We start from the raw sequence: 72,089 nt of genomic DNA on the forward strand, positions 1-72,089 counted from the left end.
CAAAGTAATGATTTAAGACTTGCTTCAACAAAAATATTATCACTTTGAAGAAATCCATGTTGTTCATCTCAATCACTAGTCAAAACTGAGTATTCCACATATGTAGCCCCCAAGTGCCGGGTCATTATACAATAATGAGCAGGGACTTTATAGATACGATCATGTAGACTTGAGCAGCAACGTGTAGTCCCCAAGGGCCGGCTCATTAAGATAATACTGAGCTGGGACTTTGTACATAATTTATTGATGATAACATCACATGATGTAATCTCCACCATGGGGCTTGAACGCACGTCCATAAGGTTAAGAGCTTTGTACTCTACCAACTAAGTAGTGGATCTTTCAATATAATGAACAGAGGCTTGTGTACCTTGAATTTTTGACATGAGCAATTGGTAGCCTCCGAGGGCCGGCTCATTACAATGGGATGAGTCGGGTCTTCAATGAAGTGAGCAAAAAATGACTTTGCATTAGCCCCCAAGTGCCATGGTGCATGCTGGCAGTGACATGGGACTTGCATATTTGATGTGATCTCAATATAAATAATGTAGCCCCCAAGTGCCGGGTTGTAAGCCTGCAGCGACTCGGGACTATCCCTTTCATTGTAGAATAAATCATATCCATTGATAAAATAATATCCATTGCGCCAAAGCGACTTTGAAAACCTCAACCATAACATTAGTTACTGATAACCATAATAAAAATCCAGCCATGCTGGCTATTAAACATTTGAATAACCCGGTTTGAAACCTCAGTCATTCAATATCATAGTGAAAATCCAGCCAAGTTTGGCTATTTAAAGATTCAAATACCTTATCTTTTGGCAAGTAAATCCGGAGTTTAAATACCCGACGACGCTTGGCCGATGGCGATTTATTACACCTCCATTGTAAGCCGGAAATTTTATAACCCGGCGGCTTATAGCCTTTGAGAAAACCAAGAATTGACAACCCTTTTGAGACACCAATTTCAATCTTTGATGATGGGCTTGAACTTAATCATTTATGTAAGTCATAGCCCTGTAAATCCTGCACAGAGTTTAAACAACATATGCCCTAGCGACTTAACGTTAAAAGCCAGGGCGGGTAATCACCCAAATGTAGTCTTATCCTGCACACAAGTAGATCACAAGATCCCTTGGCGGTTTACCGCAGGGCGGGTCATAATATCTCACATATAACCACTATGATATTGAATTTGCACTGCCGGTTTATGTAACCTGTGCAGTAAGGGTGATAACCCAATCTTTAGGAATCAAGACTTCCAAATGTTTATGATTGTCATATGATGGCGACTTATTATCCAAAGTCAAACCGGGTTAAATAGCAACCACTCATATACACTTTAGATATGATCAAAAGAGCTTCAAATAAAATCCGAAAACTGTTTGCAAAAAGAGACTTCAAAATTTTTGAGGCTTCTGGTTCGAATACGATCAGAAAACCGTCCCAAAGGGGTTAAGCTAAGATTCGAATACGATCATATAGCCCCCAGTGGCTTTGGCGTTGCCGATCAAGAGGGTACCGACAGCTATGTTCTCTTTGGTTCGAATACGACCTATGTTTGAACAGGAAGCCCCCAAATGACCTTGAGAGTTGTTTGACGACGCTGATTCGAATACGATCCACGTCGGTTCCCAAAGGGGGTTGAGCTATGGTTCAAATATGACCAAGAAACTCCCCAATGAGCTCGGCAGTGTGCCGATCAAAAGGGTATCGACAGCTATGTTCTCTTTGGTTCGAATACGACCTATGTTTGAACAGGAAGCCCCCTAGTGATCATGATAAGATAAGCAGTAAGGTGGGATACCCATGTTTGAACCGCGCCTCATGACAGCAAGCTCTTTTTGGCACCCTTTAATCTTTCTGAGAACTCGTACTTGAGCCGGATTTTGAACCGGATTTGAGAGCTTCAAAGCTTTGTGGTAAATAAATTTCCCTTGAACCGGTTTTTAAACCCGATATTTAGAGCTTCAGTGCTTTGTGGGAGAGAGATGTTTCTTGAGCCGGGTTTTTAACCGGAATCCTTTCTTTTTAAGCCGGAAATTTTTCTGACGGCCTTTAAAATTTTCACCAATATAGCGGTAGCCTCCGGGACCGGGTTATTTTTTCCCTCCAATGTCCTGGTGTTCTTGAATTTGCTGAAACTGGCAAGACTTTGCTGAGTCATATCATTGTGTAGCCCCCGAGTCTAAAGATGACTCGAGGAGTTGGCTTGAGACTCCCCATACTCGGCCATAGCATAAGATGTGCATTATTGGCATTGATAACGCGATGTGAATCCACAGAAGGTTGAGGTGACTGCAGCGGGTTGTAAATGATCCCGTATGAGTTGTGTCAGCAACTCGGCCAATGGTCCATCCCAGCTGGCTGTTTTGAAGTTAACCGAACTGTAGTGGTGGCGACTTGCATGTCTGCTCATTGAACCATCCAGTATAGACGGTGGCTGATAATATAGACTGGACCACATGGCAGCGGTCTGCACACGTCCATTGGACAGCTGGGATGAGCGGGTGTGACCCTGATGTGCTAATATAGATTGGCCCGCCAGAACGGCAACTTAGGCGCTCTCTATTGAGCGGCATGGCAAGGACATATAACCCCGTTTGCTGCGGATGACTGCCTGCATATAAAAATACACAGACCAAAATAACTGTTCTTTGACAAAAGCAATATGTGCTAGTAAAATAGACTTTAGATGGATACCACCTGATGTTTTTGAATGATAGATGACCCACCGTAGAATGTACACATGTAGTAATGGTAGTACTCCATACTGTTTTTTGGCTGATGTATCACTTGTAGCAGTACCTTGCTAGAACTCCCATACTTTGAACGTGGGATGAAATATCGCACACCGAAAAGCACTGCCCCGGGCAATACATTCCCTTGTATTTATAGTCCTTTCAAGGCTCGTTCTACTGTCAAGCGAGCTTTTGCCAAGGCCTTCTCCAATGGCCCTTTCACACATTCTAGTAGTGCTGTACTGATCTGTTCAAATTCATCTCTATTGATAAAGCCCCACATATCATCCATAAAACACCCAATATTCACCAATGCCTTCGGGCGGGTGCTCAGCCAAGGCAAGACCGTGGCGACTTGGCACTGCTACAGCTGAGGAGGCTCCGGCGACTTGGCGAGGATAAGGTCATAGAAACGGTTCATGTAGGCCACAACAACGACTGATAAATATCCACAGCGGCATGTGAACAGGAAACGTGTAGATGACACAAACTGACGGATCTGATGCCTCAACCGATTCAGCCATCACTTGCAAAATGCCACAAAATCCCTTCTTAAGAAATAAACATGTATTGGGAGAGGCGAATCGACCACCAGTCGACAGAACAAAGATGAGCCGTCCTTGCTTTAGGCGGTGACGATGACAAAAGCAAGGCTGGCAAAGGCAGCTCGGCGGGTCACAGCCACGCAACGGAGGCGAGGCCGACAGAGGCAGAAACCGCGGCGGCGGGGGCTCAGTGTCACGTCGACGGGGGCGGCTTGCAGATGGCGGCCCGAGGTCGAGTGAGGGGGGAAACATGACGTGGTGTGGACAGCGGAGGCGGCGACTGCTGCGGGGGTCCCCGGCGACTCAGAGCGAGGCTGAGGCAGCGACGGCGGAAGGCCAGCGGTACGGCAGAGCTGGCTCGGAGACTGCGGCGGGAGGCTCACGGTGCAGTCAGGCGGAGGTGAGTATGACGGCGGCTCAATTTGAGGGCTGTGCCAGGCAGCTCCTCGGTGACGCAGGGCCGGCGGCTCATCGAAGTTCAACGGCTACTTCAGGGGAGGCGGCTCACGCGCGAGAGGCGAGGCAAACAGAGGCCACGGCAGGGGAAAATCATTTGACGGAAGCAACTCATAGGCATCGGCAAGCAGCGACGGCGGCTTACAGATGGCCAGCGGAGGTGGCACGGGGTCCTGGAGGCAGCGCGGCGGCTCATCGAGGATGGGCGGATTTGGCAGTCGGGCCTCTCGCGGGCGATAGGAACGGCGGCTTGAGGCCAGGGCAAAACCGGCCTGGCGCGAGCGGTCGCGAACAGAGAGACGGCGAGCCGGCAGAAAGCATGCCGGAGCCGATCATCGCGGCGGCTCAGTGAGATAGGGGGCCCGTCTCCTTCGACAACAACGGCGAGGCAAGGAGCTAGGGGCATGGCCTCACTGGCGCGTCAGGATACGGCCGCAACGGCGATTTGCCGCATAAGTGACCGCGGAAGCGGCTTGTTGGAAACACCAATGTTTCAGCTTCAACTCTGCACTTGCTTCTGAATTTGGACAGTGGCAAATGGTAGAGTGGTGATTTGACAGCACAACAGCTCAAGGTGGCGGTTCCGAAAGGTAGCAGAGGCGGAGCGGCGACTCAAAGCAGACCATGGCGGCTCAGTAGGCGCAGCCGGCGGGTCACGGCAACTTGGAGTGGCGACTCCGATGGGCACCGGTGAGGAGGGTGGTGGCTCAAAGTGGGGGCAGTAACAGGTTACTACTGCGGTGAGGGCAGCGGACGCGGCTCGGACGGCCATGGGGTTGGCGGTTCATCGGCAGCGACCCAACCACGGCAAAGACAGCGGCAACCCGGAGGGGTGAGCATGGAGGCGAAGGCTGCGGGGCCGGCGCGGGTCGGCCAGTCTGCCGAGCACACGAGAGCCGGTGCTAAGCGGGCGTCATGGCAGTGGGGGCTGCGACGGCGGCTCACCGATGGCCAGCAGACACCGGCCACAGAGACAGTGACATAGTGCCGGCGAGGGGAGGTCGATTCCAGGCACGCAGCTCGAAGGTGACTTGATGCGGAGGCAAAATCGGCAAGGCGCGGTCCACCCGCGGTGGAGACGAACCGGCGGCGGCGACTCATCGAGTAACCCGGAGCGGAGGTCATGCGTGGTGCGGGAGAACCCGGCGGTTTCCGCTCGGGGTCATGCGGGTGCAGCGGCGAGGCGGAGGAATGCGGTCGACGTGGCAGCTTTGGCAGGTGAAGGTAGGCCGCGGCAGGTTGATGAAACGCCTGGAGGCGGAGGCGACTCACAGTCGACATCGACTCGGTGGCGGCTCTGAGGTGCGGCGGAGGCGAGGCAGCTGCTCCAGGCAGATGTGAAGTGGCGAGGTCACAGCGGAAGGCAGGCCGGCGACGACTTGTCCGTCGCATCGGAGTTTGGGCGCCGGCGTCTTGACACGGCCACGAACCGTCTCGTCGTAAAGGGGATGCCGGGCCACACCATGTGCAGTGAAGACGAGGCCGAACAGGGGGCGGCTCTCAGGAAACACCATAGAGGAAAGGCAGAACGGGGCCACCCGACCAGCGCGACTCATCGGTGCGGTTGGAGTGACTCAGAGTGGAGTTGCGCGGCGGCGGTTCATCGGACGGCCCTCCGACGGCGGTTCTCCGCGAGGCAGCTCAGCGCGGCCACGCATGGTGACTTAACACCAAGGCCAGTGACTCGGAGTGGAGTTGCGCGGCGGCGGCTCACCCGTGGCGGATCACAGCTGTGGATGAAGTGGATGCAGTGTCTCGGCACAAAACAGAGCGGGGGGCGGCTTGTGCAGGTCGTGGAGACGGCGCTCGAAGCGGCAAAGGCAGTGAGGGCGGCCGGCGGCTCAGCAGTTTAGACGCGGCTCGGAGTGAGGCCGCTCCGACGAGGTCAGCATAAGGCGGCAACAAGACCGGCACCTTGGAGGTGTCCCGGCGCAGGCTTAAGACGCTGAGCAATAGCGGCGCGAGGCTGCGGCGGTGTGAGGGCGATGCCACGGTGGCCTGCAGTGGCGACTTAATGCCGCGCGGGTGCGGCGACTCACGGTGGCCCGGCAATTTGGAAGCCGGAGCGTGAGGTGAAGACGGTGGCTCACGGTTCGTGGCGATTGAGGAAGAGCCGCCGTGGCGAGTCAACGGCGCTGATGCGCGCGGTAGATGAAGTGAACACCGAGGAGGTGAGTTGATGCAAAGCGGGGCGGCCTGATGGCGACTTGTAGGGGAAACGGCCCGACGAAACCTGGTTGCAGAGGGCGGGGCTGGCGATTTAACAGCTCGAACCATGGTCCTAGTCCTTCTCCGGGTCAAGATTGATTTGACCATAACCTTCACATGGAAACAATGATAACGCGCCCGTGACTGCTTCCCTGGCGACTTGCGGATCATAACCCTAATTTTCTCTCGAACCTCAGATAAGTCTCAAATCTGACTGTATTTCTTCAAAAAAGAAAATATATACTCCTTCCGCAATGACTCTTATTCCTCCGAAAAAATTGCAAGCTTCTTGATCCCTGGAGAGATCCCTCCAAGAACTCAACACCACTGTGTGCGAAGCCCCACGGTGGGCGCCAACTGTCGTGGAATTGTCACGGCAGATGTCCTTAGTGTCAGGACTTAGTCGCGAGGCCAACGCATCTATGTGGTAGCTTGAGAGGGGTTGAGCGGAATCGAGAGACGCAACACAAGACAAGGATTTAGACAGCTTCGGGCCCCGGGAAACATCATCCGGTAACAACCCTACATGCTGTTTGAGGCTAGGTCTCATTATGATCACGGGAGAGTCGCCGGGAACCGGCTCTCGGTGTCTAGCCCTATCGATTGTTTCTTGTCCCCTCTTGGGGTGCCCCGCCCCTCCTTATATAAGATGAAGGGGCGGGTTACATGTAGAGTCCAACTCGGACTTAAGATTTAACCTTCCTTTGACGTCTCACCATGGGCTTCTTAACGTCTTGGGCTTCTTACAATCTGGCTTACGATCTGACTTACCATCTGGCTTACGATCTGACTTACCATCTGGCTTACGATCTGACTTACCATCTGGCTTACCATTTGGCTTACCATTTGGCTTACCGTCTGGCTTACGATCTGGCTTAACATGTGCCGGGTTACATGACTGTGTCTGCCGGGTTACATGACTGTGTCTGCCGGGTTACAATGCTCAACTTGTTCCCGCGAACTTAACCTACTTAACTGTTCCTGCCGGCTTATAGTCTGCCGGGTCATTAATGAAACACCCAATCCTAGCCGGGTTATATCTCCAGCCGGGTCATACTGCGGGGTATATCCCCGACAACTTGGCCAGTGCCGTAGGCCTCCCCGGCTCAACAAATTTGGTCCGGGTGATTTCCACGTCCGGGTCATTTGTTGGTTGAGCCGAGCCGGAGGCCTCCGGGTCAGCAGAAGCTTCTACAGGTGCCATGTCCATTGGAGTGGTGGCTTCGGGGGCGGAGGCAGCTGGCGGTTCTTGGACCGTCACTTCCGGCTCAGGCATATCCGGCTCTCCGGCCGACTTAGTTTTCTTCGCCCTCTTGGTGAGCTTTGCCTGGGCACTGAAAAAACAACAAAGGTTAGTATAAAAAGTATGAGCAAAGACCAGAACAAATATAAGAGGGTTATCATTACCCAGGCACGGTCTTGAAAGTCGGCAAATTCGACTGCATAGAGTCGCCGGAAGAAGGGGAAGTCTCCTGATAATTTGAATCAGAGGAATTAAGCGGTTGGCGTATAATACCCGCAAAAGGGTGAAATGGTACAATTTTGTGGTCACCTCGGTCCGACGTTTCCTTGATGCATCAGGTAACCCGGAGGAGAGGTCAGCGTCCTTGTTGGTCCGGGTATGCCGCCGGCTTTCATGAACCTGTCGCTTCAAAATAAATTGAGGATCTTGGTGAGCTAAAGGATGGGAAAAGCTAACTTTCCGGGTTACTCTTCGGGTTTTCAGCCGTGGCAAGGGCTCCGAGTCGGAGGAAAGTATTGTTACCTCTTCAACCACCGGGTTACTGGCTCCGGTGTCCTCCTGTTGATAAACAACATTGATAAGGCGGACAGAACTAAAGCAACAAGTATAACAAGAGCTTACAGGTTTAGGAATTACCTCAGACTCGGAGCTGTCACTCAGCTGCAACAACTCCGAAGCAGTGGGCCTACTTCCCTTCTTACGGGGAGCGGCTTTCTTGGCGGCTTTCTTTGCCTTTCTGGCCTTTTTGGCGGCGTCATGGTCATACTTGACCCGCCAGAACTTGTCATCAGCCTGAAAAATACAATGATGAATTCTTAAAATGGTTCAGATGAAGGTTATATGCAGAAGAAGATAAAATGTTAAAGTCAGCGGCTTACCGCTGGGGCTGGGTTGGTCTTGCAGAAGGGGGCTAACCCGGTCCTCCCGCAGTCTGCCAGGCTCTCGTTCAAAAGAGCCTTGGTCATATCTTCTGCAACGTCTTCTGGAAGATCATTGCGGCTGTGTCTCTGGGGGTCATCCTTTCGTCCTGTGTACTCGCACATTAAGCCGGGGCGGCGGCTCAATGGGGTCACCCGCCACGATATCCAGACCCGGACCAGATCAATTCCATTCAGACCATTGCCCAGGAGAGCCTTGATCTTGTTGATGGTGGGGAGCAGAGGTTGGCGCTCCGCTTGAGTCAGCTTGTCTGACAGTGGGTGAGTCGGCTCCAGACGCGAGGGGCGAAAGCCGGGCAACGGACTCTCGTCAGCCGGCGACGTGTCTTGGCAGTAAAACCACGTCAGATTCCAGTCCTTGGGGTGGCTGGGTGGCTCTGCGTAAGGGAAAAGGCAGTCCCTACGCCGCTGGATGGAGATGCCACCTAACTCCAGACTTGGCCCATTGGCGCACTCATTCTGACGGTTCAGGTAAAAAAGCTCTCTAAAGAGCAGCAGACTAGGTTCTTCTCCAAGGTAAACTTCGCAGAATACTTGGAAGTTGCAGATGTTGGACACTGAGTTGGGTCCTATGTCCTGAGGCCGCAAGTCGAAGAAGTTCAGAACGTCTCTAAAAAACTTTGAGCCGGGCGGTGCGAAGCCCCGGCTCATATGATCCACAAAAATCACTACCTCCCCGTCCTTTGGCTGTGGTCTCTCTTCTGATGGGTCAGGGGCACGGTAGGACATGATGTCTTTCTTGGGCAGATATCCAGACTTAACAAAATCCGCTAGGGTCTCATTGGTGACATTGGACCTCATCCAGTTGCAAGTGATGGAGGCTTTGGGAGCTTTGGGAGGCATGGTGAAAGTCGGCAGTCTATGATAAAAGGAAAAACGTCCAGGTTAATTATGAGCCGGAAGAAATCTACAGTTCAATGTCAAGGCGGCGGCTTATGAAGGGGACTAATGGTATAAATTTAAGTGCATCGGGCTATTTAAGCCGCCGAGGGATTGAGAGTAATTTGATTGTCTACAGGCCTTATCACAGCTAAGCCGGAAATTTTATGGCGCATGGTTTTCTTTAAGCCGGAAGGTTCTACGGCGTGTGGTTTCTTTAAACCGGAACTGTAAACCGCCGAGATTCAATGATTGCAGTTTTTTACTAAGTGTGGTAAAACAGGTTTCACATATCGCAGTAAAATTTTTGGATCAAAATGGTCGGGTAAAAGAAAAGTTTCTAGACCTAGAAACAGACGCGAGGAGGCTCTTGAGCTTGAACAAGGTTCTTATGCAGTAGAAAGAGGGATATTTGCATGAGAAATGGGTCTTCAACGTCTACCGCAGCAGGTCTATACAGGTCCAAGATCAAGGGGGGCGGTAAAAATGAAAACTACTGAAGAACTTGCGGGCGATGGCGAAGAACACGGATGAACTACTCGAACCCTACCGCAGATCTGTTCTAGTAGGGCAGAAGAAGCTTACAGAGGCTGGTGAGTCGTGGAAGTCGTCGCGTGTCTCTGGTCAGATCAGGGTGATGCAGCGGCCTGAGTTGATGACGACGAGGGGACCCGCGGCGGCGACAGCAGCAGAGCTCGGGCAGGGGAGCAGTAGCGCGAGGAAGAAGACGAAGGAGAGAGAGGTGGCTGGAGGCCCGTCGGGCCGGCCTATTTATAAGGCAAGCTCATAAGTGAGCGCGATAATCAAGGAGACCACGGCGTGGTTATCTCCCCACGAAACGCCTCGATTTTCGGGATGACAGTAAAGAAAAAGATCCGTTGCGGATCTGGCGGAGTAAAAAACAGGCTTAATGGAAGATGACGTCATGGCGGATTACCCGGAGTCCAGAGGATGATGTCATGCCGGGTTATGGCCTTCACACAATTGTAAGCTGGAGGTTTTTCTGTCGAAAGAATGGAAGATTGACATGAGCCGGCTCAAATCAATCTGGGGCCTAATGTTGAGGATATAGACCTTAGAGTCACCCGCCAGGAGGGGCCGGGTTACTCATATGGTCATTGCCAGAAGCCCGGCGCCAAGCCTGAAGACGGTGGGCCAAAGATGAGCTTAAGACCCGGATATGGCTTAAGGCCCGTAGTTACAATCATTATTATGGTAGAACTTGTAGTGTAAGGCAAGAATAATTGAGAGTCCGAGCCGGACACTCTTATGAGCCGGCCAGGACTCTGAGAGCTGCAGGGCGTCAGCTTCCCTATATAAAGGGACGACCCGGCAGCGGTTTACGCCAGAGAACAATCTCATCGAGAGCCGGGCATAACAGTTTAGTTCCCTGGCGATCGTAACCCTAATCAATACCACCTCAAACTGGACGTAGGCTTTTACCTTCACCGTAAGGGGCCGAACCAGTATAAACCTTTGTGTTCCTTGTCCCGCATTAACCCCTTCAAGCTTCCTAGCTGCGATGGCTCCACGACTAAGTCCTAGCACGAGGCCACGGCTGACAGGTTGGACCAACACTCGAAGGAGCACTGGCCCGGGGGGGGGGGGGTAAATAAAGATGACCCTCGAGAGCGCGACTCCCAAGGGAAAAGGCTAGGTGAGGCAAATGTAAAACCAAGGTTGGGCCTTGCTGGAGGAGTTTTATTCAAAGCAAACTGTCAAGGGGGTCCCATAAATCACCCAACCGCGTAAGGGACGCAAAATCAAGGAACATAACACCGGTATGACGGAAACTAGGGCGGCAAGAGTGGAACAAAACACCAGGCATAAGGCCGAGCCTTCCACCCTTTACCAAGTATATAGATGCATTAATTAAATAAGAGATATTGTGATATCTCAACATAAACATAATCCAACATGGAGCAATCTTCATCTTCACCAGCAACTAGCAACGCTATAAGAGGGGCTGAGCAAAGCGGTAACATAGCCAAACAACGGTTTGCTAGGAAGGGTGACAAAGGTTAGAGGCTGACATGGCAATTTGGGAGGCTTGATAAACAGGTGATAGGTAGCGCAGCATAGCGATAGAACGAAGCAACTAGCATAGCAATGATAGTAATGAGATCCAGGGTAATGGTCATCTTGCCTGAAATCCCGCTAGGAAGAAGAACGAGTCCATGAAGAAGATGAAGCCACGAAGACGAACGAATCCTCACGATCGCAACGACACGGAAACTATCGAGAAGAAACACACAACATGGTAAACACACCACACATGAACAAGGCATGATGCTCAAACAAGTGTGATGCATGACCAGGCTACATGAAGCTACTCATGGCAAGAGATAATGCATACAAGAATAACACATCAAAGCAAGTTTAAATGAGGCCGGAAACAAGATATAACAAATCCGGTAAGTCCTCATATGCAAATTTTAAAATTGGTCCAGATCTGAATAAGCCTTATGTTCAAGTTGTTAAACAGCAAGTTAAGATGCACCAAGATGATCTACACGGAATTCTAGTCAAGTTTCCTATAAAGTTCATTTAATTCGGAGCTACGGCCTAGAAGATATGAACAAAACAAGTTAAACATGGCATTGATGCAAAATGCATTCAAACATCAAACAAACACACTCAAGACATGGATGCAACATGATAATATGAAACTACATGCAATTCTATGCAAGTTTCATATAGAGCATGCTCAAAACGGAGCAACGGTGCAACACATACACTCCAAACAAGACATAGCAACAATCTGTCCAAAACAGCAACTAGGCATATTGCAAGCATCATAAAAATACACTACAACACCTCAACAGGAAAACAAAAGGCATGGAAATGATAAACAGGTAAATCATGACAAAACATGAACACTGAGCCACCTCCAGAAATCAATAGAACATGCTCAAAAGGACATGGCAAGATTGCAAATAATAACAGTTTCACAGACTTAGCAGAAAATCACTGGACATGGCAGAAATAACATCAGGTTGCTAAGTTTAGAACTAGCAAACAACATGCTACAGGAACATATCATGGCAAACAAAGGCATGACATGAATCTAATAATTGCATAGAACAAAAGTCCCTTACTGAACATGAGCCAAAAAGGCACAGAAGATATGATGGCACCCATGTAAACATAGCAAGTTCATAAACAGATACAGACGGTGAAAATAACAGGACATGGCAGAAACAACGATAAGTAGGCATGTTGGTGAGCTTGAACCACTCACAACAGAGCAATACATGGCATTAAAATTAATCAGCAGTAAGATGGCACAATTATGAAGCAAAGCATGGCAATAGCAAGTTCATAGGGTGCATGGATCACTATCAAAACACATGGAAAAAACTGGACTTAATGTTAACAGTCTGACAACAACATTATTTAGCAATACGAGAGCAAGTTTGCAACAAGCTACAGCAGGCTATAAATGCAAAAAAGGGCATGGATGTATAGAGCATAACATGTATAACAAAACATCCTCAGTGAACATCTCCAGATTATGCATAGAATGACTTGTAGCAGCAGGTTTACATGGCATCACAACATAACAGACTCAGACTTGGCAGAAATGACTGTCATAGAAATCTGCAACATCATGTAGGCTACTTTGCATGCTTGTGCTAGTCACCACATAGATCACAAAACTAGAAGACAAGCACCACTGTAAATATGACATGATGTAGTTCCAAACACATGTAGACACCAAGCTCATAGGATGCACACACAAAATGCAATGAAAAAGACAAATCACCAAGTTCTGACAACAGACAGCAGTTAACATCATGTAGCACTTTTGCAATGATGATTTAGGCGTCAAGATGAACTCAAACAAACATAGCACAATGGAACGAAATTAAGAAAATCACATGATGAACATTTTGATATATTATGCACGCAAAACGGAGCAGTATGCATGAAGTTATGGCATGGGAAAGATGAGCACATGAGTAGATAAACTGGGGACTTGGTAAAAAAACAACCTCGCGGGGTCAACGCGGATCGGGTCGGGCGGGGACGTGGAGGCAGAGGAGCCCCGGCCGGCGAGGAAGTCGCCGGCGGGGGCGGCAGATCCGGCGACGGGGGACCTCCTCCGACCGGGATCCGGCGGAGGCGGCGAGCAGGCGAGGCGGCGGCGAGGCGCACGACGTGGAGGCGCGGTGTGGCTCGGCGGGGGAGGGAGAGGCGCGGCCGGGCGGCCGGGCTTCGGGGCCGCGGGGCGGCGGCGCTCGGTGGCCGGAGGACGGGACGACGGTGCTGGATCGGCGAGGCGCGGGGAGGCGCGCCGGCGGGGCGGCGGCGGTGGGGCATGACCGGGCGCGGGCGGCGACGCGTGGGCCGGCGGGCCCAGATGCGGCCCGGAGCGGGCCGGCTGCGGGCTCCCGCGGGCTGCGGTGGAGGAGGGCGCGGGGAGGACGACGCGCTCCACTTGGCGGCGCGGGGTTGGCTGAGAGAGGCGGCGGCGCTGAGGTGGCGGGCCGCGATTGGCTGGAGTGAGGTGGCTGTCGGCGGTGGACATGTCCGGCGGCGGGGATGAAATGTCCGGCGGTGGGGATGAAATGTCCGCCGGTGCGGAGGGGAATTGATCTAGGGTCAGGGGTGTTTTCATCCGAGATTTCGGGGGAGAGGGACATATATATAGGTAGAGGGAGCTAGGAGAGTCCAAATGAGGTGCGGCTTTCGCCCACACGATCGTGATCGAACGGCGAAGAGCATGGAGGGGCTTTTGCTGGGTTAGTGAGCTGATTTGGAGGGGTGCTGGGCTGCAAAGAGAAGGGGCTTCGAGCTACTCGGTTAACCGTTGGGGCATCAAACGACCTCCAAATGGAACGAAATTTGACGGGCGGTCTACCGGTGCTATACCAAGGTCACTCGGCAAATCTCGACCCATTCCGAGAACGTTTTTCTCCCGCTCACGAAACAAGGATTGAAAGGGGCGACGGGCGTGTGTGGGAGTGTCGGATCGCGAAACGGACAACGGGAAAAAGGACTGGATGCAAGTTTTGAAAAACATGCAGATGAAATGCAGATGATGACATGGCAAAATACAACACGCAAGCAAATGACATGGCAACGACGGCGAATAAACGGAAGACACGTGGCGCTTCGAATCCGGGGCGTTACAACACTCCTCCACTAACAAGAGATCTCGTCCCGAGATCTTAGGACCGAGACGGAAGGAAAAAGGGATGAGGTGAAATAAGAACAAAATAGTGAGGATGAACAACGTCAAGAACACTCGAGAAGAAGAGAGGAACGACGAGAATGACGAGAATCAAATGCTCACGGAATCAGATAGACTCTGAAACCACTCCGGTTAGAACGAGATAAGAAACGAATAAGACTGAAAGGATTTAGGCAGCACTCCGGCTAAAACAAGGAAAGAATAGAACATGAACTTGAGAAATGGAACGATACTTGACTTGAGGAACAACACAAAACCTTCGGAAGACTTGAAAGAGTGGAATGAGAAGAACGGGGAAGAAAATGACAACTTCTACCATGAATGAAATAGAGAGCATCCTTAGAAGGAAACATTGAACGGAGTTGCTGGAAATTCAACAACAAAAGAATAAGCTTGTTGTGGACTTATGGATAACATCTCAAAATTATGAGGTGGTAACCCACCACAAGCGGAAAAGATTGAAAAGTTGAGAAGAACGAGGAAATGCAAAACTCCACTTCAGAAGAATATGGATAATTAATTGCACTTTGAGAAGCAAGCAGAAGATACTTGAGGTCCTCCAACAAGAATCTTGATGAACACTTGAAAAATGAATTAAATCATGACGAGCCACCGTGATGAACTCCGGTAACAAAAGAATGCCGAGATAAAATTGAAGGATGAAAGAGATAAGATTAAATCCTTGCGATGATTTGGATGGAGGTTCGCGACGAAATCGGCGAGAAGCTTGGAACTCCGGAAAAGAAAAGATAAAAACACTTTGAACCAAGAATGTGATAAGATGAACAAACTCCGAAAAGAAGAGATTAATCCACATGAAGAAAGAAGAATAAGGATTACGTTATGCTTATCCTCCACCAATTAAATTGATGAGAAACAATGGATTGCATACGACTTATTCACATTGGGAAAAGATTAAGGGGGGATATAGCGCAAAACTTGAGAAAGGCTTCATGAACCACCGGTAGGGCTGGAAAGAACGAATGAATTGATATGATAACAACAGAAAGAATCTTGGACAATCCACCGTAGGAATTGAAACGAATGACGAAAAGAGAATGAATCACTGGAAAGAATTAGAAAAGCGCAAAGATACTCGAGGGAATCTAGACACAAGAGAACGAAGAGATCGCAAACTGATTAATGAGCAAAACACCGGAAGAATATGGAGACGAACGAAAAGGCATGAATATAGAATAATCGGAGAATGGATTTGAAAACTTAAAACGAGGAAATATTCTTAAATGGAGGCCTCCGGATAATTGAGACGGAAAACAACTCCTGAAATACTCCGGACGGGTGAAAATAATTGCACGACTTGTAACAATTTGATAGGATAACCATCGAGCTAGCACCGTGAATTTCCGGGAGAGCGGACAAGATTTAGGGAAAACTCTACTTCGGTCTTCAAATGTTGAGAATGACGGCGAGAAATAACACCAAAATTGTTGAGATACTCCGGGAGAATGAAAAGCGAAGAGGTTGAGCCAACAATGAAAATAATTTGAAATTGATGTTGGAAAAATGTTTGACTGATGAACTTCATACTTACGTCAAACTTCGAAAGAAAGGATTTGAGAAAAGCTCCGAAAAATTAGAAGAGTCAGGTAAGATCCTGGAAAAAGACCTATGGGTTATGGGCCCACTGAAAAAAAACACCGTTGGAAAGGATTGTTGAATGGGAAATGATGCACCGGAACAATTGAAAGATTTGAGTAAGGTGACAACCTCGAAATAATTCGAACACAGACGAATCTCCTGAGATGTCTTCATCACTCCGGAACGATAAAATGACGAGAGGGGAACGAGCAACGGGAAACATTTGAGCCGAGGAAAGAATATAATCACTACCGAAAAAAATTGGAATTGAATCCACCGGAGAAGAAAAGAGATGAAGAATGTCAAACGAGACGAGAATTCACCGGTTGAAATAATTTACGAAATACTGAAGAGGTTCCGCACTAATGAAATTGATGCTCGAAAGAGACTCAAGCTCCAGGAATAAAAAGGGTGGGAGGGCGGGAAAAAAACACAGGCAACTTGAACGAGGAATCGACGAATATCTTGAAGAGAAAAGCACCGGTTGAAATAATTGAGGAGAGAATGCAAAGATTTTGCACGAGTAGAATGGATACTCGATTACGGACTCCGGTTCCGAGAAGAAAAAGGGTGGGCGGGTGGGAAAAATAAAACAACTGAGGGCAGAGAAACAACTTCGAAAGAGAAATAACTGAGGACTGATCTCGCAAAAGATGACGAGGATCGAAAACACTTGAAGGGAAATGCGCCGGATTGAAAAGGGGATGGACAACGAACGAAGACTAACCGCGAGATCCCTAAAAAAATTTGAAGGGGAAGAGGAATAGTTCAAAACACCTACGTCAAGATTTCTCACCAGAGCGACGAAGGGGCAGAGGAGTAAAAAGAATTCCTACTCTCCGATATAACTAGACTCCGAAAAAGTTTTCTTCTAGACTCAACAACGGCCAAACTACACGATCAAACAAGGGGGGCTCCTAGGGTCGGTCGAGGCTCTGATACCAACTTGTCACGCCCAATATGCGATACTATCCTAAAGAGACCCGAAGGTCCCAGCATGGATAGAACCGCATAATGACACGCTTTTGCAAGGTGGATATCATTACATCAACATTACATAATAGATGGGGATACATACAAGGCATACACATGCCGCAAGAATACATCAATACATCATACATAAGATCAGCATCCGACTACGGATGAAACACAAACAGGAGCTCAAACAACATCCACCCTGCTAGCCCAGGCTGCCGACCTGGAACCTATCCCCTGATCGAAGAAGAAGCAGAAGAAGAAGTCCAAAACAAGCAACATCGCTCTCGCGTCATGATCATCGCAAACCGGTACCTGCAACTGCTGTTGTAGTAATCTGTGAGCCACGAGGACTCAGCAATCCCATTACCATGGGTATCAAGACTAGCAAAGCTTAATGGGTGTGGAAAGGATAAGTGGTGAGGTTGCAGCAGCGACTAAGCATATATGGTGGCTAACATACGCAAATAAGAGCGAGAAGAGGAGCAACGGAATGGTCGTGAACTAGTAATGATCAAGAAGTGATCCTGAACTCCTACTTACGTCAAACATAACCCAAACACCGTGTTCACTTCCCGGACTCCGCCGGAAAGAGACCATCACGGTTACACACGCGGTTGATGCGTTTTAGAAGAGTTTACTTCAAGTTTACTACAACCGGATTAACAAATTCCCATCTGCCACATAACCGCGGGCACAGCTCTCGAAAGTTTATACCCTGCAGGTGTGTCCCAACTTAGCCCATTATAAGCTCTCATGGTCAACGAAGGATATTCCTTCTCCCGGGAAGACCCGATCAGTCTCAGAATCCCGGTTACAAGACATTTCGACAATGGTAAAACAAGACCAGCAAAGCCGCCCGAATGTGCCGACAAATCCTGATAGGAGCTGCACATATCTCGTTCTCAGGGCACACCGGATTGTGCAAGCTTCCGGTAGGCCCGCCCAGAGTTGCCCCTGGTGGCCACCGGCGGCTGACAGGTTGGACCAACACTCGAAGGAGCACTGGCCCCGGGGGGGGGGGGGGTAAATAAAGATGACCCTCGAGAGCGCGACTCCCAAGGGAAAAAGGCTAGGTGAGGCAAATGTAAAACCAAGGTTGGGCCTTGCTGGAGGAGTTTTATTCAAAGCAAACTGTCAAGGGGGTCCCATAAATCACCCAACCGCGTAAGGGACGCAAAATCAAGGAACATAACACCGGTATGACGGAAACTAGGGCGGCAAGAGTGGAACAAAACACCAGGCATAAGGCCGAGCCTTCCACCCTTTACCAAGTATATAGATGCATTAATTAAATAAGAGATATTGTGATATCCCAACATAAACATAATCCAACATGGAGCAATCTTCATCTTCACCAGCAACTAGCAACGCTATAAGAGGGGCTGAGCAAAGCGGTAACATAGCCAAACAACGGTTTGCTAGGAAGGGTGACAAAGGTTAGAGGCTGACATGGCAATTTGGGAGGCTTGATAAACAGGTGATAGGTAGCGCAGCATAGCGATAGAACGAAGCAACTAGCATAGCAATGATAGTAATGAGATCCAGGGTAATGGTCATCTTGCCTGAAATCCCGCTAGGAAGAAGAACGAGTCCATGAAGAAGATGAAGCCACGAAGATGAACGAATCCTCACGATCGCAACGACACGGAAACTATCGAGAAGAAACACACAACATGGTAAACACACCACACATGAACAAGGCATGATGCTCAAACAAGTGTGATGCATGACCAGGCTACATGAAGCTACTCATGGCAAGAGATAATGCATACAAGAATAACACATCAAAGCAAGTTTAAATGAGGCCGGAAACAAGATATAACAAATCCGGTAAGTCCTCATATGCAAATTTTAAAATTGGTCCAGATCTGAATAAGCCTTATGTTCAAGTTGTTAAACAGCAAGTTAAGATGCACCAAGATGATCTACACGAAATTCTAGTCAAGTTTCCTATAAAGTTCATTTAATTCGGAGCTACGGCCTAGAAGATATGAACAAAACAAGTTAAACATGGCATTGATGCAAAATGCATTCAAACATCAAACAAACACACTCAAGACATGGATGCAACATGATAATATGAAACTACATGCAATTCTACGCAAGTTTCATATAGAGCATGCTCAAAACGGAGCAACGGTGCAACACATACACTCCAAACAAGACATAGCAACAATCTGTCCAAAACAGCAACTAGGCATATTGCAAGCATCATAAAAATACACTACAACACCTCAACAGGAAAACAAAAGGCATGGACATGATATACAGGTAAATCATGACAAAACATGAACACTGAGCCACCTCCAGAAATCAATAGAACATGCTCGAAAGGACATGGCAAGATTGCAAATAATAACAGTTTCACAGACTTAGCAGAAAATCACTGGACATGGCAGAAATAACATCAGGTTGCTAAGTTTAGAACTAGCAAACAACATGCTACAGGAACATATCATGGCAAACAAAGGCATGGCATGAATCTACTAATTGCATAGAACAAAAGTCCCTTACTGGACATGAGCCAAAAAGGCACAGAAGATATGATGGCACCCATGTAAACATAGCAAGTTCATAAACAGATACAGACGGTGAAAATAACAGGACATGGCAGAAACAACGATGAGTAGGCATGTTGGTGAGCTTGAACCACTCACAACATAGCAATACATGGCATGACAAGGTAACCAGCAGTAAGATGGCATAATTATGAAGCAAAGCATGGCAATAGCAAGTTCATAGGGTGCATGGATCAGTATCAAAACACATGGAAAAACTGGACTTAATGTTAACAGGCTGACAGCAACATTATTTAGCAATACGAGAGCAAGTTTGCAACAAGCTACAGAAGCTATAAATGCAAACAAGGGCATGGATGTATAGAGCATAACATGTATAACAAAACATCCTTAGTGAACATCTCCAGATTATGCATAGAATGACTTGTAGCAGCAGGTTTACATGGCATCACAACATAACAGACTCAGACTTGGCAGAAATGACCAAGTCATAGAAATCAGCAACATCATGTAGGCTACTTTGCATGCTTGTGCTAGTCACCACATAGATCACAAAACTAGAAGACAAGCACCACTGTAAATATGACATGATGTAGTTCCAAACACATGTAGACACCAAGCTCATAGGATGCACACACAAAATGCAATGAGAAAGACAAATCACCAAGTTCTGACAACAGACAGCAGTTAACATCATGTAGCACTTTTGCAATGATGATTTAGGCATCAAGATGAGCTCAAACAAACATGGCACAATGGAATGAAATTAAGAGCATCACATGATGAACATTTTGATATATTATGCACACAAAACGGAGCAGTATGCATGAAGTTATGGCATGGCAAAGATGAGCACATGAGTAGATAAACTGGGGACTTGGTAAAAAAAAAAAACCTCGCGGGGTCAACGCGGATCGGGTCGGGCGCGGACGCGGAGGCAGAGGAGCCCCGGGCGGCGAGGAAGTCGCCGGCAGATCCGGCGACGGGGGACCTCCTCCGACCGGGATCCGGGCGGATGCGGCGAGCAGGCGAGGCGGCGGCGAGGCGCACGACGTGGTGTGGCTCGGCGGCGGAGGGAGAGGCGCGGTTGGGCGGTGGGGCTTCGGGGCGGCGGCAGACCTCGCCGGGCGGCGGGGCGGCGGCGCTCGGTGGCCGGAGGACGGGACGGCGGTGCTGGATCAGCGAGGCGCGGGGAGGCGCGGCGGCGGTGGGGCGCGACGGGGCGCGGGCGGCGACGCGCGGGCCGGCGGGCCCAGATGCGGCCCGGAGCGGGCCGACTGTGGGCTCCCGCGGGCCGCGGTGGAGGAGGGCGCGGGGAGGACGACGCGCTCCACTTGGCGGCGCGGGGTTGGCTGAGGGAGGCGGCGGCGCTGAGGTGGCTGGCCGCGATTGGCCGGAGTGAGGTGGCTGGCGGCGGTGGACATGTCCGGCGGCGGGGATGAAATGTCCGGCGGCACGGAGGGGAATTGATCTAGGGTTAGGGGTGTTTTCATCCGAGATTTCGGGGGAGAGGGACATATATATAGGTAGAGGGAGCTAGGAGAGTCCAAATGAGGTGCGGCTTTCGCCCACATGATCGTGATCGAACGTCGAAGAGCATGGAGGGGGTTTTGCTGGGTTAGTGGGCTGATTTGGAGGGGTGCTGGGCTGCAAAGAGAAGGGGCTTCGAGCTACTCGGTTAACCGTTGGGGCATCAAACGACCTCCAAATGGAACGAAATTTGACGGGCGGTCTACCGGTGCTATACCAAGGTCACTCGGCAAATCTCGACCCATTCCGAGAACGTTTTTCTCCCGCTCACGAAACAAGGATTGAAACGGGCGACGGGCGCGTGTGGGAGTGTCGGATCGCGAAACGGACAACGGGGAAAAGGACCGGATGCAAGTTTTGAAAAACATGCAGATGAAATGCAGATGATGACATGGCAAAATGCAACACGCAAGCAAATGACATGGCAACGACGGCGAATAAACGGAAGACACGTGGCGCTTCGAATCGGGGGCGTTACAACACTCCTCCACTAACAAGAGATCTCGTCCCGAGATCTTAGGACCGAGACGGAAGGAAAAAGGGATGAGGTGAAATAAGAACAAAACAGTGAGGATGAACAACGTCAAGAATACTTGAGAAGAAGAGAGGAACGATGAGAATGACGAGAATCAAATGCTCACAGAATCAGATAGACTCTGAAACCACTCCGGTTAGAACGAGATAAGAAACGAATAAGACTGAAAGGATTTAGGCAGCACTCCGGCTGAAACAAGGAAAGAATAGAACATGAACTTGAGAAATGGAACGATACTTGACTTGAGGAACAACACAAAACCTCCGGAAGACTTGAAAGAGTGGAATGAGAAGAACGGGGAAGAAAATGACAACTTCTACCATGAATGAAATAGAGAGCATCCTTAGAAGGAAACATTGAACGGAGTTGTTGGAAATTCAACAACAAAAGAATAAGCTTATTGTGGACTTATGGATAACATCTCAAAATTATGAGGTGGTAACCTACCACAAGCGGAAAAGATTGAAAAGTTGAGAAGAACGAGGAAATGCAAAACTCCACTTCAGAAGAATATGGATAATTAATTGCACTTTGAGAAGCAAGCAGAAGATACTTGAGGTCCTCCAACAAGAATCTTGATGAACACTTGAAAAATGAATTAAAACATGACGAGCCACCGTGATGAATCACCGGAAAGAATTAGAAAAGCGCAAAGATACTCGAGGGAATCTAGAGACAAGAGAACGAAGAGATCGCAAACTGATTAATGAGCAAAACACCGGAAGAATATGGAGACGAACGAAAAGGCATGAATATAGAATAATCGGAGAACGGATTTGAAAACTTAGAACGAGGAAATATTCTGAAATGGAGGCCCCCGGATAATTGAGACGGAAAACAACTCCTGAAATACTCCGGACGGGTGAAAATAATTGCACGACTTGTAACAATTTGATAGGATAACCATCGAGCTAGCACTGTGAATTTCCGGGAGAGCGGACAAGATTTAGGGAAAACTCTACTTCGGTCTTCAAATGTTGAGAATGACGGCGAGAAATAACACCAAAATTGTTGAGATACTCCGGGAGAATGAAAAGCGAAGAGGTTGAGCCAACAATGAAAATAATTTGAAATTGATGTTGGAAAAACGTTTGACCCATGAACTTCATACTTACGTCAAACTTCGAAAGAAAGGATTTGAGAAAAGCTCCGAAAAATTAGAAGAGTCAGGTAAGATCCTGGAAAAAGACCTATGGGTTATGGGCCCACTGAAAAAAACACCGTTGGAAAGGATTGTTGAATGGGAAATGATGCACCGGAATAATTGAAAGATTTGAGTGAGGTGACAACCTTGAAATAATTCGAACACAGACGAATCTCCTGAGATGTATTCATCACTCCGGAACGATAAAATGACGAGAGGGGAACGAGCAACGGGAAACATTTGAGCCGAGGAAAGAATATAATCACTACCGAAAAAAACTGGAATTGAATCCACCGGAGAAGAAAAGAGATGAAGAATGTCAAACGAGACGAGAATTCACCGGTTGAAATAATTTACGAAATACTGAAGAGGTTCCGCACTAATGAAATTGATGCTCGAAAGAGACTCAAGCTCCAGGAATAAAAAGGGTGGGAGGGCGGGAAAAAAACACAGGCAACTTGAACGAGGAATCGACGAATATCTTGAAGAGAAAAGCACCGGTTGAAATAATTGAGGAGAGAATGCAAAGATTTCGCACGAGTAGAATGGATACTCGATTACGGACTCCGGTTCCGAGAAGAAAAAGGGTGGGCGGGTGGGAAAAATAAAACAACTGAGGGCAGAGAAACAACTTCGAAAGAGAAATAACTGAGGACTGATCTCGCAAAAGATGACGAGGATCGAAAACACTCGAAGAGAAATGCGCCGGATTGAAAAGGGGATGGACAACGAACGAAGACTAACCGCGAGATCCCTAAAAAAAATTTGAAGGGGAAGAGGAATAGTTCAAAACACCTACGTCAAGATTTCTCACCAGAGCGACGAAGGGGCAGAGGAGTAAAAAGAATTCCTACTCTCCGATATAACTAGACTCCGAAAAAGTTTTCTTCTAGACTCAACAACGGCCAAACTACACGATCAAACAAGGGGGGCTCCTAGGGTCGGTCGAGGCTCTGATACCAACTTGTCACGCCCAATATGCGATACTATCCTAAAGAGACCCGAAGGTCCCAGCATGGATAGAACTGCATATTGACACGCTTTTGCAAGGTGGATATCATTACATCAACATTACATAATAGATGGGGATACATACAAGGCATACACATGCCGCAAGAATACATCAATACATCATACATAAGATCAGCATCCGACTACGGATGAAACACAAACAGGAGCTCAAACGACATCCACCCTGCTAGCCCAGGCTGCCGACCTGGAACCTATCCCCTGATCGAAGAAGAAGCAGAAGAAGAAGTCCAAAACAAGCAACATCGCTCTCGCGTCATGATCATCGCAAACCGGTACCTGCAACTGCTGTTGTAGTAATCTGTGAGCCACGAGGACTCAGCAATCCCATTACCATGGGTATCAAGACTAGCAAAGCTTAATTGGTGTGGAAAGGATAAGTGGTGAGGTTGCAGCAGCGACTAAGCATATATGGTGGCTGACATACGCAAATAAGAGCGAGAAGAGGAGCAACGGAATGGTCGTGAACTAGTAATGATCAAGAAGTGATCCTGAACTCCTACTTACGTCAAACATAACCCAAACACCGTGTTCACTTCCCGGACTCCGCCGGAAAGAGACCATCACGGTTACACACGCGGTTGATGCGTTTTAGAAGAGTTTACTTCAAGTTTACTACAACCGGATATTAACAAATTCCCATCTGCCACATAACCGCGGGCACAGCTCTTGAAAGTTTATACCCTGCAGGTGTGTCCCAACTTAGCCCATTATAAGCTCTCACGGTCAACGAAGGATATTCCTTCTCCCGGGAAGACCCGATCAGTCTCGGAATCCCGGTTGCAAGACATTTCGACAATGGTAAAACAAGACCAGCAAAGCCGCCCAAATGTGCCGACAAATCCTGATAGGAGCTGCACATATCTCGTTCTCAGGGCACACCGGATTGTGCAAGCTTCCGGTAGGCCAGCCCAGAGTTGCCCCTGGTGGCCACCGGCGGCTGACAGGTTGGACCAACACTCGAAGGAGCACTGGCACGGGGGGGGGGGGGGTAAATAAGGATGACCCTCTAGAGCGCGACTCCCAAGGAAAAAGGCTAGGTGAGGCAAATGTAAAACCAAGGTTGGGCCTTGCTGGAGGAGTTTTATTCAAAGCAAACTGTCAAGGGGGTCCCATAAATCACCCAACCGTGTAAGGGACGCAAAATCAAGGAACATAACACCGGTATGACGGAAACTAGTGCGGTAAGAGTGGAACAAAACACCAGGCATAAGGCCGAGCCTTCCACCCTTTACCAAGTATATAGATGCATTAATTAAATAAGAGATATTGTGATATCTCAACATAAACATAATCCAACATGGAGCAATCTTCATCTTCACCTGCAACTAGCAATGCTATAAGAGGGGCTGAGCAAAGCGGTAACATAGCCAAACAACGGTTTGTTAGGAAGGGTGACAAAGGTTAGAGGCTGACTGGCAATTTGGGAGGCTTGATAAACAGGTGATAGGTAGCGTAGCATAGCGATAGAACGAAGCAACTAGCATAGCAATGATAGTAATGAGATCTAGGGTAACGGTCATCTTGCCTGAAATCCCGCTAGGAAGAAGAACGAGTCCATGAAGAAGATGAAGCCACGAAGACGAACGAATCCTCACGATCGCAACGACACGGGAACTATCGAGAAGAAACACACAACATGGTAAACACACCACACATGAACAAGTCATGATGCTCAAACAAGTATGATGCATGACAAGGCTACATGAAGCTACTCATGGCAAGAGATGATGCATACAAGAACAACACATCAAAGCAAGTTTAAATGAGGCCAGAAACAAGATATAACAAATCCGGTAAGTCCTCATATGCAAATTTCGAAATTGGTCCAGATCTGAATAAGCCTGATGTTCAAGTTTTTAAACAACAAGTTAAGATGCACCAAGATGATCTACACAAAATTCTAGTCAAGTTTCATATAAAGTTCATTTAATTCGGAGCTACGGCCTAGAAGATATGAGCAAAACAAGTTAAACATGGCATTGATGCAAAATGCATTCAAACATCAAACAAACACACTCAAGACATGGATGCAACATGATAATATGAAACTACATGCAATTCTAAGCAAGTTTCATATAGAGCATGCTCAAAACGGAGCAACGGTGCAACACATACACTCCAAACAAGACATAGCAACAATCTGTCCAAAACAGCAACTAGGCATATTGCAAGCATAATAAAAATATACTACAACACCTCAACAGGAAAACAAAAGGCATGGACATGATTTACAGGTAAAGCATGACAAAACATGAACACTGAGCCACCTCCAGAAATCAATAGAACATGCTCGAAAGGACATGGCAAGATTGCAAATAATAACAGTTTCACAGAATTGACAATCACTGGACATGGCAGAAATAACATCAGGTTGCTAAGTTTACAACTAGCAAACAACATGCTACAGGAACATATCTTGGCAAACAAAGGCATGGCATGAATCTACTAATTGCATAGAACAAAAGTCCCTTACTGGACATGAGCCAAAAAGACACAGAAGATATGATGGCACCCATGTAAACATAGCAAGTTCATAAACAGATACAGACGGTGAAAATAACAGGACATGGCAGAAACAACGATGAGTAGGCATGTTGGTTAGCTTGAACCACTCACAACAGAGCAATACATGGCATGACAAGGTAACCAGCAGTAAGATGGCATAATTATGAAGCAAAGCATGGCAATAGCAAGTTCATAGGGTGCATGGATCACTATCAAAACACATGGAAAAAACTGGACTTAACGTTAACAGGCTGACATCAACATTATTTAGCAATACGAGAGCAAGTTTGCAACAAGCTACAGCAGGCTATAAATGCATACAAGGGCATGGATGTATAGAGCATAACATGTATAACAAAACATCCTTAGTGAACATCTCCAGATTATGCATAGAATGACTTGTAGCAGCAGGTTTACATGGCATCACAACATAACAGACTCGGACTTGGCAGAAATGACTAAGTCATAGAAATCAGCAACATCTTGTAGGCTACTTTGCATGCTTGTGCTAGTCACCACACAGATCACAAAACTAGAAGACAAGCACCACTGTAAATATGACATGATGTAGTTCCAAACACATGTAGACACCAAGCTCATAGGATGCACACACAAAATGCAATGAAAAAGACAAATCACCAAGTTCTGACAACAGACAGCAGTTAACATCATGTAGCACTTTTGCAATGATGATTTAGGCGTAAAGATGAACTCAAACAAACATGGCACAATGGAATGAAATTAAGAGCATCACATGATGAACATTTTGATATATTATGCACGCAAAACGGAGCAGTATGCATGAAGTTATGGCATGGCAAAGATGAGCACATGAGTAGATAAACTGGGGACTTGGTAAAAAAAACAACCTCGCGGGGTCAACGCGGATCGGGTCGGGCGCGGACGTGGAGGCAGAGGAGCCCCGGGCGGCGAGGAAGTCGCCGGCGGGGCCGGCAGATCCGGCGACGGGGGACCTCCTCCGACCGGGATCCGGGCGGAGGCGGCGAGCACGCGAGGCGGCGGCGAGGCGCATGACATGGAGGCGCGGTGTGGCTCGGCGGCGGAGGGAGGGGCGCGGCCAGGCGGCGGGGCTTCGGGGGCAGCGGCAGACCTCGCCGGGCGGCGGGGAGGCGGCGCTCGGTGGCCGGAGGATGGGACGGCGGCGCTGGATCGGCGAGGCGCGGGGAGGCGCGCCGGCGGAGCGCGACCGGGTGCGGGCGGCGACGCACGGGCCGGCGGGCCGGCTGCGGGCTCCCGCGGGTCGCGGTGGAGGAGGGCGCGGGGAGGACGACACGCTCCACTTGGCGGCGCGGGGTTGGCTGAGGGAGGCGGCGGCGCTAAGGTGGCGGGCCACGATTGGCCGGAGTGAGGTGGCTGGCGGCGGTGGACATGTCCGGCGACGCGGAGGGGAATTGATCTAGGGTTAGGGGTGTTTTCATCTGAGATTTCGGGGGAGAGGGACATATATATAGGTAGAGGGAGCTAGGAGAGTCCAAATGAGGTGAAACGGCGAAGAGCATGGAGAGAGTTTTGCTGGGTTAGTGGGCTGATTTGGAGGGGTGCTGGGCTGCAAAGAGAAGGGGCTTCGAGCTACTCGGTTAACCGTTGGGGCATCAAACGACCTCCAAATGGAACGAAATTTGACGGGCGGTCTACCGGTGCTATACCAAGGTCACTCGGCAAATCTCAACCCATTCCGAGAACGTTTTTCTCCTGCTCACGAAACAAGGACTGAAAGGGCGACGGGCGCGTGTGGGAGTGTCGGATCGCGAAACGGACAACGGGGAAAAGGACCGGATGCAAGTTTTGAAAAACATGCAGATGAAATGCTGATGATGACATGGCAAAATGCAACACGCAAGCAAATGACATGGCAACGACGGCGAATAAACGGAAGACACGTGGCGCTTCGAATCCGGGGCGTTACAACACTCCTCCACTAACAAGAGATCTCGTCCCGAGATCTTAGGACCGAGACGGAAGGAAAAAGGGATGAGGTGAAATAAGAACTAAACAGTGAGGATGAACAATGTCAAGAACACTCGAGAAGAAGAGAGGAACGACGGGAATGACGAGAATCAAATGCTCACAGAATCAGATAGACTCTGAAACCACTCCGGTTGGAATGAGATAAGAAACGAATAATATTGAAAGGATTTAGGAAGCACTCCGGCTGAAACAAGGAAAGAATAGAACATGAACTTGAGAAATGGAACGATACTTGACTTGAGGAACAACACAAAACCTCCGGAAGACTTGAAAGAGTGGAATGAGAAGAACGGGGAAGAAAATGACAACTTCTACCATGAATGAAATAGAGAGCATCCTTAGAAGGAAACATTGAACGGAGTTGTTGGAAATTCAACAACAAAAGAATAAGCTTGTTGTGGACTTATGGATAACATCTCAAAATTATGAGGTGGTAACCTACCACAAGCGGAAAATATTGAAAAGTTGAGAAGAACGAGGAAATGCAAAACTCCACTTCAGAAGAATATGGATAATTAATTGCACTTTGAGAAGCAAGCAGAAGATACTTGAGCTCCTCCAACAAGAATCTTGATGAACACTTGAAAAATGAATTAAATCATGACGAGCCACCGTGATGAACTCCGGTAACAAAAGAATGCCGAGATAAAATTGAAGGATGAAAGAGATAAGATTAAATCCTTGCGATGATTTGGATGGAGGTTCGCGACGAAATTGGCGAGAAGCTTGGAACTCCGGAAAAGAAAAGATAAAAACACTTTGAACCAAGAATGTGATAAGATGAACAAACTCCGAAAAGAAGAGATTAATCCACATGAAGAAAGAAGAATAAGGATTACGTTATGCTTATCCTCCACCAATTAAATTGATGAGAAACAATGGATTGCATATGACTTATTCACATTGGGAAAAGATTAAGGGGGGATATAGCGCAAAACTTGAGAAAGTCTTCATGAACCACCGGTAGGGCTGGAAAGAACGAATGAATTGATATGATAACAACAGAAAGAATCTTGAACGATCCACCGTAGGAATTGAAACGAATGACGAAAAGCGACCGGGCGCGGGCGGCGACGCGCGGGCCGGCGGGCTCAGATGCGGCCCGGAGCGGGCCGGCTGCAGGCTCCCGCGGGCCGCGGTGGAGGAGGGCGCGGGGAGGACGGCGCGCTCCACTTGGCGGCGCGGGGTTGGCTGAGGGAGGCGGCGGCGCTGAGGTGGCGGGCCGCGATTGGCCGGAGTGAGGTGGCTGGCGACGGTGGACATGTCCGGCGGCGGGGATGAAATGTCCGGCGGCACGGAGGGGAATTGATCTAGGGTTAGGGGTGTTTTCATCCGAGATTTCGGGGGGAGAGGGACATATATATAGGTAGAGGGAGCTAGGAGAGTCCAAATGAGGTGCGGCTTTCGCCCACACGATCGTGATCGAACGACGAAGAGCATGGAGGGGGTTTTGCTGGGTTAGTGGGCTGATTTGGAGGGGTGCTGGGCTGCAAAGAGAAAGGGCTTCGAGCTACTCGGTTAACCGTTGGGGCATGAAACGACCTCCAAATGGAACGAAATTTGACGGGCGGTCTACCGGTGCTATTCCAAGGTCACTCGGAAAATCTCAACCCATTCCGAGAACGTTTTTCTCCCGCTCACGAAACAAGGACTAAAAGGGGCGACGGGCGCGTGTGGGAGTGTTAGATCGCGAAACGGACAACGGGGAAAAGGACCGGATGCAAGTTTTGAAAAACATGCAGATGAAATGCAGATGATGACATGGCAAAATGCAACACGCAACCAAATGACATGGCAACGATGGCGAATAAACGGAAGACATGTGGCGCTTCGAATCCGGGGCGTTACAGCAGGGGGCACCCTAGGACACACAAGTTGATCATTGATCTCTCCCAGCCGTGTGCGGTGCCCCCCTCCACCATAATCCACCTCGGTCATATTATAGCGGTGCTTAGGCGAAGCCCTGCGACGGTAGCTTCATCAACATCGTCACCACGCCGTCGCGCTGACGAAACTCTCCCTCGAGCTCTACTGGATCGTGAGTTCACGGGACGTCACCGAGCTGAACGTGTGCTGAACGCGGAGGTGCCGTACGTTCGGTACTGAGGATCGGTCGATCGTGAAGACGTACGACTACATCAACCGCGTTGTCATAACGCTTCCGCTTAACGGTCTACAAGGGTATGTGTACGACACTCTCCCCTCTCGTTGCTATGCATCACCATGATCTTGCGTGTGCGTAGGATTTTTTTTGAAATTACTACGTTCCCCAACACAAATAATGATGCAGCCCCCGAGTCTAGAAAATAGGAGGATCTCTTTATACTCTGCCTTTAAACGTTTCGCATGAGGGTCAGTACGGTCGTGTGCATGTTTTAGCAATCACAAGGTTTGGAACTGGAGAAAAAGTGATTTTTATGGAACACCTTTATTCATAACTTTATACGATCGAGCTAAAGGACGATAACAAGAACTAAAATATGAAAATGTTTATATGGAATAAAATGCTAATGTAGGAAATGACGCAATTGGTTTGGTGTTCCGCTCATGGCGTTATTTCAGGCTCTGCGTGGGTTGGTTGACGTGTTTCCTCCTTTTGGCTTCTAGCCAGTGGGGGTTGTCATTTCCCAGTTGGAGCCGAATGGGTCTGTTGGTGGTGCTCATGCCTTGGGCTCTTTGTTGTTTGGATGTGGCTTCTTTCTTGTTGCAATGGCGATGTTATTGGTTGTTGTGCTTGCCTCAGTGTCGTTAAAGATGGCGAGCTCAGCTTCTACGTACTCTAGGTTGGCGACTTGCTTCCAAAGCTTTCATGGGGTCGCCGGGGACAATGATGATGTTGTTTGGACCTGGCATCATGAGATTCATGTATGTGTAGCATGGGATAGCCATGAATTTGACAAAACTAGGTCGCCCCATGAGGGCGTGTTAGCCCCTTTGAAGGGGACTCAGCCCAAAAATTGTCTTCGGAGCCGAAAACGACCTCCATGATGATTTAACCAAGGGGTTCTACCTTCTTTCCTAGCATAATCCCATGAAAGTGAGTGGGGGAAGGGCGGAGGCCCATCAGTGGTAGTCCCATCTTCCGCATTGTGTTTGCATACATGATGTTGATTTCAAAGCCCACACCCGTCAACAACTTGGAGAGCTCACATCCGCTTATGATTGAGTCGACGGCGATGACTTAATTGTCGGGGTTTGGGTTGTAATCTGGGTGTGACGCCCCCATTTATAATCGTGCACTACTCATACACACATCATGCACGATCACGAACGGTGACTCACGTCAATATCACAACACAACTTTATGACACAAAGAATAAACATAAGTCTTTATATTACAAGCCTGGGTCACGGGTAATCAAAGCACGAAGTATCTGAGTACAGACATAGTTAGAAAAGTTTTTGCCTTAAGAAGGCTGAGCAAAACAATGACACTAGATCAAAAGGCGAGGCCTCCTGCCTGGGACCTCCGAACTACTCCTGGTCGTCGGCCTCCACGTAGTACGCGCCATCGTGGAAACCTGCATCCGCGGTGCTACCAGTTATGCGGCAATCGATTCGAATGAAAGGGGGAGCAAAGCAACCATAGGTACTCATCCGAAGTACTCGTAAGACTTACATCAGATCTACACTACATATGCATCGGTATCAAAGAAATGGGGTAGTATCTGTGGACTAAACAACAGAAATGCCAGAAGAAGGGGGAGAAGCTCATCCTATCAAAGACTACATCTTCTTGCAGCCATCATCTTGCAGGAGTAGAAGAGAGGAGTTGTATATGGTATTGAAAGTGCAACTAATCCCCGGGTGGTTTTGGTAATTCATAACAACATATATCTCATTGAACTAATGTCCTTCAAGATAAATATTTCAGGATGTTCAATGATTGGCATGGCATGACATAAAGATGTGGACCCCTCGAAATGCTAAGGACAAGGATTGGCAAAATCTAAAGACTCTTCATCTTTGTTTAAGTGATCCAAGATCACATTGAGTCCATAGGAAAGCCAATACTATTAAAAGGGGATGAGGTGTTGCTTAATGGTACACTTGCTCGAGTGCTTAGTGATATTGCTCCAAAACCCTCAGCCACTTTCTCTATCCAAATATGTCAAAACCCTAAACTCCAACTCGGCCCCACCGATATCTTCTATCCAGAGCCACCGAGTTCATTCTGACACAACCACAACCAAAACCCTAATAGTTCGGTCACACTGATACGGATCTCGGTCCCACCGAGATGGCCTTGCCAACTCTCTGTTACTTGTTGCAATTATTTCGGTCTCACCGAGAATTGCAATCGGTCTCACCGAGATGGCTTGCCAACTCTCTGTTGCCTTATTGCTTCACTTCAGTCTCGCCGAGTTGATGCAATCAGTGCCACCAAGATGAGGTTTGCCCTAAGCCCTAGCACATCGGTCCCACCGAGTTGTTCCAGTCGGTCCCACCGATATTCCCAACGTTCATATTTTTTAACAGATCGGTGCCACCAATTTTAACTAATCAGTGTCACCGAGATGAGTCAAAAGTGTGTAACGTTGGATTTTGTGTGGAGGCTATATATACCCGTCCACCCCCTTCTTCTCATCGAGGAGAGCCATCAGAACGTGCCTACAGTTCCACCATTCGTTTTCGGAGAGAGAACCACCTACTCATGTGTTGAGATAAAGAGATTGCATTCCAACCATTTGAACTTGATTTCTAGCCTTCCCCAAGTTGCTTCCCACTCAAATCCCTCTTCCACCATAGCCAAATCTGTGTGAGAGAGTTGAGTGTTGGGGAGACTATCATTTGAAGCACAAGAGCAAGGATTTCATCATCAACACACCGTCTATTACCTTTTGGAGAGTGGTGTCTCCTAAATTGGTTGGGTGTCGCTTGAGAGCCTCCATCATGATGTGGAGTCGAACCAAGAGGTCGCCTACTTCATGAAGATCTACCCAGGTGAGGCAAGTCCTTCATGGGCGATGGCCATGGTGGGATAGACAAGGTTGCTTCTTCATGGACCCTTCATGGGTGGAGCCCTCCGTGGACTCGCGCAGCCATTACCCTGCGCGGGTTGAAGTCTCCATCAACGTGGATGTACGATAGCACTACCTATCGGAACCACGCCAAAAATCTCCATGTCTTTGTTGCGTTTGCCTTCTCCAAACCCTTCCCTTTACCTTCATATACAATGTTTCATTCTGCTGTTATACTCTTAGAATTGCATGTGTAGGTTGATTGCTTGACTTGTCATAAGTGCTAAAATCTGCCCACAACTAAAATTGGGAAAAGGGATGATTTTTATTTGGTCAAGTAGTCTAATCACCCCCTATAGACATACTTTGGTGGTTAAGCAATTAACAAACCAGAGCAAAAATAAAATAAAAACTGTAGAAAAGAAAAAAAAGAAATAAAAGAAGCCCCCCCGACTGGGCCTTGGCCCAGTTGGCCGAAGGAGCCAGCCGGCCCAGCTGACTCACTCCCGCACCCCCTGGCCTACTAGGCCTCCTCCACCCCCCGAAAACCCTAACCCCCCACTCCCCCTCTCGCTCCCCATCCCCCCGATCCAGAACTGGATCGGGCCGAACCCCGACGCCGTGCGCCGACGCCGGCGCCCGTCCCCGCCGGCGCCCGTCGCTCGGACTTGCCGGACCTCCTCGCCAGCCTGCCTCCCCTGCGTCGCCATCGTCCCCGACCTCCTTCCCGCGCCCACTGCCCCGTACCCTGCCACTCCCCTTGTGAGCTCCTCCCCCTCGTTGTTTTCCTCGCTCACACACGGCGCCCGCGCTGTCCCCGCCGCGGTCACCGCCCCCTCCTGGCTCCAGCGCGCGCGCACCGCACCAGGCGACCCTGCGCCCGCCCGCGGTGGCCTGCTGTCGCCGCTCTACACGCCCAGCGACGGCCGCGCCCCTGCCTCCGCCCTCCCGCTCGCGACCCTCCCCTCTGCTCGCTGCTGCTCTGCCCGCGCCACCACGCAGCCACCCACTCCAGCCCATTCTGCTCACCGCGCCACCGCGCGCCCGTGCCGACCGCCGCGGCCCCTTGCTCACCGTCGCGGCCCCTTGCTCATCGTCGCCTCGCTCCCTGTGTGCCTGCGCCGGCCACCGCAGCCCCACCGCGTCTCGTCGCCTCGCCTGACGAGCGCTCCCCCCTAATGTTGCCCGCGTCCGCGTCGGTGGTTCGCCCCGCTGCTCGTCGCGCCACCACGCCTCTGTTCCCGCTCCCCGGCCACGCCGGCACTCGCTGTCGCCCTCGTGCGGGTGCACGGGCGCCAGCACGCCCCACACGGGTGCGCCAGAATCGCCAGCGCCTGTTTGGCCCAGTGGCTGAATGACAAGTGGGGCCCCGCGCCCAGAATGTTTTATAAAAAATAATAATAATAAAAATAATAATTAATTAATTAAAGACTTGATTAACTTAATTCAGCCTAATTAATTAACCTAATCACTTAATTAAATTAACTAATCATGTTTAGTTAACCTAAGTCAATGATAACCGGGACCCACGCGTCAGTTTGACCCAGTCAACGCCCTGTTGACTGCTGACGTCATGCTGACGTCAGCATGCACTGTTCTGGATAATGTTGTATTAAATTAATTAAATAAATGCTAAAATTAATTTAAATCTTTTAAAATTCATATAAAATAAACCGTAGCTCGGATGAAAATACTTTGTACATGAAAGTTGCTCAGAACGATGAGACGAATCCAGATACGCAGCCCGTTCGTCCGCCACGCGTCCCTAGCATAGTGAACCTGTAAAATTTCACCTCCGGTTCATCTGTCCGAAAACGCGAAACACCGGGAATAACTTCCCGAATGTTTCCCCCCTACGTCGGTATCACCTACTACCGCGTTAGGGCACACCTAGCACCGCGTATTGTCATGTTACGCTTTGTGTTGCTTTGATTGCTCTGTTATTTATTTTGTTCCCCCTCCGTTACTTCTTTCCGGTAGACCCCGAGACTACCGGCGACCCCCAGTTCGACTACGGAGTTGACGACCCCTATTTGCCAGAGCAACCAGGCAAGCCCCCCCCTTGATCACCAGATATCGCCTATTCTTCTCTATACTGCTTGCATTAGAGTAGTGTAGCATGTTACTGCTTTCCGTTAATCCTATCCTGATGCATAGCCTGTCATTGTTGCTACAGTTGTTACCCTTACCTGCTATCCTACTGCTTAGTATAGGATGCTAGTGTTCCATCAGTGGCCCTACACTCTTGTCCGTCTGCCATGCTATACTACTGGGCCGTGATCACTTCGGGAGGTGATGACGGGTATATACTATATACTTTATATACATGACACATGTGGTGACTAAAGTCGGGTCGGCTCGTTGAGTACCCGCAAGTGATTCTGATGAGGGGGCTGAAAGGACAGGTGGTTCCATCCCGGTAGAGGTGGGCCTGGGTTCCTGACGGCCCCCGACTGTTACTTTGTGGCGGAGCGACAGGGCAGGTTGAGACCACCTAGGCGAGAGGTGGGCCTGGCCCTGGAGGGCGTCCGCGGTTACTTCAAAATAACACGCTTAACGAGTTCTTGGTATTTGATCTGAGTCTGGCCATTTGGTCTATACGCACTAACCAGCTACGCGGGAACAGTTATGTGCACTCGACGTCGTGGTATCAGCCGAAGCTCTTCTTGACGTCAGCGACGGAGCGGCGCGCGTCGGATTGGACTGGAACGCCACTAGGCTAGGTCTGCTTCCGGCCGCCCTCGCAACGTGCAGGTGTGGAATGGGCGATGGGCCCAGACCCCTGCGCGCATAGGATTTAGACCGGCGTGTTGACCTCTTTGTTGAGCCTAGGTGGGGCTGCGACGTGTTGATCTTCCGAGGCCGGGCATGACCCAGAAAAGTGTGTCCGGCCAAATGGGATCGAGCGTGTTGGGTTATGTGGTGCACCCCTGCAGGGAAGTTTATCTATTCGAATAGCCGTGTCCCTCGGTAAAAGGACAACCCGGAGTTGTACCTTGACCTTATGACAACTAGAACCGGATACTGAATAAAATACACCCTTCCAAGTGCCAGATACAACCCGGTGATCGCTCTCTAACAGGGCGACGAGGAGGGGATCGCCGGGTAGGATTATGCTATGCGATGCTACTTGGAGTACTACAATCTACTCTCTTCTACATGCTGCAAGATGGAGGCTGCTAGAAGCGTAGTCTTCGACAGGATTAGCTACCCCCCTCTTATTCTGGCATTCTGCCGTTCAGTCCACTGATATGGCTCTTTACACATATACCCATGCATATGTAGTGTAGCTCCTTGCTTGCGAGTACTTTGGATGAGTAGTCACGGTTGCTTCTCTCCCTCTTTCCCCCTTTCCTTTCTACCTGGTTGACACAACCAGATGCTGGAGTCCAGGAGCCAGACGCCACCGTCGACGACGACACCTACGGCACTGGAGGTGCCCTACTACTACGTGTAGCCCGCTGACGACGACCAGGAGTAGTTAGGAGGATCCCAGGCAGGAGGCCTGCGCCTCGTTCGATCTGTATCCCAGTTTGTGCTAGCCTTCTTAAGGCAAACTTGTTTAACTTATGTCTGTACTCAGATGTTGTTGCTTCCGCTGACTCGTCTATGTTCGAGCACTTGTATTCGAGCCCTCGAGGCCCCTGGCTTGTATTATGATGCTTGTATGACTTATTTATGTTGTAGAGTTGTGTTGTGATATCTTCCCGTGAGTCCCTGATCTTGATCGTACACATTTGCGTGCATGATTAGTGTACGGTCAAATCGGGGGCGTCACAAGTTGGTATCAGAGCCGACTGCCTATAGGAATCCCCCTTCCATACTCCTTGGCCGAAGTCGAGTCTTGACATTGCAAAAACTTTTACTAACATGGCTGTGTGGCTTACGGGCCCACGTCGCCATTGGGTGGTAGTAGGATCTTTTATTCCTCAACCTATACTCTGGGACTCTGACATCTCTTCTATTTGGGTTAAATGAATTTTGCTAAATCTAACATTAGGATCTCGTTATCACTTTCACCCGGAGAGCCCCTTATTGCTGATGATCGTCTGCTGCACGTGAAGACCCTTAAGATACTCTCCGCTGTTAACCCGAGAACTTGTGTTCATCGCGTTTGCAATTCCCCTTCCACCGTCAACCCTTATGGATAACTACTTGCAGTTGTTATTCGTACATTCATCCCCAGTTGGTCTTGTTATTACAAGATACCCCGAAATACTCGTCGTTGTTTCGATAATCCTTTGAGCTTACTGCCTTGCTGTTCTTTGTCACCTGAATACCCCTACGGATAATTCTCGCACTTATGGAGTATCTGCTCATCCCCTAGTTGTTCATGTGTTTCATAATGGTCTTCGAAATACTATTCGATCCTCCAAAATCCTTGGTAGCTTATTGGTCTGCAATACTTGTCTGCTTGCATGATGGATGCTTTCCATATGTCTGGCAATATTCGTTAGTATCCTTAGGCGCCGTCATTTTGAGTCCGTCGATTCAATTTGTTGCGAATGCTCGCAATCCTCAATTAGATCCTAGAATTCATTCTTCCGGCTCAGACGTCATTTTGATATGAGCTAGTTCTTGACCAATCAATGCCTTGATCGGTTGTATCCCTAAGTCTATTCAGCTTATCCATCCCTAATCAGAGCATTGCTTCTGATCCCTTGTCTTGGAATTCATAATTCCTTGCATTTAAGCTTTGAGTTAGTCAGTTGTTTCTATAATCCGATGCACTTGCATTCCTTCTTCCTTTGATAGAGTACCGATACTCACATCAGCTCCGTTGTAGACCACCGGACCTCTTGTTGGATTATTATCCGACAGTGTCCTTCATATTCAAATAACCTTGTGAGTCTTTCCACGGATATATAAAGCCTTGGGTAAATTGTATCCTCTGTTTTCTCAACCATGCTCTGTTTTCGAGCTGGTGGTATTTACTATTGAAGCCGGTGGTATATGTTTCCATGATACCCTGACGGGTTGAACCTATGCCTCCCTTAATATGTGTGAACTCAGAAGTTTTCACGAGTCATACTCACCTGGTATTTCACCAGGTAAAACTTTCAACACTAATGCCTTTATCAAAGCGAGGAGTGAATGGAAGTTTATACATTGAAGAAGTGGGAGTCGACCTTGAACCTTGCGTTCATGCCCATGGACACGATGTATAACTTATCATGGAAGCTACTTGTAAAAATAATTACCCCCCTTGTTATAAGTTCATCTTGTATCCGTGGTTCGATCATTTATGATCGTGGTTTCTGACCATGTTCTCCTTTAAATACCATTTCTCGTGCAAGTTTAAGCACTTGTCTTCTGCAGAGTAATACCCCAGTCCAACCTCTACTTTGATTTGTCGTCGAGTATTACCCCCCTGGTATCTCAAGATTATCACGGGACTGCATAACTTCTTATGAGTTCTTCATCAAGTGCTACATTCTCATTGATTCCAATTTTTTCACGGGCTCTGAGTTATTAAACACTCAAATACACCGATAACTGACTCGAGTCCGCATCACGATTAAGCAACTCTTGGTAACCTTCATTACTTACGAGTTTGAACTCAATCACGTCATTCCTAGCATGTTTGGCTATATCCTTGTCGTGCCGATTTTAACTGTGCTACCTGGTCCTTCCCAGAGCACAATTTTTGACGATGAGCTAAGCTTACGTCGATCTTTCCTCATCGTATCATTTCGCTTTGGGCAGCAAGCTTGCTTTGGAGTTTGTGTCGTACCCTTGGTTCCATTAACCTTTCGCTTCATCATTCCTTTGACTTGATGTCATCGCCGATCTATTACATCTTCGTGGAGCCTCTCGACAAAATTTGTCGTGATCATCATCAACATGTTGACTCCTTCCTGGATATCAATTGAATTCATGATGAGAAATACCATCCTTGCCCTCGATGAATTTTATTACCATCGACCACTTTATTGCCTTCCCACCAACACAGCTTGTTCGTGTTTGGTGTTATACCTTGAGTTCCCTGCCATCCAGCAATTGTTCTTCTTTACTCGGAACATTACCATCTCTTATGTCATCAATGTTGTGAGAATTACACCACCTCTTAAGAATTTGTGATACAGTGATGCTTCTCACCATCACCATTCTTTTCTTGGTCCCCGTGTTGAGTGAACTCTGTTGTGCAAATTTAATATCTCTAGCAACCCTATTGCTTCAGAGTTATTGGACAATAAATCCAATTTAGTGTGTTGGTTGCTCAATCGCCATTCCGACGTTGGGCGTGCAACCCAACCCATATTTTGAGTGCACCTTTCAACCCATGTTTAATTGTGTATGTTTTCCTCCAGCATACTTCATTAAGTCATTTGATCTGGCTAATGTTATCTCCTTGTTCACATAGTTGTGGAAATCCATCCTTTTTGGAAATGTCAATGGATTGTCGCTGAGTCAATCAGTCACCTCCTCACCTCTCCTTGATTTAATGATGAACTCTTGTTTTGGAACTTGTTTCCATAGTTCATTTCCCGAGAATCTTACATTGTCATCTCGTCAATTTGTGTTGCACCTCTTCTTCTCAGGCATCCTGAGTCTGAGGTATCCTGACACTAATCAGATCTGAATCTCGGTCAGATATGATGGTTGGAGCATTTTTCCAAGAGTCATGGCATTGGTCTTTATATAACCCAGTAGGGTGATATCATGCCTGGAGGCCCTATTGTTATAAGTTTTCCTTTTTAGCAAGGTTAGCTATTCTTCCATGAGGAAATTGTAAGACTTACTCTATAAGTTGTTCCTGATGGATCCTTTGTGTATCCATAGCCTGATCTTACCTAATGACCATGTCAATGCTATCTCGAAGCATGTCTGTGGTACTCCGATCTTCAATAAAAACATTTGAAGCACAATGCTAAATTTTTGTTATCAATTGTTCAAACACCGTTGTTTGGGTAATGTCATGAACTTCCTCTTCCCTAACCTAAATGGTTCTCTTCTAACCATTGTCCTTGGGAAGGATATACCCCTGAAATATGTGTTTAAACACATTTTCCTTTCCATTGTTCTGTTTAATCTGTTAATCATATTTTCCTTTCCATTGGTTGGTTCAACGTTTCTGGTGATCATTATGATCTAAGCAGTATTAATTCCCTGCTTGTGCAAACACCTCGGTGTACAACTTTGTCAGTAAGACCCTGTTACTATTGTTGGTGACATTCCGGTAACCACTGATGGGGGAGAACTTGCCTATTGGTCCGCCTTGTTTCAACGAGCAGGAAAATGGTTCTCTTCGTCCCTCGCCCTTGGTACCGATGTTGTTGCCGACATAAAAGATAGGCTATCCTCTTACATGCCTTGTTTACATGATCGTGCAAGACATTACTACCCTTTCTACTTTTAACCCACATGGTGGGCCCATAACCCATAGTTCCACAGGATCGAAACCTGACTCTCTTGTACACCCCCTGTTCCCAAGGTTATTCCTCACGCTTGGCTTCGTATGTAACTCATGTGCCACCTTTCGTGAGATCATCAACTTTGGTATCAGACACAATACTTATTCCCGTTTCTCTGAACCCTTCAGGCATCGAACGATTGCCTGCCCGCTCGAAACTTCCCCATGATACCTCCTTACTTTGCTCTCGATATTGTCTTAAATTTCCATCCGAGAGTTACTTTCCGCCACCTCCCCCGATGTTATCAACCAGATAGTCAACCGTTCAGACGTCTGTTATTCTAAAGTTACCCCTTGTCCTTCGTAAGTACGATGGAGTTCCCGAACAAAGGATGCCAGCTTCATCATGATTACCTTAAGCAGGAAAAAATGAAGACATCAACGTAACGGATCAACTTCTTCGAGAAGAGCAACCAAGACCGAGAAGATTCGTTAGAATTCCGTAACCAGAACTTTTCCCCTTACACTACCTCTTAAATCTCGGGACGAGATTTCTTGTAGTGGAGGAGAATTGTGACGCCCAGATAATTAGGCTACAGTAATCCCACGTTAATGATGCCATGTCACCCCGGTTTCTGTGCTAATCTCGCGTTAGTTCAAAACCGATTCAAATTAAAAATTTAAAATAAAAACAAACAACAAAAGTTTTCAAACACTAAAAACTAAAATGTTCACAATATTGCAAAAATTACCAAAGCTGTTATAAAAATAAAACCAACAATTTAGAAACTCCAGAAATGCCCCTAGAAATTAAAACAGTGGACCAACGGCACATCACTTGGCCTTTTCAATTTCTAAAATAATTAAACTTTTTCGAAAGACCTTCAGCGTTTTGTGGCATTGCTATATAATGCAATGATGTTCATGTGACAAGCTCCATGATTTACAAAAGTCCTTTAGTGGTTAAGCAATTAACAAACCAGAGCAAAAATAAAATAAAAACTGTAGAAAAGAAAAAAAGAAATAAAAGAAGCCCCTCCCGACTGGGCCTTGGCCCAGTTGGCGGAAGGAGCCAGTCGGCCCAGCCGACTCACTCCCGCACCCCCTGGCCTACTAGGCCTCCTCCACCCCCCGAAAACCCTAATCCCCCACTCCCCCTCTCGCTCCCCATCCCCCCCGATCTAGAACTGGATCGGGCCAAACCCCGACGCCGTGGGCCGACGCCGGCGCCCGTCCCCGCCGGCGCCCGTCGCTCGGACTTGCCGAACCTCCTCGCCGGCCTGCCTCCCCTGCGTCGCCGTCGTCCCCGACCTCCTCCCCGCGCCCACTACCCCGTACCCTGCCACTCCCCCTGTGAGCTCCTCCCCCTCGCTGTTTTCCTCGCTCACACACGGCGCCCGCACTGTCCCCGCCGCGGTCACCGCCCCCTCCCGGCTCCAGCGCGCGCGCACCGCACCAGGCGACCCTGCGCCCGCCCGCGGTGGCCTGCTGTCGCCGCTCTACACGCCCAGCGACGGCCGCGCCCCTGCCTCCGCCCTCCCGCTCGCGACCCTCCCCCCTGCTCGCTGCTGCTCTGCCCGCGCCACCGTGCAGCCACCGCTCCGGCCCATTCTGCTCACCGCGCCACCGCGCGCCCGTGCCGACCGCCGCGGCCCCTTGCTCACCGTCGCGGGCCCTTGCTCATCGTCGCCTCGCTCCCTGTGTGCCTGCGCCGGCCGCCGCAGCCCCACCGCGTCTCCTTGCCTCGCCTGACGAGCGCTCCCCCCTAATGTTGCCCCCGTCCGCGTCGGTGGTTCGCCCCGCCGCTCGTCGCGCCACCACGCCTCTGTTCCCGCTCCCCGGCCACGCCGGCACTCGCTGTCGCCCCCGTGCGGGTGCGCGGGCGTCAGCACGCCCCACACGGGTGCGCCAGAATCGCCAGTGCCCGATTGGCCTAGTGGCCCAATGACAAGTGGGGCCCCGCGCCCAGAATGTTTTATAAAAAATAATAATAATAAAAATAAAATAAAATAATAAAAATATTAATTAATTAATTAAAGACTTAATTAACTTAATTCAGCCTAATTAATTAACCTAATCACTTAATTAAATTAACTAATCGTGTTTAGTTAACCTAAGTCAATGACAACCGGGACCCATGCGTCAGTTTGACCCACTCAACGCCCTGTTGACTGCTGACGTCATGATGATGTCAGCATGCACTGTTCTGGATAATGTTGTATTAAATTAATTAAATAAATGCTAAAATTAATTTAAATATTTTAAAATTCATATAAAATAAACCGTAGCTCGGATGAAAATACTTTGTACATGAAAGTTGCTCAGAACGACGAGACGAATCCAGATACGCAGCCCGTTCGTCCGCCACGCATCCCTAGCATAGTGAACCTTTAACATTTCACCTCCGCGTCATCTGTCCGAAAACGCGAAACACCGGGAATACCTTCCCGGATGTTTCCCCCCTTCGTCGGTATCACCTACTACCGCTTTAGGTCACACCTAGCACCGCGTATTGTAATGTTACGCTTTGTGTTGCTTTGATTGCTCTGTTATTTATTGTGTTCCCCCTCCGTTACTTCTTTTCGGTAGACCCCAAGACTACCGGCGACCCCCAGTTCGACTACGGAGTTGACGATCCCTACTTGCCAGAGCAACCAGGCAAGCCCCCCTTGATCACCAGATATCGCCTATTCTTCTCTATACTGCTTGCATTAGAGTAGTGTAGCATGTTACTGCTTTCCGTTAATCCTATCCTGATGCATAGCCTGTCATTGTTGCTACAGTTGTTACCCTTACCTGCTATCCTACTGCTTAGTATAGGATGCTAGTGTTCCATCAATGGCCCTACACTCTTGTCCGTCTGCCATGCTATACTACTGGGCCGTGATCACTTCGGGAGGTGATCACGGGTATATACTATATACTTTATATACATGACACATGTGGTGACTAAAGTCGGGTTGGCTCGTTGAGTACCCGCAAGTGATTCTGATGAGGGGGCTGAAAGGACAGGTGGTTCCATCCCGGTAGAGGTGGGCCTGGGTTCCTGACGGCCCCTGACTGTTACTTTATGGCGGAGCGACGGGGCAGGTTGAGACCACCTAGGCGAGAGGTGGGCCTGGCCCTGGACGGCGTCCGCGGTTACTTCAAAATAACATGCGTAACGACTTCTTGGTATTTGATGCGAGTCTGTCCATTTGGTCTATACGCACTAACCAGCTACGCGGGAACAGTTATGGGCACTCGATGTCATGGTATCAGCCGAAGCTCTTCTTGACGTCAGCGACAGAGCGGCGCGCGCTGGATTGGACTGGAACGCCACTAGGCTAGGTATGCTTCCGGCCGCCCTCGCAACGTGCAGGTGTGCAATGGGCGATGGGCCCAGACCCCTGCGCGCAGAGGATTTAGACTGGCGTGTTGACCTCTGTGTTGAGCCTAGGTGGAGCTGCGACGTGTTGATCTTTCGAGGCCGGGCATGACCCAGAAAAGTGTGTCCGGCCAAATGGGATCGAGCGTGTTGGGTCATGTGGTGCACCCCTGCAGGGAAGTTTATCTATTCGAATAGCCGTGTCCCTCGGTAAAAGGACGACCGGGAGTTGTACCTTGACCTTATGACAACTAGAACCGGATACTGAATAAAATACACCCTTCAAAAGTGCCAGATACAGCCTGGTGATCGCTCTCTAACAGGGCGACGAGGAGGGGATCGCCGGGTAGGATTATGCTATGCGATGCTACTTGGAGTACTACAATCTACTCTCTTCTACATGCTGCAAGATGGAGGCTGCCAGAAGCGTAGTCTTCGACAGGATTAGCTATCCCGCTCTTATTCTGGCATTCTGCCGTTCAGTCCACTGATATGGCCCTTTACACATATACCCATGCATATGTAGTGTAGCTCCTTGCTTGCGAGTACTTTGGATGAGTACTCACGGTTGCTTCTCTCCCACTTTTCCCCCTTTCCTTTCTACCTGGTTGTCGCAACCAGATGCTGGAGTCCAGGAGCCAGATGCCACCGTCGATGACGACACCTACGGCGCTGGAGGTGCCTACTACTACGTGCAGCCCACTGACGACGACCAGGAGTAGTTAGGAGGATCCCAGGCAGGAGGCCTGCGCCTCGTTCGATCTGTATCCCAGTTTGTGCTAGCCTTCTTAAGGCAAACTTGTTTAACTTATGTCTGTACTCAGATGTTGTTGCTTCCGCTGACTCGTCTATGATCGAGCACTTGTATTCGAGCCCTCGAGGGCCCTGGCTTGTATTATGATGCTTGTATGACTTAATTATGTTGTAGAGTTGTGTTGTGATATCTTCCCGTGAGTCCCTGATCTTGATCGTACACATTTGCGTGCATGATTAGTGTACGGTCAAATCGGGGGCGTCACACAAAACCACGACAATTGGTGCCCACCATGGGGCTAGCACACGGTGGTTTCGAGTTCTTAAAGGGCTCTTTCCCAGGGATTGAGGGATACGCCGTTGGCAGGATGACCAAGAGTCGCCGCGGCAAGCTCTACATCGACGACACTGGCTGGGGCCCCAAGGCCGACTCAATCGGGTATGGGTACCGGGTCCCCTTCGGCGGGATTCATGTCTTCATCGGCAAGATCGACGGATCATAGCCTGACCGGACATCTACACCGACATCGCCGAGCCGGCTCCGCGTGCGCTACCCGCCCGGGTTCAACCCGTCCGGAAGCATGTTTTCGTAGGTTTTGCGCAAGGCAAGGAGCTTACAGAAGATTCTGCATCTAGGGGAGAGACTCTCATCTACTCAGGTGATGAGTCCTCAACCGGAGAGACGGAGTCGGTCTATCAGCTTCAAGACGGCGGGCTTGGGGGCTACTCCGTTGGTGATAGTATTCCATCCCCTATGAGCCGCCGTGCAGGGCTGCTATCTTTATGGCTGGCACAGGGCCCGCTCTCAATTCTTGAACAGCGGTTGCGAGAGCCTCTGACCTGGCCATGGCAAGGGCTGATGGATCCGTGTAAGGCAGGCCGCCGACTCAAGTGTTGCTAGATCTCGTGGGTACCTTGACAACCCTATTGTCAATGGAGGTCACTGCGGTGAATCAAGCAGAGCGCAATGCAGAGGTTGCAAAGATCCGTGAGGAGATAACTAAGACCCAGGAGGACATGAACACAGAGAATACCAGGATGGCAGTGGAACGGGCTCAGATCGAGGCTGAGTCGGAGCGCGTGAGGGCAGTGATAACCCACAAGTATAGGGGATCACAATAGTTTTCGAGGGTAGAGTATTCAACCCAAATTTATAGATTCGACACAAGGGGAGCCAGAGAATATTTGTAGTATTAGCAGCTGAGTTGTCAATTCAACCACACCTGGAGATTAATTTTCTGCAGCAAAGTGATCAATAACAAAGTAGTATGATATATTGGATAATAGTAGCAGCAGCAAATAGTAGCGGTAACAGTGATAGCAGTAGTTTTGTAGCAAGTACAACAGTGATAATAGCAGTGGTAACTTAGCAAGAACAATATAAGGAAATTTGTAGGCATTGGATCGATGATTTGTTGGGAGATATTCATCATGTGACAGTCATAACCTAGGGCGATATGGCACTGGCTCCAGTTCATAAATATAATGTAGGCATGTATTCCGTAAATAGTCATACATGCTTATGGAAAGAACTTGCATGACATCTTTTGTCCTACCCTCCCGTGGCAGCGGGGTCCTACTGGAAACTAAGGGATATTAAGGCCTCCTTTTAATAGAGAACCGGAACAAAGCATTAACACACGATGAATACATGAACTCCTGAAAGTGCAACTATCCCTGGGTGGTTTTGCTAATTGTTAACAACATATAGCTCATTGAGCTACTGCTATTTCAAGATAAATATTTCAGGAAAGCTCAGTGATTGGCATGGCATAGATTAGGAATGTGGACCCCTCAAAATGCTAAGTACACATATTGGCTCAAGCTTAAGACTCTACCTTTTACTTTTAGTGATCCAAGATCACATTGAGTCCATAGGAAAAGCCAATACTATTAAAAGGGGATGAGGTGTTGCTTAATGGCTTTCTTGCTCAAAATGCTTAGTGATATGCTCCAAAACCCTAAACCACTTTCTCATATCCACATATGTCCCAAAGCAAAAAGTCAAACTCGGCCCCACCGATTTGATCTACCCGGCGCCACCGAGTTCACTTGACATAGCCACTGCCACAAACCCTAGTCACTTCGGTCTCATCGATAGGGATTTCGGTCTCACCGAGATGGGATTGCAAACTCTCTGTTTCCCTTCATAACGATTTGGTCCAACCAAGATGAGCGATCGGTCCCACTGAGTTCGTAATGCAAACTCTCTGTTTCCCTTTCGTAACATTTCGGTCTCACCAAAATGAGTGATTCGGTCTCACCGAGTTTGCCTGACCAACTCTCTGGTTGGCTTATTACCAAAATCGCTCCCACCGGGTTTGTGTAATCGGTCTCACCGAGAGTACATCATGCCCTAACCCTAATGAAATCGGTCCTACCGAGTTGACATGTCGGTCCCACCGAAAAGCCTAACGTTCACATTTTGAACTAAATCGGTCTAACCGAGTTTTCTGATTCGGTCCCACCGAGTTTGGTGAATTATGTGTAATGGTTAGATTTTGTGTGGAGGCTATATATACCCCTCCACCCACTCTTCATTCGTGGAGAGAGCCATCAGAACATGCCTACACTTCCAGCATACATTTTCTGAGAGAGAACCACCTACTCATGTGTTGAGACCAAGATATTCCATTCCAACCATATGAATCTTGATCTCTAGCCTTCCCAAGTTTCTTTCCACTCAAACCTGTCGGATGTGGGGTTCCGGCAAAACCCTTAAGGTTCGAACTCTGGGGTGCGCGCGAAGTCTTTCGCTCCTACTGATCCACGCCCTAGCTCACTGAGATCTCATGGACGAACTCGACGAACTCGCAACACAGAGAGACACGAGATTTATACTGGTTCAGGCCACCGTTTTGGTGTAATACCCTACTCCAGTGTGGTGGTGGTGGATTGCCTCTTGGGCTGATGATGAACAGTACAAGGGGAAGAACAGCCTCGTGAGGTTGAGGTGTTCTTGTGGCTAAGGTAGGCTCTCGATCAGATCAGATCAAGCTGAGATCCCTCTACTGTGGTGGCTAGCTCTACTTATATAGGCCCTGGTCCTCTCCCCAAATATTGAGCGGGAAGGGAGCCAACAACGGCGGGCAAATTTGAAGGGGGACAGTTAGTACAAGCTATCCTAACAAAAGTGGTCTTCGCCTGCGAAAGGCTCTGGTGGTGACGTCGTCTTGGGCTCCACGATGACCTCCATCCTGCCGTCCTTCTGGTCTTGGTCTCGTTGCACCGATATGGCAACCTTTGCCTGATGCCTCGGTACTCCTCGCCTGCGCTTGCCTCCTTAGCACCAAAGAGGAAACAAGGACGCTGCGCGCGCTGGCGCCCGCCTGGTCTCGATCGTCATGGCTCACGTTACGAGAGCCTCATGAGGTTTGCCCCGCCTCTGCGACATGCAAGGAAAACCATCATTACCTGCGATCGTGGGAGGCGCCGGTTGGCCTTCTTTTGCTATAAATGGGGAGGGGGGCGGAGCCCCCGTCGCCCTTCTCTTCCTTGCTTGTTTGCTTCTTCCTCCTCGCTCCACCGCCAGTTGCAATGGCGCCATCGAAGAGGTTCTCTGCTGCGGAGAAGGGCAAGGCCCCTCAGGAGGGGCCCGGCTCCCCGGCGCCCAAGCGAGGACGTGGCCGTCCCCGCAAGCATGTCGCGACCCCCGCCGTGGCCCTCGGCTCCCGGGGCGGCGCCGCGATGCGTGGCAGGAGTCGCTCTGGTCGCGGCAGTCCTGTCGACGAAAGGAGGCACGCCGTGGTTGCGCGACCCCCCGACCGCGGTTCCATGCGTCGGAGGTGTTGCCGGAGTTTGTTGTCTGGTCGGAGAATCCGGCTGGCAACTGGCTCCAGCTCCCTCGCTTCTTCGCCGACGAGCTGCCGGCCTCCGGTCCCGGCGGGCTTTGGTTGCAGGCGGACGGTTGCTGCAGCCGGGCTTCTTTGGTCGCGGTCGAGGTCTCCGTCACGGGCAACGTAGCTCTGGCCCGCGGTTGGCAGACGTTTGCCCGCGCGCGCGGCCTGGGCATGCGGTGCACCCTCCACTTCAAGTTCGACGGCGACGCGACCCTCTTTGTGAGGGTGTTCGGGGAAGACGGACGTCGCGCCGAATGCTGCCCCGAGGTGAACGACTGCGAGGAGGTGCTCGGCCTTGGCGACGGTCGGGACGAGGAGGAGGACGAACCCGCCGGCCACGCCTCGTCTGGCTATGGTGACTCCTCCCTTGCCGACAGTTCCAGTTGCGGCGGCCTTGATGAGCCGCCACGCCGCCGCGCCCGCCTCAAAGGTGGTAGCGGGTCATCTCGTCGCCGCGCATTGGTGAAACGCGAAGAGGGGTCCGACTAGACCCGAGACGTCGCCGTTACCCTGCCTCCGTCGGCTGCTGCAGGGGCGAGCGCTGCTTTTATTATGTTTCCCTTTCCCTTCCTGCATCAAAATGAAACCGGCATGGGCCCAGAGGGGCATGTATCGAACCATAACCTATCAACCATTATGCTATGCTTGTTGTTTCAGCGCTGTGTGGCCATTTTGCGCAAAGATAACTTAACCTGGTGCGTTCGGGGCGCCCTCCTCCTTGCGAAGCGTTTATTTCCTCGTGTCCATCTTGACCTGTTTGCTCAGGAACTGCAAAAATTCGTTAGAAGGTGCGCCCAGAGATTCGCCATTCACCCGAGCCTTGACCTGGCGCTTTGCATCGCGGTACCCGAGGGGCACGGACTAGGAGGGATGCGCCAGTTTTTGGGTTCGCACGAGGGTGGCTCGCGAGAAGACATATAGGAGAGAAATGCTCGCGAGGGCACCTGCTTAGCCCCCTCGTGAGGTATGCGAGAGAAAGAACACGAGTGAACCAGAGCCGGAAAATGCAGTAAGAGGCGAGGGAACCGAATTAGCAAGGAACACCAAAGGCAAACTTCGATTTAAGAAAAAGCGAGCCAACCACGGAAAGCAAATGAAAAGCCGCGTCCGGCACCTAGTCTAGTCTTCAAGTCTTCTCACCAGCGCGGAGCTAAGTGCTGCCACTAGGCGTGGGCGGGAGCCCCAGGGCCTGAGGCCGGCGCTCCTGAGACTCCGGGGCGTGTACAGCCCCACTCATTATTACGTGAGAGTGTCACGGGCGGCGATTCTTCACAGGCACCGGGCCTTCTTTACAGGCTCTGGGCCTTTGTTCACAGGCTCTGGGCCTTGCTTCATGGGTAGAACTTCCGGAGGTGCTGGATGTTCCAGGCGTTCTGGATGGGCATCCCGTCCGGCGTCTCCAGGCGTGCTGCACCAGGCCTGGAGACATGGACGACTCTGAACGGGCCCTCCCACATGGGCGAAAGCTTGTGCAACCCTTCCCTAGAGAGGACCCGCCTTAGGACGAGGTCGCCCACCTCGAGCGTCCTAGAGCGGACGTTGCGGCAGTGGTATCGCCGCAACGCTTGTTGGTACCTTGCCGCCCTTAATGCAGCTTCGCGATGACGTTCCTCCCCCAGCACGAGATCCATCCCCCGCGTGGCGTCCTGCTGCATTTCGTCGAACGCCAGGACCCATGCGGAGCGATGCTTGACCTCGTGAGGAAGGACTGCTTCAGCTCCGTAGACGAGGAAGAATGGAGTCTCGCCCGTTGGCTTGGTGGCGGTGGTGCAGATGGACCACAGCACGGACTGGAGCTCATCGTGCCAGCCCCTGCCGCAGGCCTCCAACTTCTTCTTGAAGGTCCTGGTCTTGAGGCCCCTCAGGACCTCCGCGTTGGCGCGTTCGGCCTGACCATTGCTCCTGGGGTGCGCCACCGAAGCGTAGCAGATCTGCGTTCCAAGGTTAGCACAGTAGGTTTTTGTGGCAACCTGATCCACATGGAGCAGGGGGCCTTCGCACGTCAGCCCAGGATAACACCTGACGCACGACATGTCCATAATACAACATTCCAGGTACAATAATATTCATCAAATACATGTATATGAGATTACATCCTTGATGAATACAACCATCTGGCATAGCCCTACGGCTATTTGAATGGCAGCGGAAGTCTATTAAAAAGGCGGCAGAAGTCTTGGTTTGGCAGCATAACAACTCTCGCTGCGCTCCACAACTCACAGGACTGGCAAGGTTACGGCCTAGCACGACGGATCAAGCGAGCAATATGGGTACGACCTACAAAACTGGCATGACACGCCAGGTCAGTACATTGAATGTACTTGCAAGACAACCAAATACATAGCATCCAAACAAGCTGCAGACAAAGCAAGAACCGAGTGCATGCAACACCCTATCTCATATCAATTACTAAACATGGCGTGATAAAAATCAACTAAGTATGAACAAAATCATAACATCTACTAACATGGCAATGACATGTCATATCAGAACATGATTATAACATTGTAATACTAAAACATAGAATTTTATCTCAATCATGGCATAACTTAACATGTCAATCAAAGCATAGCATGGCATCAAGAAACTATGCTGAAAATAAACTACCAATAATATCCAATGCAGTCATAGCATGTTAACATTATGCAATCATCTTCTGTTCTATCATGGTTCTTTAAATGCAAATAATGATATATTATTCCAAACTTGTGCACCAAGTCCCTCGGACTCTCTTATCAACTGTGATCATCTCTGGATCACAAACACACCACCAAAGTGGTCTTTCTCAAGAACAACTCGTGATCCTTACGGCGATCACAACCACGACCAACACTTGGTCTCCAACCGTGATCCTTACGGCGATCACAACCACGACCAATATTTGGCCCGTGATCCTTACGGCGATCACAACCACTTATCTCATCATCAAAATATCGTCGTGACTCCTCACGACTATCTCATAGTTCAAGTTACCATATTCTTGTTATCACATATTTATTTACCAACTTAATTATTTCGGTTTGTCCTCCATTTCGACCAAGACCTGATAGTGGGACCTACTACGAACTGTTGCTATCGATAGACTTTATACACTTTGCAGAGGTAGCACACTGTACCCACACCACGGAACCCATGGCCTCGTCATCCCATTCGGGTGGACCAACAGCATTCCGACGAAACCAACCTACTGCCATGACGCTCTCCCGGCCACTCCGACCCAATCCCCAACGGGCTGGTCCAGGGTGGCCCCGTGTCTACCAAAGACACCCCGACCACCGTCGTGGTCAACTCCCACTCGGGGACACTCCCACTCGGGGACTGGTACCAAAAATCTCAAAGACGAGCACACAAGGTTATGTCCGCTTACCTGATCAGGGTAAGACGCCCATAACCTTCCCTAGTGGGAGGCACCGGCGAGAGGTCACGACAATAGCTCGCATTAAAGCCTTACCACAAAGGCAAATGTGGCTGCACTCAAAAAGTTCGGTTTGGCGGCACTATGACTCGATCCCATCGATGACGGAGGAGGTTTGTTATTATTAAGTCATTTTATTTCCTTCTCCATCATCATGAACATATTTAACATGAGTGCAACATGCCGCATACAAATGCACGAACAAAATATTGAACTCCTCAAGTGCACAACTATAACATAAAGGACACGACAATAGTATATCAACGGTGCATTACAATCCTCATAACAGTTCATAACGATGACATGCAAATAAAGTAGAGTAGTGGCATGGCATTATTAATAATAATATTCTAATTAACATGGCAAAGGTATCATGAAACACAAGCATGCAAGATAGGTATAAAGAAATAGCTGCCGATGAAAACGATATAAAACAACTGCAACTACACACACACAAGGGGCAAGCAAAGTCAACATGCAAGTTCGGGGCTCATGATAAGAGGTTGGCTTGCCTGGGGGTCGACAAATACTTCGGGAAGAAGTGTGAAACGATCGCGGAAAGATTTGCCGGAAACAGTTCTCTCGGAGGGGGCTGTTTACGGGCAAGGGCAAAATGGTCATTTTCAGAATGTGAAAACGTTATGAAAATGATGTCAATGGAACAGCGGTGGTGGAGGGCTCGGGAGTGCCGGAATCGATGGAGGAATGGCGAGGAGGTCTCGGGAGTGCCGGAATCGATGGAGGCCCGAGGCGGCGGTCACGGTGGTGATGGGGATCAGAGAGGGGCTCCGGGCTCGGGGAGAGGCTCGGGGAGGGATGGTGGACTGCAAGAGAGCTTGGGGGCGCTATTTATAGCCGTGGGGAGAGCTCGGGAAGGAGGGGAGGAGGTGGCACGCGGCGGGCGACGTGTCCGTGCGCCGGCGAGGGCGCAAGCGTGGCCAAGGCTCACGGGGAGGCACGGGAAGGCGACGAGGGGGATCAAGACGAACACCAGAGGGTCACGGAGACAAGGAAGGCGTGCGGACGAACGGAGGAAGAAGACATAGGCGAGGAAGACGACGATGCACAGGAGCGCACTATTTCGGTTGTTGGCACGGCTCTCCGGAGAAGAAAACGAAGGGGGGCAGCGGTCCAGAGGGAAGACGACGACGAGGGGGGCTACTGGACATTAATGGCGAGGCCAGAGGCGGTCGGGGCAGCGATGCCGACGACCACAGTGGCTAGACCACCGTTTTGGCTGGTTACACGCGTGGTCACCACTGGCATGGCACGCTCTGGGGTTTTAACTGATGTAAATTCATGTCTACCGCGTAGTCCTTCCAGCGTGGAGTGTTACCATGGTGAAAGATCGGGCAGAGACAAATGGAGATGAGTGAAACAAGCTCCACAAGTTTGCTGTTGAAAACTTGGCAACATCCTAGAGATTAAACCAGAGAGGGTAAATGGTAAACTTGATGTCCGGGAGGCTTGGGGTAGAAAGGACTACGGTCCTGGGAGTTTTGAGGTAAAATGGACAACTATTTACCATAGTTGCTGTACAACCACCAAAACTGACCCAAAAACTTAATCATGATGAAACACTCACTAGGAGTGATGGATTGGGCTATAACTTGGCAAAGCCTGATGATTTGAACATACCATGATGCTGTAAAAAGTTCATACCAAATGGACTCACCAAAATGGTACTTCCTTCACAGCTATCATTTCTGTCCAAAAACTTCAAAAAAAATCCTCAGGGCAATTGGTCAAGTGAAATGAGCCACAATCTTCTGGAGATAGGTTATATGAGTAGGAGAAGGCCTAGAATAATTATCAGCCATAATGGAGCAAGATAAAATACACTTGCTTCACAAACTGAAAATTTGGACAGAAAACAAGAATTGCTCCTGTGCTCACATAGTTCAATGAAATGAACTGAATTTGGGTGGAGGATAATGATTTGGGATACTTGAGAGGATGGAAAAGTTTCATCCCATTTGGAAACACTATGAAGGTACTTCCTTCACAAACTTGTGTTCTGGTCAGAAACTTTGAAAAATTGTACAGGGAGCTAAGGTGAATGGATTAAGCTCATCTTTGGTATCCATGGGTTATTTAACAATGTTAAACACCCTGCAAAATTGTATCTCAATTGGACTTAGAAATAAAGTACTTCCTTTGCAAAATTTCAGAGAAGGCAGAAACTTGCATTGGATCATGTGCCAAATTTTGAACTGTGGAATCATGATATTAGGATGGAACTATTGATTATATAGCAAGGAAAAGCTCCACAATTTATGTGGGAATTTTCTCTGCTATAAAAATAGTAGTTCCTTTGGAAATTGGCAGAAATGCAATATTGGCATTAAATAGGAAAAGGCAATTTTCCTTATTTAATTATGGCCAATATACTTGCCAGAGCTTGGATTAGGCATAAGCATCAACTCCACCAATTCTCATGAATTTAGGAGATGGCTAGATATGCCTTTGGATTTTATTCCTCAGAAAGGCAAGAAAAGGAATAAATCATAATTCAAAAATATTGCATTGGACTTAGCAATATTTTTGCATATCCAAGGTTAAGAAAGATAGAATGATCTCTGGAATCAATTGGGAGGATCAACAGAACAAGGAAAATGGTGGCTCCTTTGTAATCACAAGGGCATATCCAAATTCCAAAAATTTGGAATTAGGGTTTAAGAGGAATTGAGCTGATGCAAATGAGGTCTTGCCCACTGAAAAAGACATGAGCAGGATTTTGAAAGGTTGGAAATGACAAAAATTTCTCAGGGTCATCCAGCAAACTCAGGAGAAAATTTTAAAAATGAGTGCCAGGAGAGAATAACAGCACATAAATTGATAACCCAATTTTGGGGCTGTTACAGTTTTGAAGAGGTTACTAGTAAACTGCGAGCCGTTATCTGTGATGATGCGGTTGGGGACCCCGAAGCGGCTCACGAGGCCCTTGATGAACTTGACAGCAGAGCCGGCCGGGATGGTACGGACGGCTTCCACTTCCGCCCACTTGGTGAACTTGTCGATGGCGACGTAGAGATAGCGGTAACACCCTGGCGCCCGAGGGAACGGGCCTAAGATGTCCAACTCCCAGACCACGAACGGCCACATGAGCGGGATGGTCTGGAGGCCCTGAGCTGGCTGGTGAATTTGCTTGGCGTGGAACTGGCAAGCCTCGCAGGACTTCACCTGCTCGGCTGCGTCGTTGAGTGCCGTAGGCCAGTAGAATCCACTGCGGAACACCTTGCCGACGAGGGTCTGTGACGACGAATGGTGCCCACAGTCCCCACCGTGTATGTCAACCAGCAACTCCCTTCCTTGATCCCTAGAGATGCAGCGCAGCGTGACATCATTCGATCGTTTCCTGTACAACTCGCCGTCTTGGATATAGTATGCCGTGGCCTGCCGGGCCACGCGCTCTGCGTCCTCTTCCTTCTCCGGTAGCGTCCCTTGCATCAGGTACTCCTTGAATTCCTTGATCCAGCATTCCTCCTGGGGCTCGAGCGCCAAGAGCAGCCGAGCTCCTGAGGTCGGGCCATAGGCTGGGGCTCCCGTGGCTGGAGGCTGTGGGAGCTCCTCCCGAGGCTGGGTCGTGCTTGAAAGTGGTGGTGTAGCTGATGGCTTGAAGAGCCGCTCCTCAAAGACACCGGGCTCTTGCGGTTGCCGCTTGGATGCTCTCCTGGCGATGTCGTCGGCTTCCTTGTTGGTGCCCCGAGGCACGTGCTGCAGCTCCAGGCCCGAGAACTGCTTTTCCATCTTGCGCACCTCCGCGAGGTATGCCTCCATATGCTCGTCCTTTGGATCGTATACCTTGTTGGAGAAGTTGACGAGGAGTTGCGAGTCGCCTCTGACGGTAAGGCGTTTCACCCCAGAGCTGCCGCAGCCTTCGGGCCAGCTATGAGGCCTTCGTATTTTGCGATATTGTTGGAGACCTTCTCGCCGTGCTGAAAGCAGAGTTGCACGACATAGTAGAGCTTGTCCTGAGTAGGCAAGATGAGCACTGCTCCCCCCCCCCGCGCCCTGGTGCACGAAGGCGCCATCGAAATACATGACCCAGCCGTCTGGAGCCTCGCTCCCTGGTGAGGTGGACCGGTCTTCGCCTTCTTCAAGTGCCGGGGCATCCATCCATTCTGCCACAAAATCAGCGAGCGCGGCCCCCTTGATGACCCTGGTAGTACTGAACTCCAACTGGAATGCTTGCAGTTCGATGTTCCACTTAGCGACCCTTCCAGCTGAGTTGGGGCTCCTAAGCACCCTCTCCAATGGGTAGGCTGAGACGACCTTAATGGGGTGGCCCTGCAAGTAGTGTCGCAGCTTGCGTGAGGCCACCAAGAGTGCGAGCAGGAGTTTCTGAGGCATGGGGTAGCGTGCCCTCGTGTCCCGTAGCACGGTGCTGACAAAGTACACCGGGTGTTCGACGAGGGCTGGCACACTGTCGAGGCTCGGGTTCTGCGAAGCTTGGGGCATCTCTTGAGGTGGAGGGGTTCCTGAGACCTGACTGTCTTCGGGAGTTTCTGCGACGTTGTCCTGCTGAGCTTGGTCTTCTGCCGATGAGGCCTTCACTGCGCCTTCCTGACCCTGCACCACTTTAGCTCCGGCTTAGCGCAGCGCGCCCTTGGCTTGGCGCTCCTCCCGAACCGCCACCAGTGCCGCGCTGGCGGAGAACGGGGTGGCGGCAAGGTAGAGTACTAGGGGCTCGAGAGGTTGTGGTGCCACCATCACTGGAGGGCTAGTAAGGTATTTCTTGAGGTCTCGGAAGGCTTGGTCGGCCTCCGGGGTCCACTCGAACGGGCCCTTCTTCTTCATGAGCTTGAAGAAGGGTAAGGCGCGCTCTCCCAGCTTGGAGATGAAACACCCCAATGCGGTCACCCGTCCTGCTAGCTTCCGCATCTCTTTGAGGGTCTGTGGTGGGCTCATGTCCTCGATGGCCTTGATCTTCTCCGGGTTCGCCTCGATCCCTCTGTGGGATACGAGGAATCCCAGCAGCTTCCGGATGGGACGCCGAACACGCACTTCTCGAGTTAAGCCTCAAGTTCACTTGGCGCAGGCTCTCGAAGGTCTCCTCCAAGTCTTGAATCAATGTCCTCGCCTCGCGAGACTTTACCACTATGTCATCGACGTAGGCCTCTGTGTTTCTCCCGAGCTGCCGCCCCAGGGCGATGTGCATCAGCCGCTGAAAAGTCGCGCCCGCGTTGCGCAGCCCGAAGGGCATGTAGGTGTAGCAATACACCCCACATGGTGTCAGGAAGGCTATCTTCTCCACATCTTCCACCGCCGTCTTGATCTGATGATACCCTGAGAATGCATCCAGGAAGCACAGCAGGTCGCACTCGGCGGTGGAGTCGATGATCTGGTCGATGCGCGGGAGCGAGAATGGATCTTGGGGGCAGGCTTTATTTAGGTTGGTGAAGTCGATGCACATCCGTTCCTTCCCGCCTTTCTTTGGCACTACGACGGGGTTCGCCAGCCACTCGGGATATCGAACTTCGCGAATGGCACCCGCCGCCTCCAGCTTGCGGGTCTCGTGGACGATGAAGGCCTACTTCTCAGCGGACTGCCATCTCGCTCGCTGCTTCACGGGGCGTATGTTGGGGCATACCCTTAGATGATGCTGAATCACCTCCCTCGGGACTCCTACTAGCTTATTGGGCTCCCACGCGAATATCCCCTTGATTGCGCGCAAGAACCTCACCAAGGCCGCCTCTTGACCCGGGTCAAGGCCGGCGCCTATGGTAAAGGTGGCTCCCGAAGACCCGTCCTCGTTGACCGGCACCTGCTTGGTTTCTGCCTTGTCTTGGGTGAACAACTGCTTCTTCTTGGTAGGCGCGGCCTCCTTGGCCTCAGGGGTACCGATGCCGGCGGGCTGTGCTGCCTCCGCGGTCTTGAAGGCAAGCCTGAGTGCCCTCACGGCCTCCTTAGCGTCCCCCTTGATGGTGAGGACGCCTTTGCTCCCAGGCATCTTCATGAGGTTGTAGGCTGGGTGAGTCGCCGCCATGAACTGAGCGAGAGCTGGGTACTCGAGGACGGCGTTGTACGGGAGAACGATGCAGGCGATGTGGAAGTCTACCAGCTCGGTGTGATAGTTGTCGCGTGTGCCGAAGGTGACGGGGAGGCGGATCTGCCCCAGAGAGTGGGCATCTCCACCACCAACTCCTGAGAAGGGCTTGTTGAGGCTGAGCCGCTCGAGCGATACGTGAAGAAGGCTGAAGGCTTCTACGGAGAGCAAGTTGAGGCCGTCACCGCCGTCGATGAGGGTCTTGGTAACAGCCATGTTGCAGATAGTGGGCGTGCAGAGCATTGGGAGCATGCCCGAGCCGGCGATGGAGTCGGGGTGGTCTTCTGAGCTGAAGGTGAGGTCGGCCTCTCGCGCAGCCCAACCCGGCGGAGCCCCCGGACGCTTGGAGGTGGCTCCAATCTGACGGAGGAATGGTTTGACGTGGCGATCTGAAGGCGGTGCTTGAGAGCCGCCCAGCAGGGCCGCGACCGCGTAGCGGGCAGTGAAGAGGTCGCGGAGCTCCCCCAGGACGCCACCGTGGATCAAGGAAGGTTGAGCAGCCAGGCGCGTGGCTCGTCGGCGAGGGCCATGGGGAACCAGTTGACCATGATCTGGTCGTCGCCTCCGGCCTCGAGGACAGCCTCCTCGTACGCCAGCAGGAACGGCAACGGGTCTGCCGCGCCGTCGTAACGCTGCAGCATCTCTGGCTTGAACTTGGTCGGCCACCGCACCCGCCGCAGGGCGGGGCCAGGGCTCGGTACCCAGATGCCCCGCTGTCAATGCCGGCCGCAGAGGTGGATGGCGGGGCACCTTCCATGGGGGCGAAGTGCGGCGGCGCGGGGCGCAGGCTGGTGGAGAGGAGCTACGGCACACCCCTACCTGGCGCGCCAAATGTCGGATGTGGGGTTCCGGCAAAACCCTTAAGGTTCGAACTCTGGGGTGCGCGCGAAGTCTTTCCCTCCTACCGATCCACGCCCTAGCTCACTAAGATCTCGCGGACAAACTCGATGAACTCGCAACACAGAGAGACACGAGATTTATACTGGTTCGGGCCACCGTTGTGGTGTAATACCCTACTCCAGTGTGGTGGTGGTGGATTGCCTCTTGGGCTGATGATGAACAGTACAAGGGGAAGAACAGCCTCCTGAGGTTGAGGTGTTCTTGTGGCTAAGGTAGGCTCTCGATCAGATCAGATCAAGCTGAGATCCCTCTACCGTGGTGGCTAGCTCTACTTATATAGGCCCTGGTCCTCTCCCCAAATATTGAGCGGGAAGTGAGCCAACAACGGCGGGCAAATTTGAAGGGGGACAGCTAGTATAAGCTATCCTGACAAAAGTGGTCTTCGCCTGCGAAAGGCTCTGGTGGTGACGCCGTCTTGGGCTCCACGATGACCTCCGTCCTGCCGTCCTTCTGGTCTTGGTCTCATTGCACCGATATGGCAACCTTTGCCTGATGCCTCGGTACTCCTCGCCTGCGTTTGCCTCCTTAGCACCAAAGAGGAAACAAGGACGCTGCGCGCACTGGCGCCCGCCTGGTCTCGATCATCATGGCTCACGTCATCACAGCCTCGTGAGGTTTGCCTTGCCTTGATATCTCCGCTCCTCGTGAGCCTGCCTGGCTAGGCCACTCCTGAGGAGGTCTTGCATCATCCGCCTCGCGAGGCTTGGCCCCTCGCGAGGGTCTTGGATGCCTTTTTGATGAAGATGGGCCGTACGGCCCGCTGACTTAGCCACGCCGTGGGCCGCAGGCAGGCAAGTCTGGGGACCCCCGTTCCCAGAACGCCGACAAAACCATCTTTCCACCAAATCCAAATCTGTGAGAGAGAGTTGAGTGTTGGGGAGACTATCATTTGAAGCACAAGAGCAAGGAGTTCATCATCAACACACCATCTATTACCTTTTGGAGAGTGGTGTCTCCTAGATTGGTTAGGTGTCACTTGGGAGCCTCCGTCAAGATTGTGGAGTTGAACCAAGGAGTTTGTACGGGCAAGGAGATCGCCTACTTCATGAAGATCTACCCTAGTGAGGCAAGTCCTTCGTGGGCGATGGCCATGGTGGGATAGACAAGGTTGCTTCTTCGTGGACCCTTGATGGGTGGAGCCCTCCGTGGACTCGCACAACCGTTACCCTTTGTGGGTTGAAGTCTCCATCAACGTGGATGTACGATAGCACCACCTATCGGAACCACGCCAAAAATCTCCGTGTCTACCTTGAGTTTGCTCCCTCCAAACTCCTCGCTTTACCTTAATGTGCAACGTTTTACATTATGGTGCTATACTCTTAGACTTTCATGTGTAGGTTGATTGCTTGACTTGTGCTAAGTTGCTAAAATCTGCCAAGACTTAAAATTAGGAAAAGGCTAGATTTTTATTTGGTCAAGTAGTCTAATCACGCCCCTCTAGACATACTTTCGATCCTACTAGTGGTATCAGAGCTTTGGTCTCCATTTGCCTTGATTTCCATAGCTTTGGTGATTATAGCCTTGGTTTCACAACCTAGGAGAGTATGGCGTCTAGTGAGGGAAATTACCACCGTAGAGGTCCTTATTTTGATGGTACTAATTTTGCTAGTTGGAAGCATAAGATGAAAATGCATTTTCTTAGACATAACCCCGTCGTTTGGGCTATTCTGTGTATTGTTAGGGAACGTAGTAATTTCAAAAAATTTCCTACGCACACGCAAGATCATGGTGATGCATAGCAACGAGAGGGGAGAGTGTTGTCTACGTACCCTCGTAGACCAAAAGCGGAAGCGTTAACACAACGCGGTTGATTTAGTCGTACATCTTCACGATCCGACCGATCAAGTACCGAACGTACGGCACCTCCGAGTTCAGCACATGTTCAGCTCGATGACGTCCCTCGAACTCCGATCCAGCCGAGTGTTGAGGGAGAGTTTCGTCAGCACGACGGCGTGGTGACGATGTTGATGTTCTACCGACGCAGGGCTTCGCCTAAGCACCGCTACGATATTATCGAGGTGTAGTATGGTGGAGGGGGCACCGCACACGGCTAAGAGATCAATAGATCAATTGTGTGTCTCTGGGGTGCCCCCTGCCCCCGTATATAAAGGAGCAAGGGGGAGGCCGCCGGCCAAGGAGGAGGGCGCGCCAAGCGGGGAGTCCTACTCCCACCGGGAGTAGGACTCCTCCTTTCCTTGTTGGAATAGGAGAAGGGAAGGGAGAAGGAGAAAGAAGGAAGGGGGCGCCCCCCTCCCTAGTCCAATTCGGACTAGTCCATGGGGAGGGGTGCGGCCACCCTTTGGGGCCTTTCTCTCCTTTCCCGTATGGCCCATTAAGGCCCAATACGAATTCCCGTAACTCTCCGGTACTCCAAAAAATACCCGAATCACTCGGAACCTTTCCGAAGTCCAAATATAGTCGTCCAATATATCGATCTTTACGTCTCGGCCATTTCGACACTCCTCTTCATGTCCCCGATCTTATCCGGGACTCCGAACTCCTTCGGTGCATCAAAACACATAAACTCATAATATAACCGTCATCGTAACGTTAAGCGTGCGGACCCTACGGGTTCGAGAACTATGTAGACATGACCGAGACACCTCTCCGGTCAATAACCAATAGCGGAACCTGGATGCTCATATTGGCTCCCACATATTCTACGAAGATCTTTATCGGTCAGACCGCATAACAACATACGTTGTTCCCTTTGTCATCGGTATGTTACTTGCCCGAGATTCGATCGTCGGTATCTCGATACCTAGTTCAATCTCGTTACCGGCAAGTCTCTTTACTCATTCCGTAATACATCATCCCGCAACTAACTCATTAGTTACAATGCTTGCAAGGCTTATAGTGATGTGTATTACTGAGTGGGCCCAGAGATACCTCTCCGACAATCGGGGTGACAAATCCTAATCTCGAAATACGCCAACCCAACAAGTACCTTTGGAGACACCTATAGAGCACCTTTATAATCACCCAGTTACGTTGTGTCGTTTGGTAGCACACAAAGTGTTCCTCCGATAAACGGGAGTTGCATAATCTCATAGTCATAGGAACATGTATAAGTCATGAAGAAAGCAATAGCAACATACTAAACGATCGAGTGCTAAGCTAACGGAATGGGTCAAGTCAATCACATCATTCTCGTAATGATGTGATCCCGTTAATCAAATGACAACTCATGTCCATGGCTAGGAAACATAACCATCTTTGATCAACGAGCTAGTTAAGTAGAGGCATACTAGTGACACTCTGTTTGTCTATGTATTCACACATGTATCAAGTTTCCGGTTGATACGATTCTAGCATGAATAATAAACATTTATCATGATATAAGGAAATAAATAATAACTTTATTATTGCCTCTAGGGCATATTTCCTTCATGTATTGGCTTGTAAGGTGAATTCTTTGATGGGAGAAAACCAAACAGTGAAGCTACCGCGGAAGAGTTGAAGATGCTGCAATACAATGCTCAAGCTTGTGATATTCTCTTCAACGGATTGTGCCCCGAAGAATTCAACAAAATCAGCCGTCTTGAGAATGCAAAGGAAATTTGGGATACTTTGATTGATATGCATGAAGGTACCGACTCCGTCAAGGAATCCAAATTGAATGTGCTTCAAAGTGAACTTGACAAGTTCAGAATGAAGGATGGTGAAGGTGTCGCTAAAATGTACTCTAGGCTTGCTCTCATCACAAATGAGATTGCCGGCTTAGGAAGTGAAGTGATGACCGATAGATTCATCATCAAGAAGATTCTAAGAGCCTTGGATGGAAAATATGATACCGCGTGCACATTGATCCAAATGATGCCCAATTACAAATATCTCAAGTCTACGGAAGTCATTGGAAGAATTGTTGCTCATGAGATGTCACTCAAGGATAAGGAAGAGCTTCACAACAAGTCCAGTGGTGCTTACATAGCCTCATGTGATTCTCCCACATATTCAAGTGAGAAACAAACCTTCAATGAGGAATTGAGCCTAATGGTGAAGAACTTCAACAAGTTCTACAAGAGTAGAAGCAAGGAAAGAAGTTCCAAGTCAAGGTCCTACAATGACAAAAGATCTTCTAGTCGTGAGCGAAATTGCTACAATTGTGGAAGACCCGGACACTACTCCAATGAGTGTACGGCTCCCTACAAAAGAAGAGAAGATTCTCCTAAGGGAAGAAGTAGAAGAGAAGAATCACCATCTAGAGAGAGAAGGAGTAGAGATGACCGTTATGAACGAAGAACATCACGGAGAAGCAAGGATTCGGAAAGGAAGGACAAGTCATCAAGGAGCTACACAAAACGAAGACATCAAGCTCATGTTGGTGAATGGGTATCCGGCTCCGACTCCGACCATCACTCCGAAAGAAGTTATCACTCCGACTCCGAATATACTCAAGATGAAGGTTTTGCCGGTCTAGCACTTGTGTCAACCAACTCCTATGACATATTTGACTCTCCAAATGAAGGAATTGGAAAATGCTTCATGGCTAAAGGCCCAAAGGTATCACACCCCGAGTATGTTGATTTCAATAGTGATGAAGATGATTTGCTAGTAGATGATGATTTACTTGTTGACAACTCTAGTTATGAAAACTATGATGAACTTGCTATTTATCATGGTAATCAAGATATAATGAATGACGATGATAAGAAGGAGATTGAGCGTCTAACTAAAGAACTAAACACTCTTAAGTTAGCTCATGAAACTACCTTGGAAGATCATCGAGAACTTTTAAAGACTCATGAGAAGCTACAGTTTGAAAAGCTCAACCTTGAGCAAGAGCATGGGTTCTTAAAAGCAATCAATGATGATCTTCGCAAGAAAAGTTCTTCTTACATTGCCAAGCGTTTACTCTTGTCTACTTACATGCCACAAGTTAAATCTAGCAACACGAGTAAGAAAGATTCTTCTTCTAGTAGTAACAACAATCATGCTAAATCCAATATTGTTGCTTCTAGTAGTTCTCTTGATTCCACTAATGATTCTCTTAGCCAAGTTACACTTGAGCAAGAAAATAGATTATTGAAGGGAATTATAGAGAAAGGTGTTTACAAGAGCCTTGCCGGAAGTAAGCAATTTGAGGAAATTGTACGCAAGCAAGGAAGGCACCGGAAGAATCAAGGTGTTGGTTTTGAACGAAAGTTCAATGCCAATGGAGTTGAGTGGGAAGAAGATCAATACCCCAAGACGAAGTTTGTTCCTCAACAAGAGAAGTATGATCCTACTTCTTTCGAAGGGACACAAACTCAAGATGATCTTCCACCACAAGACCACAAGCAAAAAGGCAAGGACAAGCTTCAAGAGGAGATTGATGCATTTGAAGAAGCTCCAAAGGCCTTGGTCAAGTGGGTTCCCAAGACTACATCAAGTTCTACTTCATCAAGTATGACTACAACTCCAAGGATTCCCATCAAGATGATGTGGATCCCGAAGAAAAGGAACTAGAGAGTTCTTGAGGGTGACTCCGCCAACATACTTCACTCATATCATTTTGGTGAGGACAAGTGCAAACAACTTCCACATCTTGCACTAGTTCAAGGAGTTACAAACCCTCTTGTTGGTAAGACAAGGGACAAGGTAACCTAATGCTTTCATGGACATCATCTATGTGTACATCACCCTATGTCTATGGATATCCTTGTTTGTTCCATTTGGGACTAACCCGTGTAGGTATTTAAAGTGCAACTCACTCCAATGGATTGCTCCAAATGATCTACATCAACGTTGAGCATCCCCATCTTCAACATCTACATGAAGTCATCATCCACAGAACCCAAGGTTAGTTCATCCCTCTTAGGGGGATATCACATCTAGGGGGAGCTTTACTCTAACAAATGGAGCTAAAGCAACTCTAATGGTGTGAACACAACAATGCTTTATGTAAAAGTGGTAACCCCACTTGTGCTTAAACGATGAGTATGACCTATGAACAGATGTTCTCATTTGATTCCTAAGTCAATATACTCATATATAGATGACCTAGTCATCGCCAATTTCTTGATAGATGCTAGAGTGTTTGTGCATGCTTTGTCACATATTTCATTTGCCATTTTATTGTGTGAGCATGTTGATTGCATATTTTACTCATTCGAGGACATCCATTTGTTGCTTTGATTGTTTGGCTTTTTCTCTTTTGCCAAATGGATGGACAAGAATGCCTAAGAACACCCTCTAGCTATCTATGCTTTTCTCGTCTCAAACTCTATTCATGCTACATCACAAAGTTTGATCAAGTCAGATTCGAACCACTCTGTGTGAGGAGCACTCGGAGTCCCCGATTCGTCATAGACTTAAACTTCCAAAACCTCTTTGTGCATTTCGGTATGACCGAGTCATCCACTTCGGTCACACTGAGTTCACTAAGTTGATCTAGGTTTTCCATCTCGGTGCAACTCATTTGAACTTTTCGGTCACATCGAGTTGCAGTAACCGCTTGCGATTCTGCATCTCGGTGCCACCGAGTTGTTCCAGTCGGTCACACCGACAGGGTCGGGATATATATATCCACGGGTGAGATTTTGGAAATTTCTTCAAAAGCCCTCAGCCCGCGCATATCCTGCTCTGCCTCCTCGGGTCTTCGGATCGTCTCCTCGCCGCCAGCGACCTCCCGCCGCTGGCTTCCGTCGCTGTCAACGGAATTCTGCTCCGCCGTTGCTGCCGTAGCAAACTCCCACCGAACTAGGGTATGGGTTCGATACTTTGTGCTATTTCCTTACTCCGATTCCTAGCACATTGCTTTGCCATGATCATTGCCACATATGAAAACAATCTATCCAGAGAAAACATCCTTTAGGTTAGGTTCGATTCAAAAATTTAGGGTTAGGTCTCCGCCGAACTCATCTCGGACCGACCGAGTTGTAGAAATCGGTCTCACCGATTAGGCTTAGGCCATTGCACATGCGCTTTTCGGTCTGACCGAAAGTTGCAAATCGGTGTGGACCGAGTTCGACTCTCTGTGAAACCCTAGCAATCTCGGTGCCACCGAACTGTGACTCGGTCTGACCGAGTTCACTAGTTTAGGTTCCAAAAGTTGCTTCGGTGTCACCGAGTTTAACAAATCGATAGCTCCGAAATACTTTCTGTGGAGAACTAAAACTAAGTTTTTGACTCATCTATTTTGCAAAAACTATGCACTTTGTGATGCTCTTCTACTCTACCTCATCTATATCTATTCACAGGGTTTGCTGTCAGTGTGATTGCCAAGTTGTCTGACCAAAGTGATAGCCAGAACAGAACTGAAGAGCAAGTGCAATTGAGTGAGGGCACTAGTCCCTCAAGCAGTTATGATGAGGGCAGCAGGAGCACACCAAGTAACTTGCCCAAGGTAGCCACTAGAACAAGGAAGAAGAGAACCTCAGACTCTAAGGATGAGGACTATGTGGCTGTTGAGGATGAGGCCGACTCAAGGAAGAAGGTGCCGAAGAAGGAATATGGCACAACTGCTACAACTAAGCCAGGGTTGCACAAGAAGGCACCTGCAAAGAGATTCCCAATGTCTAAGGCCAGGGCCTCCACTCAGGAACCCTCCAAGTCAACTGGAGGAGAGGATGCTGCTGAGGATCTGTGCATTATTTGTTGTCTGGTCTGCCTACTATCAACACCATCCCGAGGCATACATTATTACCCAAATCTGGAGATCACAAGATGATTAGAGGACATTCCATCAACTTGCTGCAAATCTTTGATGTTCCTCAAAAATTCAAGGTCATGAGTCTGATTGTGGAAACAATCAAGAGGACAACTACTGATCAGAAGAGATCTTGTGGGTATGCTCCACACATCAGGTGCTCATCAACTCAAAGATGGTCACAGGCACTTACTTATTGGACAAAGAGCATTTACCCTTGTACCTAGATTTTGAAGATAATGAAGTTGTAATGAATGAGAATGAACCTTCATCAGCACAAGCACAAGAAAAGAGAGCTAAGGCAAAGGGAGAGAAAGCTGCAAAGATGCCAAGCATTGAGGAGGCATCTGAAGTGTTCCTGAAGAGCAAACAAGATCAACTAGCCTATCTGATTCAAGCTACATTGAGGATTGAGAAGGGCTTGGCCACCCTGACTCAGAATCAGGAGAGCTTGGAGAGGATCATAGAGACAAAGTTTTATGATCTTGATCTGAAGGTCACTGAGATTCAGACAGCAGTTGAGCAGCTCCAGGAGGAAGCAGAGGAGAAGAGAGGACAAGGTACTACGGATGCTTTTCAGCGAGTGCCAAGGAGTCAGAGGTCAGCTACAGTGCCTGTGCCAGATATGAGAGCTACTTCATCTGCATCAGCAGCAACAGCTTCAGTTCCACCTCCAGCAGCCACTCCACCAGCTCCAGCTACATCAACTGATGCCTTCGTTCTTGGAGTTCTCTCTACACCACCTCCCGAAGACCAAGCCTGAGAGATGCATAACACTATGCATTTTCGAACTTTTTGGTAACTTGTTGCCAAAGGGGGAGAAATGTATAGATCATAGGCTTCGAGAGAGAGTGTTTTGCTTCTTTGTCTCTCTTGCTTTTGGTTGAACTTTTTGTGTGCTTGGTTGATACTCTATGTTTGTGTGAGATACTTGTATGATCATATGATCATGTGTTTGATCATATGATACTTTAATGCTTCTCTTATTTTCATATATGATCATTCACTTTGCTTGGTGATGAGTGCATGTATCAATCCATATCATTTTGAGCGCTCCACCAAGATGTATGTGACATGGAAGAGTGACCCATGATCCTAATCGATTGTGCATTTGCATTCAAAAGCAAATCTTAAATAATGCACAAATTTAGGGGGAGCTCTTGCTTATCACATACTTCTCAAAGCGACGATGTATTTCAATCTTATTATCATTTGTCGAAGCTTTGATCTATATGTTGTCATCAATTACCAAAAAGTGGGAGATTGAAAGTGCAACTATCCCTGGGTGGTTTTGGTAATTATTAACAACATATAGCTCATTGAGCTAATGCTATTTCAACATAAATATTTCAGGAAAGCTCAATGATTGGCATGGCATGGATTAGGAATGTGGGCCCCTCAAAATGCTAAGGACACATATTGGCTCAAGCTCAAGCTTTGCTTTTTTACTTTTAGTGATCCAAGATCACATTGAGTCCATAGGAAAAGCCAATACTATTAAAAGGGGATGAGGTGTTGCTTAATGGCTTTCTTGCTCAAAATGCTTAGTGACATGCTCCAAAACCCTCAACCACTTTCTCATATCCACATATGTCCCAAACCAAAAAGTCAAACTCGGCCCCACCAATTTGATCTATCCGGCGCCACCGAGTTCACTTGACGTAGCCACTACCACAAACCCTAGTCACTTCGGTCTCACCGATAGGGATTTCGGTCTCACCGAGATGGGATTGCAAACTCTCTGTTTCTCTTTGTAATGTTTCGGTCGAACCGAGATGAGCAATCGGTCCCACCGAGTTTGCAATGCAAACTCCCTATTTCCCTTCCATAACGTTTCGGTCTCACCGAAATGAGCGATTCGGTCCCACCGAGTTTGCCTGACCAACTCTCTGGTTGGCTTATTACCAAAATCGGTCCCACCGAGTTTGTGTAATTGGTCTCACCGAGATTACGTTATGCCCTAACCCTAATGAAATCGGTCCTACCGAGTTGACATGTCGGTCCCACCGAAAAGCCTAACGTGCACATTTTGAACTAAGTCGGTCCGACTGAGTTTTCTGATTCGGTCCCACCGAGTTTGGTGAATTGTGTGTAATGATTAGATTTTGTGTGGAGGCTATATATACCCCTCCACCCACTCTTCATTCATGGAGAGGGCCATCAGAACATGCCTACACTTCCAGCATACATTTTTTGAGAGAGAACCACCTACTCATGTGTTGAGACCAAGATATTCCATTCCAACCATATGAATCTTGATCTCTAGCCTTCCCCAAGTTGCTTTCCAATCAAACCATCTTTCCACCAAATCCAAATTTGTGAGAGAGAGTTGAGTGTTGGGGAGACTATCATTTGAAGCACAAGAGCAAGGAGTTCATCATCAACACACCATCTATTACCTTTTGGAGAGTGGTGTCTCCTAGATTGGTTAGGTGTCACTTGGGAGCCTCCGTCAAGATTGTGGAGTTGAACCAAGGAGTTTGTACGGGCAAGGAGATCGCCTACTTCGTGAAGATCTACCCTAGTGAGGCAAGTCCTTCATGGGCGATGGCCATGGTGGGATAGACAAGGTTGCTTCTTCGTGGACCCTTCGTGGGTGGAGCCTTCCGTGGACTCGCGCAACCATTACCCTTCGTGGGTTGAAGTCTCCATCAACGTGGATGTACGATAGCACCACCTATCGGAACCACGCCAAAAATCTCCGTGTCTACATTGCGTTTGCTCCCTCCAAACTCCTCCCTTTACCTTCATGTGCAATGTTTTACATTCCCCTACTATACTCTTAGACTTGCATAGGTTGATTGCTTGACTTGTGCTAAGTTGCTAAAATCTGCCAAGACATAAAATTGGGAGAAGGCTAGATTTTTATTTGGTCAAGTAGTCTAATCACCCCCCCTCTAGACATAGTTTCGATCCTGCAACTCCTCAAACTATGGTCATCACCGGGAGTGGTCCCGACTATTGTCATTCCGGGGTTGCCGAATCATAACACGTAGTAGGTGACTATAACTTGCAAAATCGGATCTAGACCATGGATATAATGGTGAATATAAACGGTTCAGATCTGAAACCATGGCTCCCGGGCCCAAAGTGACAAGCATTAAGCATGGCAAAGTCATAGCAACATGAATCTCAGAACATAGTGGATACTGGGGATCAAGCCCTAACAAAACTAACTAGATTACATGATGAATCTCATCCAAATCCTCACCGACCAGCGAGCCTACACTACAAAAAAGACACATCTGTGACATTTTCGGCCGAACGAAAAAAAATTCTGTCATACTTATGACACTTCTATGACGATAATTGTGACAAAACCCGGTATCATCATAGATGTGGTGGGCTCTTACTTCTATGGCAAAAAATCATGACAGAAAATGGGCTTTTCGTCCTGGGCGGGCCGGAGACGTAGCTGCATGACATTCTTTGGGCCGTCCATGACGAAAAAAACCGTGGTAGAAGTGAGGGGAGGAAAATATCGGGGGAGTTCCCGGTTACGGTGGGTGGTCGGGGGCGGAGCGATGCGCGTTTCTCTCGTACGTACGCGCATGTGTGCGAGGTGTTGGACTCTAACTGAACCCGAGCGATTGCACTGTAGGCTACGCGTTACTGAACCCGAGCGATCGATCGATCCCTTTGTTGTTAACTGAACCCAAGTGATTCCTTCGCTACTGTTGCTAACTGAAGCCGATCGATGCTGCCTCTGGATGAACAGTGAGCGTTGTTGGGGGGTTTGGATGAACAGTTCCCGGTGGGGGTTGGATGAACAGGAACCCGTGGTAGTAGAGGCCGTTGCCGCTGGATGAATAGTACCCCGATCGATCGAGCCGGTGGATGAACAGGACCCCGTGGAGGGCTGGGTGAATAGGACCCCGTGGAGGGCTGGTTGAACAGCAGCCGGTGGAGGCCTGGATGAACAGTAGCCCGTGGAGGGGTAGTTGAACAGGACCCCATGGAGAGGGCTGGTTGAACAGTAGCCGGTGGAGGAGCGCACCGTGGAGGCTGGATGAACAGGAGCCATGGATGAATAGTCATAGGTGGAGGCTGGAGGAGGTCGATGGTGGATGAACAGTAGCCCGTGGAGGCAGTCGATGGTGGATGAACAGTAGCCCGTGGAGGCAGTCGACGGTGGAGATGAATAGTATTCCGTGGAGTCCCGTTTTCGGTATGCCACACCCCTCCCGATGAACAGGACCCCCATTTGGACCGCAGCGCTCCAACACAAGTCTGTTTCCTTCGTTTTGTAGTACGCCACACCCCTCCCGATCAACAGGACCCCGTTTCGACCGTTTTGCGGTACGCCAGACCCCTCCCGATGAACATGATCCCGTTTTGACCGTGGCCGGTCGAACACAAGGCCGTTTCCTCCGTTCCGCGGTACGCCAGGCCTCATTTCCATGGGCTGTTCTATCCAAGCCGGTTGGCTCCCAATGAACAACACGCGTTCCGTTGCCTTCCGATGAACACGACGCATTCCGTTGCCTCCCCATGAACACGACGACGATGCAGTTTCTCCGTTCCGACCCAGCCATGTACACGAGCCCTAGCCATACGTATGCGCGAGTAGGCGTTCGAGACCTTGCCCGTATGTACGTACATGGCCGTATTTACTTTCTTGCACCCTGGCCGATGTACGTACGTGTACATGCTATGTGCGCGCCTCTACTACGACACGTGCGCGCCTGTACTACGACACATGCCCTTCCTTACACGGCCACGGTTCATCACTGCAGCCTGCAGACAGACCAATCGTATGTACGTACACGTTCGCGCCAGAATGACAACGCTACGTACGCTTCGACCAGGTGGGTCCCGACTGTCAGACACTTCCTTGCATGCGAAGATGTAGGTGGTGGGTCCCAACAGTCAGGGGGCGAATAATTTTTTTGCCTGTAATATGGATGCACTTCATTGCGTGCGAAGATGTAGCTGGTGGGTCCCAGCAGTCAGGGGGAAACATTTTTTTGCAAAATACGGTGGCCCGTCCGGTGGGTCCCTGCTGTTAGGTGGAGGAATAATTATTTTGCGCATAATAAGGAGGTACTTCCTTGCTGCGGCCGTGGACCCAGCTGTCAGCCTCTCCACGTACAGTACTCTTCCGACGGAAGTCATTTGTTGACCACATTGACCACGCCACGCCGAGAGCACCAGGGCGGTGGACGACGAGGAGGCCTAGGAAGGGGACGACGCGGAGCCGGGGAAGACGCGGCAGTGGATGCCCACATGGAGGGGAGTACGTGGGTTGAATGCTTCGGCTGCGGTGTGAGGCTGCCGTCGCCGGAGAATAACAGGAGCTGTGGGTGAGTATAGAGGGATGACATGACCAGCGGTGGCAACACAGCCGAACACGGCGGGCAGGAGCAAGCGGCACGGCCGATGCTTGTTTGGGCGGCTGGAGCAAGAAGACTAGAGGTTGTAGAATGTGACACCCGGATATTTAAGCTACAGTAATACCCTGCTAATGATGCCATATCACCATGATCACTGTTGCTAATCTCGCATTAGTTCAGAACCGATCCAAATTCAAATTTGAAACAAAGGCAAACAACAAAAGTTCTGAAACATTAAAACCAAAATGTTCGGTTTGTGGCAAATAATCCATACTAAATATTTGTGAAGGAACCACTGTCACATCCTAGCTAGTTCATGCATTAGAGTGTTGCATCATGGTTACTTTTTCCAGAAACTTGAAATGGGGATAACAGAAACCCCAACACCCCCTCTGAAAACAACTAGGGTTTAGTAAAATTATTTTCAATGAACCTGAAATGCCCTTCT

The sequence above is a fragment of the Aegilops tauschii genome, chromosome 7 (assembly GCF_002575655.3).
Source record: "Aegilops tauschii subsp. strangulata cultivar AL8/78 chromosome 7, Aet v6.0, whole genome shotgun sequence".
In the NCBI taxonomy this organism is placed as follows: Eukaryota; Viridiplantae; Streptophyta; class Magnoliopsida; order Poales; family Poaceae; genus Aegilops; species Aegilops tauschii.